Source organism: Manis pentadactyla, chromosome 5, assembly GCF_030020395.1.
Source record: "Manis pentadactyla isolate mManPen7 chromosome 5, mManPen7.hap1, whole genome shotgun sequence".
Classification (NCBI taxonomy): domain Eukaryota; kingdom Metazoa; phylum Chordata; class Mammalia; order Pholidota; family Manidae; genus Manis; species Manis pentadactyla.
In genome coordinates this window covers 144979427-145051515 of record NC_080023.1, presented here as the reverse complement: position 1 = coordinate 145051515, position 72089 = coordinate 144979427, and the positions used below count along the sequence as shown (strand labels likewise).

The following is a 72089-nucleotide window of genomic DNA, read 5'->3' as shown; positions in this document are numbered from 1 at the left end:
GAGCAGGAAAATTAAGCCTATAACATAAACTTAAAAGCCAACTACTGTAGCCTGTACTTTGAACCCAGATACAAAAGCAAACATTCCTTCCTATTACATTTAGATGTATTGATTTAGGAGGTTAACTAATACTTAGCAGGAGGCTAACTGGGGGCTGGAAATGTCAGAGGAAGAAAGCAAGGGGAGCAGAAGAGAAAGTGGCTTTTCTTCTTCTGTTTGCATCTACCCACTTATCTGCAGGCATTGCTCGGTGTTCAGGACCCCACCATGGACATCCTCATTACTGCAGGGACTGCGAAGATGGAGAGCATCTTTCTACAAGGCCAGCCTCTCTTCCCATTTAATTAGAGCAGTTGGACACTGCTGGGGACTAGAGAGAAATCCATTCTAGTCTGCATTGTCCCCTACATATATATATGTAATTTTTTTTAACCTTTTATTGACATATCATCTACATAGGAAGAATTGCACTTACCGTAAATGTACAGTTTGGCATATTTTCACAAACTGAACACACGTCTGTAGCAAGCTTCTGGATTAGGAAGTGAAAGAGCATCCCAGAAGCCCCTTTGAACACCCCTACCCAGTCACTATTTCCCCAAGGATAATCACTATCCTAAATCTTAATACCGTAGATAGTTTAACCTTTTTTTGAAATTTCTATAAATGGGATCATCTAGAATGCATTCTTTCATGTCTGGCTTATTTCACTCAATATTGTGTTTGAGCAATTCATCTCGTTGCGTGTGGTTGTAACTTGTCCATTCTCTTGGCTATTAATACTCCATTGTACACCAAAAATGATATATCCATTTTACCATTGATGGGTATCAGAGTAATTTCCAGTTGGACTATTGTGAACAGTGCTGTTAGGAAAATTCTAGCACATATCTTTTGGTGAACATATGTCTGCATCTTTGGTAGGCTTATTCCTCAGAGAGGAATTGCTGTATTTAGGGTGTGCATGTGACTAGTTTTAGTAGAAACTACCCAATAGTTTTCCAAAGTGGTCATTGCCATAATCAGTTGATATTCCCACTAGCAACATATGAGATTGCTCCATGCTTGTTCCAGATCCTTGTCCATACTTGTTATTACCAGTGTCTATTTTAGTTCTTCTGGAGGGCCTGTAGTTGTATTAACTGTAGTTTTACCGTGCATGTCCCATCTGCATTAATTTTCATTTCTGTGTTTAGTTAATTTCCAGTCACCCCTTGCCCTAACAAGAGCTAACCTGACCATTAAGTCTTCCCTTTACAAAGACTATATTTTCTATGCTGATATCCCCACATCACTTCCTCCACCCACCCGCATGGGCTCTTCCTCTTGTTGAGCTCTTGTTGAACTTAACACATGGCACCCTCCCTTTTATCCTTGATTATCCAATGGGTAGTGTTATGCTGTTTCTCCTGTGTTGTTCTGTCTTGCCCGCTGAAGGCTGAGTCCCTTGAGGACAGAATTCAGCTCAGCAGATGATGTGTACTCAATAAAAGCCCTGGCTGCATTCAGATGGACATGGGCTATGCCCCAATTAGACTAGACTTCATACTTTTCCCATATTCATTATGATGCTCAAGAGCTTTTTCCCAGGTGCCTGATATTCACTAAAATCATTCAAGATTCAAGAAGTTAAATAGAGCAGGAAACTGAGTAATTTGGGAAAAAGAAAGAAAGAAAGAAAAAAAAAGGAGGAAGGGAGATTCTTAGAACTGGATTTGAACCTCATACTTACCAGTTTGGTACTTTATAATCTTAAGAAGTTATTTTATGATTCTAAACCTCAATTTCTACATATTCAGAAAGAGAAGAATAGAGTTGTAGTGGGAATTCAACAAGAAAACATAGCAAAGTACATGGCACATTGTAGGTGCTAAACAAATCTGTTCATTTCTCCATGCCCTTCTTCTCTGAAGAGTTCTCAATTTCTCAGTTTTATAAGAGGATAAACTGAAACATCTTTGTGGACCTTCAGGTTGGTTTGCGACTGGCCAATCCTTTTTTGTCAGCCTCTCTGAAATCAAGTAGTATCCTAAATTAGTTGGTGGCTTTTGAAATAAACTTTATAACATTTTCCAAACAAATAATTTTTTGAAATAAAATTAAGGGGAATGTCTTTTCTCAAGTCTCACTAGGTTTCTTCAACAGCAAACTCTTCTTTGAGGCAAGGCAGGTTAACAACTTTCTATGCAATCTCCATCTTTCTATCTTCTCAGCTCATGATGTCCAGAGGGAGGTACCTTAAGTGCCGACAATGCTGGTGGCATCCATCTCTGCTCTTCAGTGTGTGAATAAGGTTCTGACATCTCTACTTGCAGAAGGGCTTTTAGAAAAGTGAATAGGAAAGAGATTTGTCTTAGGGATTTCTTGCTCTTCCCTGGAGGTTTTCTGTAGTATTTTTCAATGGGCAGGCAAACTCTGGAGTCACATACTGACGTCGCCCCTGAGAATGACTCAGGACTTGGAATGGTGGCCTCTATTTTTCTTCTTCTTGAACATTACTGTGCTGTGCCAGAGTGAGTTCCTGTATCCAAAACCAATTTGGCAGGTCATTCATTTGTTTCCTCTGATAGTGCTACACTGGAGGCAGGGTTACAAAACACATTCCAGCTGGCTGGACTTGTGATATGTGTATCTCAAAAAGGTTCCACAGCCTTCAGTTAGATTTAGTGGTCAAGATTCCAGTAGACTTACCTTTCTCTTTGCTGTTTAATTTCCAGTCAATTTCAAAAGCATATTATAATACAGCTCAATGTATTCTGTAGATTTTTTAATACCACAGATCAAACCATGAAGGAGGAATCTTGGATGTTAATCCTGAAACCAGATTTGTTTATAAAGTGGTTCCTATATAGAAGCTCACTCTTTGCCCCCAGCAGGAGAAGAATGAATGGGAATGTCGGCAGGCGAGATGTAAAATGTACTAGATGACTTTTCCAAGGCTCTATCATTTAATCATGTACCAAGAGAAGGAGGCATTGTTATCTCCATTTTACAGAGATGAGAAAGCAATGGTTCAGAATGGTTTAATACCTTGTTCAAGATCGCATAGCCCTTTGAAGTGTGAATCAGAATCTTGGGTGTAAAGCCTGAACACTTCCTTCTCTCCTCTCCCACTGAGATCCACATAACCTTGGCACACATCTTTCAATATTAGATGTGACCTAAGAGGTCAACTCAGGTCCTGTCAAGTATAAGAATTCCCTTTACAAGGTCCACAACAGCTCATTGGGCTTCTGGTGATCTACAATAATGATTACCTCATCCCCTCACAGGGCAGCTGATGGACATTTTGGATAGCTCTCCTCTTATTTAGACAAAATCCATTTCCTTGAGACTTCCACCCTGTGGTGCACTGAGCAGGTCCACACCTACTCACACCAACTTGAGAGCTGACTGTGCGCATCTGTTCCCCACTCCGCACTTAGTGACCTCAAGTTGAAATCCACTGTGGTGGGTGTGTTTATGCTACAGAAATTGCCAAAAGCTACAAATCAGGGCTTCTCTCCTGACTCCCACACTGAGAGCCTGTTGTTAAACATTTACAAGCACACCACTGCCTCTATCCTTTGTCCTCACCCAGGGGAAGTCCAAATCTTCTTCCTCACTATCCTCTCAGATTTTGGGACAGCTCTTTTAGGCATGCTGTTTTTCTGTGACTGCTTCAGAGAGACCTGAGACTGAGTCTCAGGTTAGTCCTTTAGTTGCTATGGAATCATAAACAAATTATTTAATCTCTCTAAGCTTTAGTTTCCCTATATGCAAAATAGGGGTGATAAAAACAGTATCTTATCTCTGGGGTGACAGTGAGGCTTCAATAAAATAATGTGTAGGAAATAACTGCCTGACCTACAGACAGCTCTCAATTAACTTTATTATCAGAATGATCATTGTTATTGATTATAATGCCACAAACATTTAGAGAGTTACCCAGAGCTTTTGGTAAATGAAATGATACCTGTCAGGGTCCCAGCAGGAGCAGGTAGCCTATTCAGAGGCTCAATAACAGAGAGTTTAATGCTCAGACCATGTGCAGAAGAGTGAAGATAGTTGGACAGTTAGGGGAACTAATAAGGACACTGAGACACCCAGCATCCACTGATAGGGAGGAACGGTTACCACTGATAGGGAGGAATGGTTACCACCTCATGGCTTGAGGCACCAGGGAGGGAGCGCTAATGCCAAGAAGGGTGGCCACACAGGAGCGGTAACACAGGCGTAAGAACATATTTGCTACACTTGCAAACAAGAGGCCCAGTAGGGAAAGGGCAGGGGAATTACTACTATGACTTCTCCAACTCTTTCCTGCCCTCTAACCTCCTGCTAGTACCTTCCAGAAGCAGAAAGCCAGAGGACACAAGGGTTGGGATGATTCCATGCATTAGGTGTCACCTCATGGGACACAGATCAGGCTAGAGCAACGAGAAATATGGATTGGGAATGCGGTAGGGTGGGATGGAGTAGAAGCAACGAGATTAACCAACCTGCACTTGAATTTTCAATCTCATATTCAGTCTGTTGAATCTACCTTTGGCCTCTTTAACCTGTAAAAGATCCAGGCAAAGAAACTGTACAAAAATATAATAAATTTTAAGTGTGAGGGAAAGACCTCAGTATGAGGAAGTATGTTTGATTCTTGGACTTAATTTTGCTTTGAATTTGATATGATGCATTGAAAAAAAAAATTTAGACCTGGGATTAGCAGAAAGCCTATTATCCTGAGATTTTAGTGTCCCAGAACTCCCCCAGGGCAAAAGGTCCCATATCATCTGGCTGATTTACATTATCCCTTCATTGGTCTTATCCAATGCCTGCCTTTAGTTTATTTTCTTTCTCTTTGAAAATGTGTCTCTTGGTAGATGTCATTGCTGTTGTGTATGTGTGTGTGTTTCATATTTTAGGGGGTCTTTAATTGTTCCAGTCTAATAGCATTTCCCTCCTCTTTGAACTGCTTCTATAGTCTGTTTTAAAAAGTCTGCAGGACCTGACATTTATTAAAGTCCTCAGAGTTCCCCAGTACAACGTTTCCATCTGTTTTAAAAAAGAGACATTTTATAGCTTTGAGAGAGCCACTCAAAAAATCTCCTCCACTGAGGCAGTACGTGGCCCCACATGCTGAGTCTTGACCAGTAGGAAAAGCTGCCTTCTCACCTGGGTCTTCCCAGACTCTAAGAGGTCATCAACTCTTTCCTCATCTGACTGTTCATACAGAATTCTGGGGTCATACACACACTTCATTAAGGATAGTATCATTTAGCCTTTAAAAGCTATTTCCAGGAATCATTTCTTAACAAAATGCAGAGGAGGTATGATTCAGATAAACCCTAGTGATCTGAGGGGATAAAGGATTAAGCCTAGTCTTCTCATACATTTTTGATGTCTATATCCACGCAGCTGTCTACAGAGCATGGACCCTTAAGTCCTCGATACTCTCCTAAGTGATCACTTTTGTACCACAGAACGATTGCCATCAAACTCACAGTTATCTGCCCCCTTCTATTGTAAATAAGCCTTGAGTCAGGCCCTCAAACTCAAATGCCTATAGTAGTCATGCAGGTAATATACATGAGTGAAGTAAAACAAGTGTAAGAAAACATTCCATGGCATGCATAGATGTCTACATCTATCTGTGTTTCCTACATAGAATATCTCTACTGATGGAGATACTCATACAGGACATATTTTACTTCTATCTTGTTCTGTATTAAGAAAATCAATATTGTGAGTGTAATAATAAATGGCATTAGAGGCCAAGGAGACAATAGGAAGTAGTGGGGTCTGTGGAAAACTGGGGAACCCATATCCCATCTAGAGGGATATCCCACTGCTTTGGTCCAGCATGCTGATGCTGTGTGGGAATGAAAACCTGTGTAGTCAAATTTTTCTCTTTCAAAAAGCAGGAATTATAGGTTTTTATGGGAAATTTTTCAAAATTTAGATATTGGTAACAAGTTAGGAAAAGATAGAAAGTATTCCATAGGCCAAATCTAATATTTTTTAAGCTAGAAATCACCTACTAGCCACCAGTTAGCAGTTGCTGCACTCACTGAGTCCAAGAATTCAAGGTCACTGGACAATTTTATGTGGAGTAAGGAGAAGGGGGATGGTTGCACCAACTTCTTTCTACAATCGATAAAAGTACAGAAACATTCTAGAAGACACTCAACTGCTATCTGGGGGCAATTCTGGCTCCTGATCACCTTCGTCCTACTCCTTACGGTCATCTCTTCCCTATCACTCCAATGCATAGGCAGTGACTTTCTTCCATGTACACACACATCCATACATGCATATTCAGCATAGTTATCTATGAATGCCCTTCCCTGACATCTGGTCTGTCTTTAGATGACTTAGTTCCCTTCTTGTGCACTTTGCTATTAGAGTATGAAAATATCTCCATGACTATATTGCCATTTCATCAAACTCTAATTTATCCTTGATTCAAAGTCAGCTAGGCACTGCCACAGAAAACCTCTGGTTCATATGATCTGTAATTATTTCCTAAGTGCCTCTTTATTAGCGGTATAAATTGATTGATTTGTAAGCATTTGCCTGGATCTCACAAGACAACATAATGTGTGCTAAACACTGAGCAGAAGGTTAAGATCACATAATTCATTAATCTGTTAAGAAAACCCATCTGAATTATTGTTTAACATTGTGCGGATAAATGCCCCTCAAACAAGGGCTCAGCATAGAGAATGGGTATGCTGGAGGACATCTGTCAGTACATAAAGGCTTTCAGAACAGCCCTGTGGCTCCTTTTCCTAGGAGGGACATTTCACAGCCTTATGGTATGTGAGTACCTTAAGGAGATACAGTAACTCTGAAGTTAGGCCAGGGTCAGAGGAAGAAGAAAACCCCTCCAGAAGCAGCCCTCCCCTGAGCTTAGCTGCCTCTTGCCAGCCCTCTTAAAGCCGGTGAGCCAGTCTGCTGCCTCTGTCCCTCCTCCCTCTACCTCTACACTGTCTGATTGGAGCTGTTATGGTTCTGACATTGGCCTACTTGCTGGACTCACATCCTCTGAATTTCTGAGATGGTCTGTATCCTATTTGCTGCATCTGCTTGCCTCAGGTTCTGCTGTCAGTGTTTCCAACTGAAGTGCATTAACTTTGAACCCTTGACTCCTTTGCTAAGAGGATGTTGTCCTTGACAGCATGGGACCAGTTTCCCACCCCCTCCAAGAACATCTATGTCACGGAAGGATACACAAGTTCCTTCCCCTGACAGTAATCCCTGTTGCCAGACTCCATGCCTTGGAAACCCTGCCTTATTTAAACTTGAGCATGGCCCATCACTTGCACTGAGTTACACTGGCTGCTACTGATGCACAGGGCATACCAGAGTCACAGCATTGGAATTATTATTTTACGTCTTTCCCTCTAGCTTAAAAAAGAGATTTTTAAAAACCTGGTTCCATAATGAACAGAAAGCATGATGTTATTGACCTGAAAATAAAAAGGCAAATGCTTATTAAAGCTTGTTGGTCACTATGTGTTAGAGGACAGGAATTCCTGGTGATGCAATCTGCCTCATCCAAAAACTGAGCACAGAAAACCTTTTCATATGTGCTCAGTCTGCAGCTGCAATAAAGCCTCCATGCAAACATCAGCTCTGACTGCAGATCCTAGCTTCTCTCCTGAGGTTCACATCCCTGGGCATACAGCGACATTTCCTAGTGGAGGCCAGCACCCAAATTCTGTGTCTAGACTCCCAAATTGATACAATAGGAGTAAGTAAAATGGTTTATGGGGAAGGATTTCTACCATGTCTTGGTGGTTATGAAGTCAATAAAAATGTTATTTGAAGAAAAAGATTCAGTGTTAGAGTTTAATTATCTGTTAACTCATGGTGGTGAGAGTTGCTTTTTCTAATAGGTGATGGGTTTATATATCATATGCCATACATGGATTTGACACACTGTACAAGTGATATGACTAAAACAGCAAATGTGTAATGAAGATCCCATAGGAAGGTGAATTAAGGAGAATTTGATTGCATCCGAGTAGCTAGTTTACTCTCTTGAGCAACTCAGCTCTCATGTTCACTAACTGAGCAGCTAGAATCACTCCTATATATCACAAACATTCAGTTAGCTCAGAAGAAATTAAAAATTAGCATGAGTGTCTTCACATCTTTAATATAGATAACCAGTATGCTTACTTACAAAACATTAGGAATAAAAATAACACTACCCCTGGACATTTTAGATGAAAAACAAACAAAAAACTGCTTATGGTTATCTGTGAGGGTCCTCACAGATAAGGAAAACTGGGACCACTCTAGGTATTTCAAACAGAAGGGATTTAATAGAGGGACTTATGACAGAGATGAGGAGGAGGTAAGAAGACCTAGAGGGGATGATAAGGCAATCTGGAGATTCGTATAGCAAGAAGCAGATACCACCCCTAAGCAGAAGGAAATGTAGTTCCCAGAATCAGAATCTGTCTTGGAAAGTGTGACCCTGGTGAGGTGTTCCCATTGAAGGTTGAAATCATAGAGGAGATGATACCATCTGGAGCAGAGAGAATAGGAGAGAAATATTCTGTCTTCTCCCATCTTCCATCCCCAGTCTTCCATCAGAGCCCTCCTTTGGCTGAATCTACCAGGAAGCCAGGGTGAAGAGAGAGAGCCTGGGAAATGTAGTTTCCAGAGCAGAATGTGGGAAATATTGCAGACTGACAAATGTCTAGCACGTTTGGCATCTCTGCAGAAAGGTATATTTGTATATTTGCATTAGCTAATTGACCTATATCTTCAGTAGACTTCGATTAGCAACTTTAAGCTCCCTTTTTCATTTGTTTTCATTTAAAAAATGAATGGAGGAAAACCACAGGTGATCAGGCTGTGATGCATTTGCCAGTAGTCTACCCTGTTAGACAATTTAATCGGTGTCCCTATACAAATACATCTTCATATTTCCTTAAATATTCTTTGCTGTCTCCCCTGCTTCTTTTTTAATTTTAGCTTTGGGATTATCCAGTAAACAGGAATGATGATTTCATTCATTTTTATAAGCTAATCCCTCACAGGGTGAGGTAAGCTGTGAAGTGGGGAGTACATGCTGGTAACTATTTTAGACTTGTAAATTTTATAAGTTCAAATATCTTACTCAGTGGTAGAACCTGAGTAGAGGAATGCCTGGTTCAATGATGTAAACACAGCAAACATCACCCTAGAAAATAGGAAGGAAATACAAGCAAAAGAGTTTTTTAGGAGGATTCTGCTTTTGAAGACACCAGCATTTTCTTTGGTCTCAATTGCTCAAGTTTGTCAGAGCTTTAAACAGCCTTTTCACGTGCTGCCATGAGGATCTGTTCTCTGAAATCCAAAATGCAGAATGATTTACTTTTGATCTGTGCCGACTGCTATCTGCTTCTAAGCCTGTGAGGCACATTTAAAAGGATGAGCATGTTCTATTTAACAAATACTTCCATAATATCTCTTATTTGCCTGCACTATTCCAAGCTATGAAAACACTTGACCATTTAAACAACTGCATGAGGTCCTATTATGACCTAGCGTAATTTCCTCTGTAATCTTTCAGTCAAAATGGTGACAATCCACTCAGATCCTGGAGTGCAGGAAGAATGTCAAAGAATTTGTAGGCATGCTTTGAAGCCATCACAGTGAACAAAATCCCAGCAGCAATAGCCACAATAGGTGGTGTGCACCAGACTACTGTTTCTCTTAATTTTACAAATGAAGAAACTGAGGCATGGGAAGATTAGTAAGTATCTTGAGGTTGTACAGCTAGTGGTTAGTGAGAGCCAAGGATTTGAACCCCAGCAGTTTGATTCTAGAGCCTGTGCTCTTAGCTGGTAGGCTATACCATCCTTTTCAGTATGGCAGCTGCAGGGGAGTCAGAGTTAACTGTTTGGCAAGTCAGGATTCCAAGAGTGAGCTTTTCAGTGAACAAAGTGGAAGCCACCTGACCTTTTATGATTCGGCATCAGAAATCACCTAGCGTAATTTCCTCTGTAATCTCTCAGTCAAAATGGTGACAATCCACTCAGATCCTGGAGTGCAGGAAGAATGTCAAAGAATTTGTAGGCATGCTTTGAAGCCATCACAGTGAACAAAATCCCAGCAGCAATAACCACAATATATGATACCCAGAATGGTGGGTTGGTTTTTATTTGCTGAAATGCCTTATGGTTTCCTCTATTTGGTCCTCATTTATCTATAGCAGGAAATGGAAGGAAATAGAGACTTTCCTTAAAGCAGTTCTCTGTTCCAGTTGGTATTCTTCTAATGCCTCCCTTAGCTCTGACAGCCTTCTAAATGACATTGGACAAGACTTCCACTGACTCGTTTCATTGATGTAGTTGTACCCAAATAGAAAATGTTCTACTGCCAATATTCAAAACACATTGCTAAGCCAATTTTCTTTAAATTCTTCTGAATTTCCTCCCCTGGGAGGATTATACAACTGCCAAGCTTGAATTTTAAACTTTCAGAGACTTTTGAGTAATAATACTCAATTGACAGGGAAAAAAGTATTTCAATAAGGTGAAGTTGGTGTGTGTGTGTATTGTCCTCAGAGAAAAATGTGGGTTTTCTATTCTAACTTAACTGTAAAATGCTGAACCAATTTAGGTAAAATCTTTTGAATACAGGTTCAGTTTATGCAGCCGGTGCCTATCAAAAAGCTAAAAAATATTGGGAAAACCACTCAACTCACCAGAATTCTGTTTTTGATTAAAATCTGAGTTTGTGACCAATGTTGCTTTTTAAAAAACAGCTCTGGTAAATGCCGCAATTAGAGTATTCAATGACAGTTCTTTACGATGTGTCCTGAGGGGACAATTTGATTGGTATACCGAGAAAAATTTCAGAAGAGGAGTATTTCCTTCTGTGCTGTGGTCTAAGACAGGAATTCCACGCGCAGACAGGCAAATATTGGAGTGAACCAGGGCTGGTTCATTTGTCGGGCCTTCATGGCCAAGGTTAATTCTAATTACATGACTGGCTGCCAAATGTGCCCCTTCCTCTCTCACTCAGGCATAAGCAGACAAAAGAGAGCCTGCTGCAACCTAACAGTTCACTGTTGCATTTTCTGTGACAACCTCTAAAGGTGCAGACAAAAATGTTAAAGGAGCTATCGATGAAATTGTGTGTGTTGATTAAGAATGGGCCATATGAAATCATATCCACCCATCTGTTCAGCAAGAACTTGAAAACACCCATTCATCAGGAATATTGTGCCTGGAGTATCTAAATGAACAGATGGAGTTAACAGAGTTGACTTAATTAGGAACTGTCTCAGCCTTTCTAGGACAACCAAATTTCTTTTGGAGTCCACATGTATACAATAAAGAAAGCTTAATGTGACCTGGACTGTGGTTTAGACAGCACAAAGGAAGGGTTCAGACCACCATTTCTGGGATTGGTCAAGATTTGAATCCTGTTTCTAGTACTTGGAGCTGAGTGGCCTTGGTCAAATTACTTTGTCACCCTGTGCTTTATATTTTCCGTCTATAAAACAGGAATAATAAAAGTGTATACTTCATAGTGGTGTTGTGAGGATCACATGAATTAATTTATGCTCTGTTTAGAGGAATAACTGGTACATTGTAAGTGTTCAATAAACATGGCTATCATTTATGCTATTATCTGTTTCTGATATTCTTCCCAACTCAACACATCACAACAGATAAAGTAGATTAAGTCCTAACTTCAACATAATCATCTGGTGGCCTTGAGGAAGTCATTTATTATCAGTGAAAGCCTATGGAGCTGTAAGACTATTCTTGCATGGTGGCACCTGTTTTTTTCCCCTTTTTTGTTGAAATACAGTCAATATACATTACAGTGGTACGGTGGCATCTTCTTTTAAATCAAGCTAGCTAAAACATGTGAGGTAGCACCTGGGAGATAAATAGTTGATATGCATAGTCCAGAGTAAAATGGCAGAGTGAAACATAAAATACTTTCTTTTTTTAAGGAAAGACTAAGAAAAAAAAAAGAGGGAAAGAAAGAAATATATGGCTAGGGATCAAATAAAGGTAGTGGCACACTATTCAAATTGACACCTTTGAAATGTGAAAGAGTAGAAAGAAATTGGAGACTCTGGTGTCCCCCACCTCCCAAATGCAACCCTAACTTCTACTCTACCTCAAACACATGGAAGAAAGATTGTGAGTGGTCACCTATCTCCAATTTGGAGAAATGTGCATTCAGAGGACATGAAAGGAACCCAGGGAAAATGTGAAGAAAATGTCATAAAGAACCTAACAAGTAATCCTAACAAATGAAAGAAAGAAGGGAATTAAAATATATAATACAAAAAAAGTTACCCGAATGAAAATGATTTACAAATTGATTAAATGTGTTATACGGTATGTCTAGGATAAACCAATAATAATGACAAACACAGATACATCCTACTAAAATTTCAACTTCAAGGATCAAGATTATTTTCTTCAGGAATACAGGTAGAAAAATCAAGTTGAGCATAAAGGTAAAACTCAAGCTGGCCTCAGACTTATCTACAGAAATATCTATTGTCAGAAGCAGTGGTGCAGTGCCTTTAAGTTTTTGGGGATGGAGGTGGGATAAAAGAGGGTTGACATAAAAATCCTAAATGAAGCCAAGAGGGCAAACAGATTTAATGCCAACTGAATTATATGCAAAAATTCAAGAACTATAATTTATGGTTAAATTACTTAATATTTGTAAAGCACTTGGTGCCTGGCATATAGAAAGCACTATGTAAATGTTAATTAATTCATCAAATAAATAAGAATAAAACGCATTGAGATTCAAGATGGCAGCATGAGAGGTGAGACAGAGAATTCCTCCAAAAACCACATATAGTGTGAAAATATACTTAATACCACTAGCCCTAAAACAGTAACAGGAAAGAAGGCTGCACCAGACTGCACACAGACCTCATGAACAGAGCAGACCTCACGGAACAGGGTAACGTAGGAAAGCCTTGATCTGGCGGGACCCAAGTCCTTCCCCCACCCCAGCTCACCAGTGGGAGGAAGAGTAACAGAGCAGGGAGTGGGTGGAAGCCTAAGACTGCTGAACACCCAGTCCTGGAGGTCTGCTTTGGAGTACAAACCTGCATTGTGCATGCTCTGGAGGTTGGTGGGATTGGGGAGCTGGGATAGGCAGAGTGCTTGAGAGACTGAGATTCCGGCCATTTGTGGAGGACAGGGATCCACATCTGGCCACTCTGAGACAAAGGAAAGGTGGGAGATCTGACAGGCTTCCTAGCAGCAAGAGAGCTGCTGAAGGGGTGGGGTTTGCCGGGAGCTTGCTGCACGGGAGAAGGGATAGGTGGACAAGGTTGTATGGGTGCACTCTGCCCAGCAGGTTGGAGCATGGCAGCTTACACCTCTGCGGGTAAAGAACTTTGGCATCTGGTTGTGCGACTCCCGCAGCGGCACCCACAACATGTACCGGGAATGCCAGGACCTGACCACCGCAGGCGTTGTCACCCAGTGCTACCGAGACATGGGTGCCCAGCACTGGGCCCATGCCCACTCGATCCAGATCATGAAGGTGGAGGAGATTGCAGCCAGCAAGTGCCGCTGACCAGCGGTCAAGCAGTTCCATGACTCCAAGATCAAGTTCCCACTGCCCCACTGGGTCCTGCATCGCCAGCATAAGCCACGCTTTACCACCAAGAGGCCCAAAACTTTCTTTTAGATGTGGGGCCAAGTGGCCATTCTTCTGTTCAAATCTGGCCCAGTGGCTCTGATACTGGAGACAGGCACTGCAGCCGGGAATCAGGAAACAGCACTTTCCTCCCCTAAGGCATCAGCGCCACTCCCCTATGACCCCCAGCCTCACTCTAGGGGCTGAGCAGCTCCAGAGACTGGAGCTTCTGGGCACTAGAGGGTGCCACATAGAATTATGAAATGTCAAAGGAAACTAGTTCAGACCAAAATCTCGCAAACCCCAGAAAAAGGGTCAAATGAAACTGAGCTCACCAATCTTCCTGAAAGAGAGTTTAAAATAAAAATCATAAACATGCTCATGGAGGTAGAGAAAAATATTCAAGAACTCAGGGACAAATTCAAGATGGAGATTCAATCATTAAAAAATTCCATATCTGAAATGAAACATACAATGGAGGGATTTAAAAGCAGATTAGATGTAGTAGAAGAGATGGTAAATGGAATACAAATTAGAGAAGAGGAATACAAAGAAACTGAGGCACAGAGAGAAAAAGAACTCTAAGAATGAAAGAATATTGAGAAAACTGTGTGACCAATTGAAATGGAACAATATCCACATTATAGAGCTACCAGAAGAAGAAGAGAGAGAAAAGGGGATAGAAAGTGTTCTTGAGGAGGTAATTGTTGAAAACTTCCCAAATCTGGGGAAGGAGATAGTCTCTCAAGCGATGGAGATGCACCGATCTCCCGAAAAGAAGGGACCCAAGGAAGACATCAACACATATATTAATTAAAATGGCAAAGATCAAGGATAAAGACAACTTTTAAAAGCAGCTAGAGAGAGAAAAAAGATCACATACAAAGGAAAACCCATCAGGCTATCATCAGATTTCTCAACAGAAACTTTACAGGCCAGAAAGCAGTTGCATGATATATTTAATGTAATGAAGCAGAAGGGCCTCAAACCAAGAATACTCTACCCAGCAAGGTTATCATTTAATTTTGAAGGAGTGATTAAACAACTTTCAGATAAGCAAAAGCTGAGAAAATTTATCTCCCACAAACCACCTCTACAGTGCATTTTGGAGGGACTGCTATAGATGGGAGTATTCCTAAGGCTAAATAGATATCACCAGGAGAAATAACCCACAGCAAAGTAGAACAATTAATTACTAATCAGATGCAAAATCAAATCAACTACTCCCAAAGTCAATCAAGGGATAGACAAAGAATACAGAATATGATACCTAACATATAAAGACTGAAGGAGGAAAAAAAAGAACCTTTAGGTTGAGTTTGTAATAGCATATGAAGTGAGTTAAATTAGACTGAGAGATAGTAAGGGAATTACCATTGAACCTTTGGTAACCACAAATCTAAATCCTGCAATGGCAATAAGTACATACCTATCGATAATCACCCTAAATGTAAATGGTCTGAATGCACCAATAAAAAGACATAGAGTCACTGAATGGATAAAAAAACAAGACCCATCTATATGCTGCCTACAAGAGACTCACTTCAATCCCAAAGACATACACAGACTGAAAGTAAAGGGATGGAAAAAGATATTTCATGCAACTAATAGGGAGAAAAACGCAGAAGTTGCAGTACTTGTATCAGACAAATTACACTTCATAACAGAGAAAGTAACAAGAGACAAAGAAGGACATTACATAATGATAAAGGGGTCAGTCCAACAAGAGGATGTAACCATTATAAGTATCTATGCAACCAACACAGGATCACCTACATATGTGAAACAAATACTAACAGAATTAAAGGAGGAAATAGAATGCAATGCATTCATTTTAGGAGACTTCAACACACCACTCACTCCAAAGGACAGATCAACCAGACAGAAAATAAGCAAAGAGACAGAGGCACTGAACAAAGTATTAGAACAGATGGACCTAATGGACATCTATAGAACACTTCATCCAAAAGCAACAGGATACACATTCTTCTCAAGTGCACATGGAACATTTTCAAGAATAGATCATATACCACACCACAAAAAGAGCCTCAATAAATTCAAAAAGATTGAAATTGTACCAACAAACTTCTCAGATCACAAAGGTATGAAACTAGAAATAAATTACACAAAGAAAACAAAAAAGGCCACAAACACATGGAGGCTTAAAAACATGCTCTTAAATAATCAGTGGCTCAATGACTAAATAAAAACAGAGATCAAGCAATATATGGAGACAAATGACAACAATAATTCAACACTGCAAAATCTGTGGGATGCAGTGAAGGCTGTGCTAAGAGGGAACTGTACTGCAATACAGGCCTACCTCAGGAAAGAAGAACAATCCCACATGAACAGTCAAAACTCACAATGAAACTAGAAAAAGAAGAACAAATGAGGCCCAAAGTCAGTAGGAGGAGGGAAATAATAAATATTAGAGCAGAAATAAATAAAATTGAGAAGAATAAAGCAATAGAGAGAATCAATGAAAGCAGGAGCTGGTTCTTCAAGAAAATAAACAAAACAGATAACCCCCTAGCCAGACTTACCAAGAGAAAAAGAGAGTATACACACATAACCAGAATCAGAAATGAGAAAGGAAAAATCACTATGGACACCACAGAAATACAAAGAATTAGGAGAGTATACTGTGAAAAATTATATGCTAACAAACTGGATAACCTAGAAGAAATGGACAACTTTCTAGAAAAACACAACCTTCCAAAGCTGACCCAGGAAGAAACAGAAAATCTGAATAGACCAATTACCAGCAATGAAATTGAATTGGTAATCAAAAAACTACCTAAGAACAAAACACTGGGACCAGATGGTTTCACTGCTGAATTTTATCAAACATTTAGTGAAGACCTAATACCCATCCTCCTTAAAGTTTTTCAAAAAGTAGAATAGGAGGGAATACTCCCAAACTCATTCTATGAGGCCAACATCACTCTAATACCAAAACCAGGCAAAGAAACCACAAAAAAAGAAAATTACAGACCAATATCCCTAATGAACATAGATGCAAAACTACTCAACAAAATATCAGCAAACTGAATTCAAAAATACATCAAAAAGATCATCCATCATGATCAAGTAGGATTCATCCCAGGGATGCAAGGATGATACAACATTTGGAAATCCATCATCGTCATCATCCACCACATCAACAAAAAGAAGGACAAAAACCACATTATCATCTCTATAGATGCTGAAAAAGCATTCGACAAAATTCAACATCCATTCATAATAAAAACTCTCAACAAAATAGGTATAGAGGGCAAGTACCTCAACATAATAAAGACTGTATATGACAAACCCACAGCCAACATAATACTTAACAGTGAGAAGCTGAAAGCTTTTCCTTTAAGATAGGGAACAAGACAAGGATGCCCACTCTCCCCACTTTTTTATTCAACATAGTTCTGGATGTCCTATCCATGGCAATCAGACAACAAAGGAAATAAAAGGCATCCAAGATTGGTAAGGAAGAAGTCAAACTGTCCCTGTTTGCAGATGACAGGATATTGTATATAAAAAACCCTAAAGAATCTACTCCAAAACTACTAGATCTAATATCTGAATTCAGCAAAGTTGCGGGATACAAAATTAATACACAGAAATATGTTGCATTCCTATACACTAATGATGAACTAGCAGAAAGAGAAATCAGGAAAACAATTCCATTCACAGTTGCATCAAAAAGAATAAAATACATAGGAATAAACCTAACCAAGAAAATGAAAGACCTATACCCTGAAAACTACAAGACACTCATGAGAGAAATTAAAGAAGATACCAATAAATGGAAACATCCCATGCTCACGGATAGGAAGAATTAATATTGTCAAAATGGCCATCCTGCCTAAAGCAATCTACAGATTCAATGCAATTCCTGTCAAAATACCAACAGCATTCTTCAACGAACTAGAGAAAATAGTTCTAAAATTCATATGGAACCAAAAAAGACCCTGAATAGCCAAAGCAATCCTGAGAAGGAAGAATAAAATGGGGAATTACACTCCCTGACTTCAAGCTCTGCTACAAAGCCACAGTAATCAAGACAATTTGGTATTGGCACAAGAACAGACCCATAGCCCAATGGAACAGACTAGAGAGCCCAGATATAAACCCAAGCATATATGGTCATTAAATATGATATGGGTATACATTGGGAAAATGACAGCTCCTTCAGTGTTGGCAAAATTGGATAGCTACATGGAAGAGAATGAAACTGGATTATTGTCTAACCCCATACAAAAAAAGTAAACTCAAAATGGATCAAAGACCCGAATGTAAGTCATGAAACCATAAAAACTCTTAGAAAAAAACATAGGCAAAAATCTCTTGGACATAAACATGAGCAACTTCTTCATGGACATATCTCCCTGAGCAAGGGAAACAAAAGCAAAAATTAACAAGTGGGACTATATCAAACTAAAAAGCTTCTGTACAGCAAAGGACACTATGAGTAGAACAAAAAGGCATCCGACAGTATGGAAGAATATATTTGTAAATGATCTATCTGATAAGGGGTTAACATCCACATTACATAAAGAGCTCATGTACCTCAACAAAAAGCAAATAATCCAATTAAAAATGGGCACAGGAGCTGAACAAACACTTCTCCAAAGAAGAAATTCAGATGGCCAACAGGCACATGAAAAGATGCACCACATCCCTAGTCATCAGAGAAATGCAAATTAAAACCACAATGAGATATCACCTCACACCAGTTAGAATGGCCATCATTCAAACAACAAACAACAACAAATGTTGGCGAGGATGTGGAGAAAGGGGAACCCTCCTACACTGCTGGTGGGAATGTAAAATAGTTCAACCATTGTGGAAAGCAGTATGGAGGTCCCCCCAAATTAAAAATAGAAATAGCATTTGACCCAGGAATTCCACTTCTAGAAATTTACCATAAGAATGCAGCAGCCCAGTTTGAAAAAGACAGATGCACCCCTATGTTTATCGCAACACTATTTACAATAGGCCAAGAATTGGAAGCAACCTAAGTGTCCATCAGTAGATGAATGGATAAAGAAGATGTGGTACATATACACAATGAAATATTATTCAGCCGTAAGAAGGAAACAAATCCTACCATTGGCAACAACATGGATCGAGCTAGAGGGTATTATGCTCAGTGAAATAAGCCAGGTGAAGAAAGACAAGCATCAGATAATTTCACTCATCTGTGGAGTATAGGAACAAAGCAAAAACTGAAGGAACAAAACAGCAGCAGACTCACAGAACCCAAGAAAGGACTAACAGTTACCAAAGGAAAAGGTATTGGGGGGGATGGGCAGGAAGAGAGGGATAAGGGGTAAAAAGGGGCATTACAATTGGCATGTATAATGTTGGGGGGGGGACACAGGGAAGGCAGTATAGCACAGAGAAGACAAATAGTGATTCTATAGCATCTTACTACACTGATGGACAGTGACTGTAATGGGGTATGTGGCAGGGACTTGATAATAGGGGGAGTCTAATAACCATAATGTTGCTCATGTAATTGTAAATTCATGGTAGCTAAATAAATAAATAAATAAATAAGAATGAAAAAGAATAAAATGCCTCATATGAAACCCATGATATCCTCTTTTTTTTACCCTTGTATGCTTTTTTTTTCATTAAAGTATCACTGAAATACAATCTTATATTGGTTTCAAATGTACAACACAGCAATTCAATAGTTACCCCTACTTTTAAATCCTCACCCCCTCTAGTGTGGTTACAATCTATACACATAGAAATATGTTACAGAATCATAGACTATATTCTCCATGCTGTACTACTCTCCCCATGACCAGCATACTGTGATTAAGAATTATTGTGCCCCTTTATCCCCTCCCCTCCCACCAGCCTGCCCCAAACCCTCCCACTTGGTAACCACTAGTCACTCCTCAGTATCTATGAGTCTGATTCTGTTTTGCTTTGTTTTTATATTCCACAAATAAATGAAGTCATAACCTATAAGCTCTTCTTAATAAAACCTACCTTAGGAGAAGCCTGGATAAGAGCACAGGTGGATGCAATGAACCCATTTACACACAGAACTAAAATTAAATCAGTATGGGAATTGTGATTACAGAAAGTCTATATTCTAATTTTTGAAAATTTAAAAATACTAGTAGAGCAAAAGGAGATACAGGGCAGAGCTGAGAAGATGTGTCAGTGCACTAATTTCCCTGTTTTTATATAGAGAATCAATAGATTATATCTAAAGTTGATGAATCAAGAAATAGAGATTTGTATTATTCATGTGTTTGGATAGTAATATGGCGACCTATATGTGTCAGGCATTGTTCTAAGTGGTGTGGATTTAACTACAGACAAAGGCATATAAGAGTAGTGTTCCTTCATACTTTATATTGTATTAGGACAATACTAGCCCATGCAATTAGATAAAATTTAAAAAAACAGATGGACCTTTCAGTGAAAGAGTCCCAAATATAAATGGGACATGATAAAGATGTCATTTCAAACCAATAATAGTAGATGATAATTCAGTAAATGTGATGGGAAATGAGCAAGCCAAAATAAATTCCAAATGAGCCAAAAATTTAAAGATAATTAATCCATTCAAGTATTATAAGAAAGCCTTGGTGAATTTATTACCTTGGAGTTTGAAAAGTCCTTCTGAAGTAAGACATACAACATAGAATTCACAAAATTAAAGATTAATATATTTAATTATAAAATTAAGCATTTCTATACAGAAAAAATGTATCATAAGCTAATAATCTATCAACAAATGGACAAATATTTTTTGACAAAGAACTAATTTCTTTAATATGTAAAAAACCTATAAAAATTAATAAGAAAATATAGGTGTTATAATACCATTATAATGCTTTTTGTTTTCCTGCTTTTCAAGTCAGTAAGAAAAAGGCAAGCAATCTAGAAAAATGAGTAAGGAATCTGATCAAAAACTGCATCATAATGGCTAGTAAGTATTAGGTAAGATTTTTCAACCTCATTCATAATAAAAAGAAATGCAAATTAAAATGAGGAAACCATTTTTACCTTACCATTTTACCAACATTTAATGACACACAGATATCCAGATATCCCTCATGGCTTTCCTTTTAAGTGGGCTTAGATGATAAATCATAGAGCTCAGTAAAGAGTATGAAGCACAGAGGAAAAGTAAATTAGAATACAATTTGGAAAGTGCTCATTAAAGCAGAATTTCATGGAAGAATTAGTTATTCGTTGTTAAAATTAGTCCACCTCCCTGAAGTTATTCCAAAAAGAGTCTTAGAAAGACAACTGGAGAAGAGCTGTTACTATGCAATTCTGATTAACTGAAACCAAGTTAACAAATGGGGAAGTACCCAGTTTTGATTTTTAATTACTGATGTAGGACATGAAATAAACATCAACTGATCTGAAATTTACTATCTAAAAGGGCTTCATTTGTTATTGCTGTAAATGAAGGAGGACGTGTGAAAATGCAATTCAGATATCTCCCAGAAACTTCATAATGAAAATCACTTAAAATAAATAAATGAGGCAAATTATAGCAAGTGTACTTACACTTCTCAGTGTTAAGTATTTTCATAGCCAAATAGTTCCTGTTCTGTCTGATTCTATGGCACTTTGGGACACGATATTAACTCCTTAGCTAAAGTGAAGCAAACTCAAACTTACTCTAATTCAAATAACAAAAACACTCAAATAACCAGAGATCTGTACTCCTTATATTACTTTTATGACAAATAAATAAGTAAAATTTATCTTTCTTCCTCCCTCCCTCCCTCTCTCTCTTCCTTCCTTCCTATCCTTTGCAACAACCATTCCATAATGTCTCAAATGGTAAGGACAAATATGCTATGATTTATATATTTTTTAGATTAACAGCTGGTCATGCATATACTTGGTTATAAACATGGTCCTGAGGTTTTCATTTTAGTAACCTTACCAAACTTAAAATATCCAAAATAGATTAAATTGTTTCAGTAACATTTTCTTCTAATTATTTATAATGTATAAATTAAGTAAAATGTAAAATTGCATTTTGGTTTCATCTTTGAAATGTTATATATGATAATTTCATTCATCAGGATATTAAAATAACTACCATCCCTAAATCTCCATCTTTTCTGTGTAAGTAATAGTATACTTATCTAATAAGAAGCTAAAATTGTAATTTAATGAATCAATACCAAGTTAGTAAAAATTGATTGTTAGAAAAACAGATCTTTTGTTAAAGTTAATTTTTAAGGCATTTAATGTAATGATAGTTATAATTGTCTTACAACTGTTTTTTTTACTCTGGATAAGACCAGCAAATACTGCCCCATCTGTTAGCTACCTTATATATGCAGTTGGACTTTTATTAATTAATTGCTCAAACACAAAACAGCACCCTAATAATTTAAAATGATTATTTTCCTATTGTAAGCAGACTTAGTTTACTCCTGGATATATATTTAATGGCATGAATGACCTTGGGGGAATAATCTTAAGGACATAATCATTGACCGTCAGGAATTAAAATTTTGAATTCTGAAAGCTGCATGAGTTTTTTCAGGAATGTTCACAATCTCTATATACTTGTAAATTGAGCATGTTCCTCCTTCTGTCTTTTCTGTACTGGTTAATGTCCTTCCAACTCCTTTTTCAATTCCCTGGGCCATTATGTGCCATCAGATCTTACCTTTTCAATTTCTGATTGCATTTCTCCTTCACCACCTGCTTCTGCTGAGTCCAAGGAGTCTCCATCTCTTAAACAGTTACAACAGCCTTTTAATTTGTCCTCCTGCCTCTAACCTGGCACTATTCCAAGCCATGATTATGCTCACATCTACCAAAGAGATTTTTCTCAAAGTAGATCCTATGGAGAAAATTCCAAATTCCTTTGCCCAGCAAAATGCTGGCACCCCTCTCTCCTCTTCTGTTCAGTCACACTAAATTGCCCATCATTTCTTTAATGCATCTTGATGTTTCATGCTTTCCTGCCTTTACCCCTGCTGTTCCTCCTCCCAGAAATTCCATTCCCCCTTGCCTATCTGCCCAACACCTGCTTAGTTTTTGTGGTTCAACTCAAGTTTTAAGTCCTCCCAGGAAACCTTCTTTGACCTCCAAAAGGAGGTGGTACCTCTGTTGGTTCAATTTCTGTACCTTGTATTAAGTTCTATTCGATCAATTGGTGTAAATTCTCTTACTCATCTTTGTAGCCCCAGAAATGTAGCAGTGCAGGGAACGTGCAGTACAGAAACATAGCAGAGAAAAGTAAAAGTCACTGAATGAGTAAATGAACAAAGTGCAGAAAATAACTTTCCAAAGCCAACGATTCTATTCATTCTTGGCAGAGTGTGATTAAAAGGCCCTTCAGATAAGAGCTGTCTTGGGTCAGTGGAATATCCAGTGTTTATTTTGGGTTCTTCCAAAAATTAACTCTAAGGCAAGGGTTGAGTACACCTAATTCACAGGGAGGTGGAGAAAACACAGGGCAGTGGAAAAGTGAAGCAAGGAAGGGAAGGAGCCAAATAAGGCTACATTATCAAGCCAGTTATCACTTTGGGTGACTAGAACTTTGGGAGTCAGTTTAGATCATGCATTATCCCACTCAGAGGTGTGGGAAAGGTGAGGTACTGATATACAACTCCCATTGGTCACACATTGAGGGCTGCTCCTGGAAGGTATTAATTCCCTAGCACATCTGGCCAGCAGCATATATGGACAGAGCAAAATCCCCCAAATGGAAAAAGCCCTAGGTTGGCAATCAGATGTATCATGGAGGGGTCAGGTCTGAGGGGCTGTAGTGGGCATTGACATGTGGGCCATATCTGGTCTTCAGTGCCATTGAGTGGTCATTGTAAATAGGAGGGAATCAAATCTGGTATTTCTAGAAATCTCTCAAGTCACATACACCTTACATTATTTGCTCAACAAGCAAATTACATTAATGAGGGCAGAATGCAAAACTTTCAGTGTCCCTTTAAGAAAATTTTTGAAATATGCCCAGGGGGAGAATATTCATTAAGAATCACTGGTCATTGTGATTGTCTTGGATTGCTGCTGTTCAGTCAGAGTGCTTTTATCATAATTCTAAAGCCACTGCCCTCAAACCCTTTTCACCTTTGCAAAATTCTCTTACTAAGTTAACAGGTGACCAAGGTGAAAATAATTTTCAGCCAGTCCCATCAGGGACCCTGTGAGCATGACTGAGAGTTTCGAGGTAACTATGCCCAGCTTACTGAGCTTTGTGTAGTCCCACAAATTATGAAAAAAAAAAAAGGTGCAGAAACATGCAAATAAACTTTTAAGTTCATGAAGAGTCCCTGGGTATTAATTAAAACATAAAAGTACACTATTCTCCTGGGAGACTCCTTCTTGTCAAAAGTAAATGACCGCACAGAAATTCTCTGACAAAGCCAATGTGCAAACCCTTTGTTGCTTTTGTTAAAGGTCTCCAGATAAACTTCAGCTATTTTATGAACTGTGGAGATACTTTTCCAATACTGATAATTCCTTCTCTTTACGTTCTTTCCCTCATTTACTCAACATCCCACTTCACTGACACTTCCATTCCATGTGGGCTCCTTGCCACTTCATTCTTCTCTGCCTGTGATGTAGAAGCACCTCCAAGGAGCTCTTGCTACCTCTTAGGGTCTGTCCATTGTCCTCCAGTCCTTACCAGCAGTGAAGACTGTGGACCTGCCTTCTGAAATCTCCCATCTTACAAATTCTAAGACAAATCACCATTGTCTGTTTATGGCTTCTCCAGAACTTTCTCCACAGCAAGTTCTATGCTTGCCTTGGCAATCTTTTCTTCCTCAAGTGGTTAAGCCTTAGCTCAGAAATCTATACCCCATGCCCCTAATCTTTTACCTGAACCCCAGGCCCATGTCTAATTCCCTGCTCTACACTTCCAGGATGATGTTTAATCAGGGCCTCACAGGTATTTTCAAAAAAGAACCACCCCTGCATCTCCCATCTGGCTTCTGTTCACACTCCTCACTGTTAACAGCACCACTAGTTTATTGTCACCCAAGTTCCAAAACCTATAGGTATTGTTGATTTTTCCCCTCCCCATAGCTCTGCTACCCACCTCCATGCTATACCTGCAAATCTGATCTCCTTTGTAATTTTCACATTGACTTCTTTTTCAGGTGGACTTTAAAAGTCCCCTTTCACCACTTGTGTTTAAAATTATAAAAGCTTCTATCTGTTCCCTTTCCCTCCAGTCTCTCTCGACTCCCTCTTCCCCACCACTACACTCTAACATGCATCTCCACCATCTCCTAACTTGTATATCCAACCATGTAATTCATCTGGTAAAATTATTTCACAGTGATCCACTTATGTAGGATAGAGTCCAGATACCTTACACCAGCAGCCAAGAGTCTTCAGGTCCTGGAGTCTGCTTACCCTTCAAAATTTACTATGGTGGACATTCTCTCTATGCACCCTAGATCTGCTCTTTAACTTGCTCTGTGCCTGAGAGGTTGTTCTCAGTGGGTTGCTTAGACTAAGATTCCTAGCCTCTGCATAATCTGCTCCCTTTCAGTATGATCTGGATCTTTGAATATGAGGATATTACCGATATTACTTCCCGTATTAGGTTATACTTTATGGCAACAGGTGATGAGATTTTGCCATTATAATTGAAGGCCCTAATCAGTTGAATTTGAGTTAATCAAAAGAGAGATTATCCTTGGTGAGCCTAATATAACCAGACGAGTCTTTTAGAAGAAGGTCTACTAATCAGAAAGATGTTCCAGAGTTTCTGAAAAAAGGATCATGAGTGAGTTCTACAGCAGTATGGAAATGAATTCTGCCAACAACCCCATAAGAAGAAGAGTACCCCAAGCCTTAAATGAGGCTGCTGCCCTGGCCAACACCATAACTGCAGCCTCGTGAGATCCTGAGTAGGGAAACATAGCTAAGCTATCCCAGGATTCCTGGCCTACAGAAACTGTGAGATAAGAAAGGGGCATCAAGCCACTAAGTTTGTATAATTTGTTACACAGCAATAGATAACTAATACTCTTGTCCTTCCGGTCAAATTAGGCCAACAGGAGATACCAACAGATGTTCAGAGAGTAGGAGAAAAGATACATTGAGATATTTATTTGCCCAGACAGCACCTTCCCAGCTAATCCTTTATCAGAAGCCCCCCTGCTTCTGCCATTGGCTCTCCCCTGCAGCTGCAGCTCCCTCAGGCCTCTATATGACAGTTCTCCTTGTGCCCATAGGGGTTGCCAAGCCTCCTGATTTGGCTTCCTAATGCAGTGTTGAAGTACTTCACTATCCTTTGTCATTTCCCCTCAACTCTGCCCACACTGTGAACAACATCCTTTTGTTAAACTTTGTTAAGGAATGTGCCACCACTTTCCTGCTGGAACCCTGCCTGAAGAATATCCTTACCTCTAGTGCTGCCTTCTCCCTACCCAAACCTCCAGATCAGAACTGCCCCCAATGCTCCTTAAAACACCATCCTACAGTTCCCCATCCAATGCTTTGGCTTTGAGTTGCTCCTGCTATCTGGAATCAAGAGACCATTAGCACCGTAGTGGGAGAGAACACCCCAAAGAAACAAAGACATGAGTCCTAGGATAGACTACTGACTGCAAGTTACTACTGTGTGACCTTGGGAAACAGCTTACCCTCTCTAAACCCAGTCTCTTCATCTATAAAATGGGGGTAATAACAACACCCATTGAGCAAGGCTCTTGTGAAGATTAAGTGAAGTAACAAGCAGAAAGCAGCTGGTATGCGAAACTCAGTAATTAATACTGTTGGTGGAAATGTACTTCTGCTGATGCTGATGTTCAAAAGGAAACCAACTGATCCAGCAGAAATTCTATTTGCTCTGAACATTGCCTTCAAATGCCATCCCTTCTGTGAATTTAGTGAGTCCACATTTCAGTAGAGATTTTTTTTCTCCATTAAACCTGCAGCACTTGCTTTTCACTTCTTTTACTTGTTTTTCACTTATTTATAAATATATTTGTTTACCAGTTTAGCACTTGTTTTTCACTTATTTAAAAATATGTTATATTTATTTACCTGCAAACATATCATGTCTTCACTGAATTCTAAATGCACTATGCGCAGAGATTATATATCTTTGTATTTCCTGGGACCTAAGTGATAATGCCATGGGCCTAATAGCTGCTCAATAAATACTTGGAGACTGGATATGTAAAGAGGAATACTATCATTTTCTCTTCACAATCCAGTTAACACAAAGTCAAAATATTTTAACATCATTGACAAATATATTGATATATGGTAATGAAATAATATTTAATGGGTATCTAAAGCAACCTATCAGAAGACCATAATTATTTTTCAGATGCATGTGTTCATTTAATATTCATTTTTTAGTTCTACCAAATGCAAAAGAAAATAACAAAAAAAGTGTTTACTTTTGCAAGTAAACACTCCACCCCACCCATCTTTTCTACCATATCTAATAGGACATCAAATAGGTAGAAGTTTGATTGACTGGTTGCTGCTCGTTTGTCGAGGCTCCTGGTTCCTTTGAAAGAACCTCCTCTAGTTTTGTTTTGTTATTTTCTTTTGCATTTGGTAGAACTCAAAAATGAATATTAAATGAACACATGCATCTGAAAAATAATTATGACCTTACAAATGACCTTAATTTGCCTGTGTACAGTAATTCAAATTTTGCAAGTTTTTCTTGTCTTGACACATATCTTTTCATTTGTTTTTCACAATAGCTTTTGTGAGAAAATCAGCTACTAATCTTTGCATATTATTCATAAGGGAGCTGAGACTATGAGAATTTGTAATTGTCTTAGATCAACCCAAGTGGTTAACTTCTGACTAAGTACCTATTTGTTGGCAATATTATAAAGGCTGTTAGAATTTTAAAAAGTGGAAAGAAATGCAAAGTGCTATCTCTCAAAATCAGGCCGTAATGTTTCAGGCAGAAAGTTGAAAAATACAAAGATACATACAGTAAGAAGCAGTCAGGATGTTTGCACAGCATTTTTAAATTCTCCATGTCCATACATGTTATGCATTTGACTTTCATCATGCTGTCTGAGGCAGCAGAACATTTGTTTACCCTGATCAACAGATGAGGCCAAGAGATGACCATTTTAGATTCAGCCATCCATAGCCAAACCAGAATTAGAATCTAAGTCACCCAACTGTGGTTTGGGCTATGATCAACACGTTTATAGACTGCCTACTGTGTGCATCCTAAAATACAATCTAGTCAATTCACAAAATTCTTTCTCCCTTAATTTTTAAGATGTAAGTCAATATTTTCCCGAAAGCAATAACCCTGAGTTGGCCTACTAGGCCTAGTTTTGCAAGTAAACACTCCACCCCACCCATCCTTTCTACCATAGCTAATAGGACATCAAATAGGTAAAAGTTTGATTGACTGGTTGCTGCTCCTTTGTCGAGGCTCCGGGTTCCTTTGAAAGAACCTCCTCTAGTTGAAGTAGATGGAATTGGTGTTGGGTGTCACACTGGTAACAAAGTGATCTTTATGCTAAAAAGCCAAGAGGTTTCTCAGGGGAGTTGCCACAGGCTTCAGTGGAATGACAATTACAAGGTAGATGGATCATTTAATGCCTGCTGTGACCTTTACAATAGTGAGGATCATTATTTTAATGTTAATTTGCATAATGATTGGCCTAGCAAGAACAATGGTGAAGGCTAATAGCTGCAGGATGCAATAAAATTAAACATTCTCTGGGCTGAACTGCTAAAGGAAAAGTTGCCAAAGTATGACTCTTTAAGCACTTAATTTCATCCCAAGTTGTGTCCACACGTAACCAGATGCGGATTTCCGGTATCTCTTGAAAAACTGGCAAGAAATGACTGGAAGGGAAGAGTAGCAGCCTTCCTTATATAGAAGCCTTACCTAGTAGGCTTTGTTTTTTTTACATAACTTGCCCGTCTCCTCTGAGGTAGTTGAATCTGCAACTACCATCACCCCTACCCCAAACAACTCCCCACCACCACTCTCGGCCATTTCTCACATCTGGCAGATACCTCACATTAGATACCACAGAAAGAATGAACCTCACGTTACGGGCTGAAACACTTTAAACGAAACCTTTGAAAAAGGTGGAACAGACCATGGCTAGCAGTGAGGAAAAGAGATACTGTCCCCACCTCTAAGTAATAACCTTGCATTTTGAGTTGCAGGTGAAAGGTGGCAAAGAGAATAAAAAGAGGTCATCTCCATTTAGATTTGTTGTTTTTAGCCATTTCTATTGCCTGGAAATGGGTTAGTATGGTCATCCTGTACTTTGTACCCCAAGTCAGTCTTGGGAGATTATTTATTTACTCCTTATTTACTTATTGACTTCTTTCTCCCAAGCGTTTGAACTCATTTCCACCACAAGAGGGCAGCCATCTCTAAAAAACAACCAGAGCTCCTGGACCTTATGAGAGAAATAGGGACATGTAGGAAGTTGTGCTGGGGAAAGGCATTCAGCAGCCGCTCAGAAATCACGTATCACACAAAAAAGAGATCCTTTGAGGGGCAGCACTGAAATGGAATAACGTATCCAGACGAGCCAGTTTTCCTCCAGATTCTTGACTAAGGAAGATTATTTCATCAACTGACAAGGTTCCTATTTCACAAGTTACGAAGGCCTAAAGCTGCAAGACATTCTTGATGTCATCACCAGATATTTGTTTTCTGAGGAGCATCCAGCGGCTATCAACTTTCTCCTCCTCTTTAAAAGCTGTGTACTGATATAGCGTTCATAGAAGTTTTGTTTTTTTAAATCTCACTGATGACAGAAACATTTGTTAAACTTGATAGGGAAGGAAATCCTTTCAGAAGCACAATAAACACTTTTTGACTTCACTGTCTTATGAGTAGAATGTATTCTATTGTCAACTTGTTTTGTGTCCAGTGATTCAGAGTGACCGTCAACTAACACACTGTTTTATTTTCAGGGAGAAAAAAAATAGCATGTTCCTGAATATTCCCTGTTCCCCCATTTATTTTCCTACTAGGTAGTCTTCCTCTGAAATACCTTATTTGACCTTTATGCTTTCAGAAACAGCAAGCGCCTAATTCCCCTCTGTGGGTTGCTAATCCGATTTATGTGAGCAGAACTTAGAATTATTTTAGCTCCCAACTGATAAAATAATACACATGGACAATAGATTGTTATGGGCTCCCATTTCAAGACTTTTGTCCAGGTGAACCTGATCTTGCCAAATATCGTTTCCAGAAGCTTTCTGCCCTTAGCTTCTGGGATCATTTGGGCAATCCCTCATACTATGCAGCGAGGATCCCGGAATCCTGGGAGGGACAGAAAGCCTTGGCCTCAAAACACCGTAGTGCAGCAGATTTGGGGAGTATTTCAGCGGAGGAAGATAAGTGACTGGACCATATGTCATCGACCTGCTGCTGAGGCCTGGTTGGAAGGGGGTGGTGCAGAAGGTTCTGAGGTCTCAAACCAGAATTGTCTTCATGGTTGGCTCACACTGTGCATTACTTTAGCTTCCTCTGAGCTGCTAATCGCCTGCCCCTGAGCTGGGCAAGTTAAATATCAAAAGGCATGTAGTGATTGCTACCTTAAAAAGAAATCAAATCCCTCTCATTTTCTCTTCATGCACGCACACACACACACACACACAAACACACACACACAGAGTCCACATTGCTCATGTCATGTACAGCAGGATGACATCCATTTCACATACATATTTACAGAAGTATGTGCTTTTGTTAGCATATATTTACATATATGGATCTATTTATAAAGACATACATGCATATATTTGTGTATTACATATATTTATCTGAATAAAGCACGTGCACGCTTATATAGATGTAAGTTCGTACATATGCATTCACAAATGTAAATATATATGTTTGCATTCGAGCTTAAATGACAAGCAGTTGCCAATCTTTCTGTTAATTGTCCCATCCCGGGAAACACAGATGTGTCTAATCAAAGCCTATGCCAAGATGCCTTATAATTTGATTGAGGTTTGTTGGTTTTTTTCTCTCTTTTTAATCGTCTATTGCTGAAAAACTTCAAACTGAAAGTTAAATAACGGGTCGGGTGGGGAAATGAAGGCCCGACCGCGTACTTGCCCCGAATTACGTCTCGGAGTCCCGGCGCGGGGCCTCCGCTCCAGCTGATCTCGCTCTGAGGCGGGAGCTGGAGGCGCGAGCGCCCCCCGCGGCGGCCACGCGTCCCCGCCCTCGGCCCCACCCCGCCGCGGCTGCCCCGGCGCGCCGTCCACACCCCTGCGCGCCTCTCCCGCCCGCTCGGGGATCCCCGGCGAGCCGCGCCACCGAGGGGGAGGTGTTCGGCCTGGGCCGGGAGGGAGACGGCAGGCAGCGTCCCCTTTAAAAGCCGCGAGCGCCGCGCCACGGCGCCGCTGCCGCCGTCGCCGCCGCCGCCGCCGGAGTCCTCGCCCCGCCGCGCTGCGCCCGCCGCTCCGCTTCCCACACCCCGCCGGGGACTGGCAGCTGCCGCCGGACAGCCGCCGCCACAGGCTCAGCCGCCGACCCGAACGACCTCGGGGCGAGCGCCTAGCGGATTACTGGGGGCTCCTAAGCACCCGCGCGCCGCAGACCCCGTGCGGGCTGGAGCGCCCGGCTGCCCGGGCCGCGCCACAGCCGAGGACCCGCGCGCAGAGCGCCGGAGAGCCTGGAGCCGAGCCTGAGCGCCGCGATGCAGATCACCCCCCGCCGGAGCTCGGGGGCCGGGGACGAGCCGGCCGAGGTGTGATCCGACACCAGGCTGGCCACAGAGGGCACAGCGGCTTGGCCCGGGGGCTAGGAGCGCGAGGGGAGTGCGCGGCCACCCGTCTCGGCGGCCCGGGACTCAGCTCGACTCTCCGGAGAATGCGCCCGACAGCGCCGGAGCGCCGGAGCCGAGGTGGTATCAGCGGGCGAGCGCCGATGGGGGTGCGCTGGAGTCAGGCAGAGTGATGCGGGGGGGCACCTCGCCCGGCACCGAGCTCGCCGCTGCGCCCTTCCCCGGACCCGGAGTCTCCCAGGATGGCCGTCCCGAGCCATGGGCCGCGGCGGAGCTAGCGGGGAGCGCCCGACCCTCGTCCCCCGAGCCCCGGAGCCCGCCCCGCGCGGGGCCACGCGTCCCGCCGCCGCTGGTTCCTAAGGACGACAGCACCAGCGTTTCCTCTCTCCCTTCCCTTCCCTGCCCCGCACTCCTCCCCCTGCTCGCTGTTGTTGTGTGTCAGCACTTGGCTGGAGACTTCTTGAACTTGCAGGGAGAGTAACTTGCGCTCCCCACTTCGCGCCGGTGCTTCAGCCCCTGCGGACCCAGCCTCGCCGCCACCTCTCCGCTGCTCCGCTGGGCCCGACCGGAGACGCCGTACCCTGCGTGAGGAGAGGCACTGCCCGGCCGGCACCCGAGAGGAGGAGGAGAAGGCAAAGGGAGGGAACCCGGTCCTTGCGCCAGGGCCTTCGGCCAGAGCTTTTTCCATGTGGAGGTTCTTTCAATGGACGTGTCCCCGCGTGCTTCTTAGACGGTCTGCGGTCTCCTAAAGGTAGAGGACGTGGGCCGGGGGCTGGCACTGGAGGGCTGGGCGCGGGGCCCGGGCCGCCGCTTCGAAGGAGCCCCTCCCGGGGCCGGGCTGGGCAGGACGTAAACAGACCCCCCTCCAGGTCCACGTGCTGCCGAGCCCTGCGGGAATGCCCCCGTCCCACCGCCCCGGGCGACCGTCAGCCTCGCCTTCCTGGCCTGCACTACTCCTCCCCTCCTCCTTCCCCTCTACGGTGTTTTATTAGGGCTGTTAACACTTAGATGACTTAAAAAAAAAAAAACAGTCAAATCCCTTGGAGAGGGTGGCCCCTGGATTTCACCCGTTAGCTGCCAACCTGTACGCCCTGCCAGGGCGATCCCTTCTCGCTTCTTCGGGTTTCTCCGGAAGACCTGCTCTTTCTACGTCCCCTTTGGGAAAATACTAGAAGTTGGGGTTCTCCCTGTTTGTTTCCAGGAATGCTTAGGGGGGCAGTACTTTAGTGTCATCTTACACTAACAAGTGTGAATTAATAGATATTAACCATTTACGTAATCCCAGGAAGATTCCTGTGCACCTTGACTGCACTGGGTGGGGGCGGGGGGTTCGGGGACGGAGTGGCCTGTCCTGACACCTTTGAAGTCAAAGGGGTGGGTCACCGTTACAAGTGGCTTCGGAAGTTGTGGCCTTGAGTTTACTGGGTCTGGAAGTTATAGGCTGTGCGTGTGCGTGTGTGTGTGTGTGTGTGTGTATCAGGAAGTTCTATACAGTGCCTCTAAGGAAGTCACATGCACTATTCGTGCGTGTTTCTTTGCAAGCGAGCGCCGGGCAGTGTGTGTTTGGGTTTGTTTAGGGAAAGGAGAGGTGTCAGACCAAGAGTGGTTTCCCCAGGTTCCCTGCACTGCCTGTCAGCGCTAGTGTCACAGAAAAAAGGTGACAGTCATTGACGCCCTGGAGGGGGGTGGCAGAGGGAGTGTGTATAAATGTCCGACAGACTGAGAGTGGGATGGGAGGGAAAAAGCCTTTTGGCTCAGGAACTAGGGGCCCTCAGTTCTCCCAAACGTTCGAACTTCAGCCTTTTTGAAGTATCCCCGCGACTGTTGCAAGCCAGGTGGGCACCCTGGAGGAGGAGGCAAACAGACCCAGAAGCCGCGGGGGCGGATGTGGGGAGGAGGGCTGGGCGGGGAACTCGGTGACTCACGTCGGCCCTGTCCGCAGGTCGACCATGGTGGCCGGGACCCGCTGTCTTCTAGCGTTGCTGCTTCCCCAGGTCCTCCTGGGCGGCGCGGCCGGCCTCATTCCCGAACTGGGCCGGAGGAAGTTCGCCGCATCTCCTGGCAGCTCCTCCTCCCAACCCTCGGACGACGTCCTGAGTGAGTTCGAATTGCGGTTGCTCAGCATGTTCGGCCTGAAGCGGAGACCCACCCCCAGCAGGGACGCCGTGGTGCCCCCCTACATGCTGGACCTGTACCGCCGGCACTCGGGTCAGCCGGGAGCACCAGTCCCCGACTGCCGGCTGGAGAGGGCAGCCAGCCTCGCCAACACGGTGCGCAGCTTCCACCACGAAGGTGAGGCGTGGAGCAGCGAGTGGGGGCGGAGACGCGGGGCGGGCAGTCATCTCGCAAAGCGCCTCACCGTGGGCAGACTGCAGGAATCCCTGGAAGGGCGGCTGGGCCAGGGCGCCCCAGACGCCTGTCTCCGTTCTTGCCACCATAAGAATCTTTCCCGAACCTGGCTTTAACTCACTGGCTATGTGGCGGGGCAGCCAGGGATTCCCCTCTGGTAAATCCGCACCCTTTTCCTGGCTGGCAGCCAGAAGAGCGGCGACTCCTCCAGGAACTGGAGAGGAATCAAGTGATGGGGAAGATGAGGGCAAAAGGCATGCTCCTAGTCAGCTAAACGTGCAAGAATTCCATAGGGGAAGAATGAGAAGGAGGGGGGCAGAGTGGGATCTAAGTCTGTCTGGAAGCCCTTGCTCTATAAATCTGTTTCTCCTGCTTCAGCCCTGGGTTTCAGGCTAGACCTAGCCAAGGGCAGAATTCTCAGAGATAGTACTGAAAAATCAAAGCCAAGGGCCCCAAAGTCTTTCTAATTTACAGTTGATCTGGGCCTGGTTTGGAAGATTTCAAATCCCTATCTAATCCCCGTGGGAGATCAATTCCACAATCAATCTTATTGTTTCCACAATGACTTTCTTGTGCTTAAATCTGAGATGAACTCCCTTCAGATAAAAGCTTTTACAGCAGCTGCCTGTTCTCCTTCGTGTGCATTGAATGTGGGGTTTTCTTTCTTTTATGATACTGAATGTGGTTTTCCTAAGGTAGGATATTTCTGCTTGTTTCATCAGAAAGGCATTTGGTGGATTTGAAATGTCTTAGAACAGCTATTGAGATCTGTTGTACCCAAGTTCTTAGAGCAATTAGTCAAAAATACGTTCCACTTCAATTCTTTTTCTACACCTTTCTACATGCTTAATGCCTTTTAAATAGAGCATGGTTCCTTCAAAGTTCTAGAGAAGGAAGGGTCCAAGGTGTATATCACAGACCAATGGTTTGTAAGATATTGGAGAATTGGAAATAAAGTTCCCTTTTTCTTGCCTTAGCCTGCTGAGGTGGTAAATTTCAAGTGGAAAACTACTCTCAGATATAAACAAATAAGAAATGTCAAGCCAGGCATTTTCTTCAACATGAAGGATGACCTATGGCTTGTGAGAATAGTGCTTGATACTGGAAAGAAATCCCAAAGGCAGGCCACGTAACAAAAAATATTTCTTCACCAAGGCAGCCATATCTTGTAAAGGGGACACTGAATTGATATTTGGTTCATTTTCCAGCACATTTCTGAGTGAGGTGTTCTCTGCTAGTAGAAATCAGATTTGAAATAAATCTCATTCTACTCATTAAGAACTCATCCAATGAAAGCAGAAGTTGTCTGTTGTTCATAGGTAGAAATGTTTTCATTTGTGTATATTCTGTCATCATAACCTTGAAGTGATTATAGATCCAATTCATTCCCAGCTGATGCTGATTAGAATTGTTTTTCAAGATTAAAAAAGTAATAAGAATAGCTATTTCAGCCACCTCTTCTGGAAGTTTAGCATGGTTAACCGTTCTTTATTTTTAAGGCCAGGAAGGCATTGGGTGTCTCTTAGAACTTTAAAAGGACGATCATTTAAGTCAGTTGATACCTAAAACATTCATTTGCATGAGGATTGTGTCAGTGATGTCTACATATTTCTCATTCTTCCTTTAGAAATAGCATGATCAAAACTATACAGGCTACAAATTTCTTAGGTGTGTTATTTTAACTTAACTAACATGCTTGAGTTCACAAGTCAGAATTTACATCTTTAAAAGTGTAAATGTTTTGTGCAAAGTAATACAGAAGTTACAAACTTGTTTAAAATCAACTTGCAATACATTCCAATCTTGGTGTAATTAGATGATAGAGAAAAGCTATGTAATTTTAGCCCCAGATTTCAACAAATCCATTTTTTTCCTTGTTATTACTAGTATATCATTTTTAGTCTGCATACTAAACTTTTTAAAGACCATTTCATTTTTGTATAACTCAGGCTTTGTTTTTTTATAAATATCCTTGAGCCATGCAGAGCACTAAAATTTGGCTTTTAAGAAACCTTGCAATTAAAGCTGCTGGTTTAAGAGCAGAATTTGGTTCATACTGCATTAATGGGCATTTATTTGATAAGGGAACAAAGGATCTGATTCTAATTACCTATTGATTTTATTTGTGAATGAGATCTGAATGATTTGGTGAATTACAAGAGAAGAGATACCATAGTGGAGTTCTTTTAACCACTGTGTGAAGATAATGGGACCACATAGTAGGGAATTGGAGGCGAAATTATCAGTTGTTGCTTCTGATATGAAATTTTGTCTAGTCCTATGTATAGTGGCTGATATTTGGGAGAGCCCAAGCGCTGCAAAAAAATTTCTCAGTTGTTCAAAAGTACTTTGGGCCCTAGTCCTTTCAGAACTGACCCTGAGGATAGGAAAAAAAAAAATCACTTTTCCACCTGGAAAGAGTGTTTTGTGCTTGACTGTAGATAAAAACATACTGAAATTGCTAGACTTCATTGGCTTTTCAAAAACTCTTAATGCTTTCCTGTCCAATTGGAATATAGAAGAACCTTGTGCTTGCTCTCCAGACTTTTTTGCATGAAATTACTGAATTATTTACCTCTATGATGAGAGCCTTCAAATAGAGATTCATCTTGTTCCCATAAATACAATTATCGTGAAAACACTCTATAATAGGAGAATTCAAGAAACAACCATAGATAGCCCTGTATGGAATGTGTATCAGAAATGCCCAATGTTAACCAAAAGATTTGGATGCATATACCCCTGAAACCAGTCCTTACCTTATGTGCTTCCCTAGCCGTCCCCAGTATTTCTGTGTGATTAAGAAGTCCTCAATAAATAGAAAGTGCTTCCTTTCTATTTGGAAGTGCTAAAAGAGACTGAGGGTTTGGGGCCCAGTGAGAGTTCTCGCACTAATGTTTTCTGTTCCACCTGTTCTTAGTGGCTCCTGTATATTCTCTCTTGGTCCCTTCTCTTTGAGCTATTTTTATCTTTTTGTAGACTTGCCCTTTGTGTATTTCACTTAGTCCTCAGAGGACAATAAGAGGGTACTGGATTATGCTAAAGGTGTTAGAGCTAAGAGTGGGCAGAGGCCAGTCAGGGTCAGTGATGACAACCATGCTTTTTCTTTAGGTGCCCTTCTGTTGTCTTTTTTTTTTTAAGTTGGCTGTTTTTAACCTTTGTATTTTATGACTTTCTGTCCTTGACACATCAATTCTCTAGCCATATTTTTATATCCTAGAAAATATTGTTTATTATTCTCAGCTCCTTTCATTTCCTTTTCAGGGCAGTGATTTCCAACCTTACTGATTTGCTAGAATATTCCCAGGTTTTTGTTGTCATTGTTTTTGTCATAATGGGATGATATGTGTCCATAGATTGTTGTAGAATTCTCAAAACATAATGATAAGACACTTTTTTGCTGAAAGTTGCCATTTCTTAAGACAAAAAGGCAGCCACAAAATATCAGTGGCTCCAAACAAGGCCTATATATCCCCATGGGCGCAGCCACTTACTCTCCTGTTCATTTAGTTCTGTCTGGTCTCTCTCTTTAGTTGGGAAAGAACTCACCGTATGGTTTTCACTGTGTCAAATATAAACATGCCCTTAATGGTTCTGGCTTTTGTTAGAGCTTTTGACTCCTTCCCTGTGTTAGATAATGTCATCTAATGGCCAGAAGCGTGGGAACTTCAGTACACTCATGTTAATAGCTTTGCTCCTCATTTACTAGTTCTGTGACCTTAGGAAAGTCACATAACCTCTCTGAGCTCCAACTTCATTTACAGAATGAAGTAATAATGGCTCCCATCTAATTGATTCATTGTGAGGTAATTTATATAAAGCTCTGAGTGCCACACATGGCACAAAGCAGCATTCAGCATGCTAGCTATCATTATTCTGATGGCTTCTTTTAATATTCTCTCCTGGTCTAGGGAAAAGTAGACCAGAGTGGACCTAGGCCAGCTCAAGGAACTCAGCCTCATGTTTTGGATTATTTTGATGTTGATGAATAATTGACAGAGTGTACATGATTAAATTAGAACTTCCGTTTTGGAGGAGAGGTCAAATGTTACTGTTGCCTTATTTTTCTTTACTTCCCCACATGTTTGCAGCCATAGTTCCATCTATTTGGATAAGAATTTAGAGATTCAGGGTAGACTGGAATCCTCAAATCCTTTGGCAAGTTCAGCTTACTCAACAAGGGTTGTTTACAGAGAATTAATAACTGTAAAACCTCTCAGAAAGCATACATCACCTATTTAGAGTATGAAAATACTATGTATTTCAGAATCCCCAAGCTAGATGTGATAATTTGCAGCTTTTTTACTTTATTTCAAAAAAGGTTTTATTTTTCTACTCTGAAGAAAAATAAATAAGGCTCCTTTCTTACAGATTAAAGGGAAAGGGTGGTAAGTACCCTAATCTTGGGCAGTTTTTTCCTGGTTAGGGGGTTTTCTGAGCACTTCCAGCTTAACCTTGATGACCTGAATCTACAGTCAGAAGTATTGTCCTGGAGGCCTTCATGTTAAGGAGGGTTAGGAGTCCTTCATGGAGCAGGTTGACTGAATTGAAGCTGAAAAGTTGGAGAAAGGTCTTCAGTATTGTTATGATTTAATAGTGCAGTTTCTTTCTTTTGCTAAGTGGTTATCCTTTTTGCCACTTCCAATGAGATTTTGAAGTGCATGAAATTGCTGTTTATATAGGTCAAATCTGGTCAAATGGTGGCAATTTTATATGATTCCATCTTATCAAAAGGTTTATCTTTTCGAGGGTTCTGCCCTTCTTCTTTACTTAATTTTCCTGTTCCTTAGGCCTACCTTGGTGATTGTCCCTTCACTGTTATCTTGTGGCCATGTGTGTGTCTGTCACTGTATCTGCATGTTTATAACTTCTTTCTTGTTCGTTTATGGGTTTAGGTTCAGAATTTTTGTTGGAACTGTGACTTGTCTGGGTACCTTTATTAATATGCTGTTCAGCAAATGCCCTGGATGATTTTTCCTCTCCTTCCCCCTCTTTAAAAGAAGAGAGAGTGTTCTTAGGTGTGCTGGTATCAGAGAAGTCAGGAGCTCAGGCCGAGCTCTAGCTCTGTGTCACTGCATTTGGGGGCCATGACTGATTTTTTTCACTGCGCCTTTTTGCACTGGTAGCTGTTGGCTTCCCTGCTGAAAGAATTCCTGTAGTGGAAACATCAGAGAGCCCCTGAATTCCAGGGAGGAGAGGAAAGGAGAAGCTAAATACAATCCTTGCTACAATCAGACCCACTGAAGAGAGCCCTGGTTGGATTGGTGGGAGAGTTGTTTTTAAAATAGTGCCTGGTCTAAAGTACCCTAGCTTCCAGTGTGGTTTAGAATGTGGATGGCTCCTGAAAGGTATCCCTGACAGGTGTGGATTAGTAGGCCTGGGGGGCCACGGAGGGCTCACTTCTTGGCCTGGTAGTCTCCATGTTAAAGTAGATGAGTTTTAGGAGATCTTTCTGTTCTGAGGCCCTGTCTTAATCCTTGACTAACACTTATGTTTCTTCTACCTGTTTTTATTACAAAAAGACACTTTAAAATACGCTCCTGCCAATTTACACTTGAATGTGAAAAGCATCCTTTAAAACCTTGATGCTCTAAGAGCAGTCTAGGAGCGCGCAGCCTCTCCTTACCTGGGAGCTTGCTAGAAATCCTGAATCTCAGGTGTCACTCCAGACCCACTGAATCAGAATCCTTCTGAATATTTAAGGTGTCTTGTGTGAAGGTTAAGGTTTGAAAAGCATCCCACCAAAGCATTACTCCATAATTTGGTGAACTTGCTGCTTCCACTTAGCTTTTTGTGGTGACCCTTGCTTTGATGGTGAAGGTGTACAAAGGTTGAAGCTTTGAGTGAGTGGTCTGAAGTGATTCCCCTCAGCTAAAGTGTCTAGATCCTGTGACCGACTTACAGCTCTTTGATTTAGGGGAAATAAACCATAAACCTAATGAAAATATGGTGATTTTGTTAGCACTTAGTTGGATCCTGAATGAAGCAGGTACCTTTTTTTTCTGACAATGAAATGACAAGATGTGGTAAAGAGAAAAGAAATAAACCCAAATATCTCAGATTTTAGTGCTGTTTACTATCGATTTAATGGTAATGTATACCTTTGATGATTTGCAGACAGAAGCATTCAAGGTTTTTGCATAGAACACAGTACACATTAAAATTTAAATTTGAGAATCTTAAATCAGAAAGAGCTTTTATATGTATAGCCCAGTTAAATGGCTATTTTGAAATAATAATAATACAGACTGATTATTCTGTAATAGATGATATTATTCCTCACATCATGAATAACATTACGGTATTCTTATAGATTTTTATACATTTTTTTGGTTTTGTGTCTATCCTGCAGCCTATTATTTGGTAGGTGTATTTTTTAATGTCTTATTTTTTTTTAAAGATAAAGGAATTAAAAACAGAAGAGAGTCATTTTTTTTTTCCTTTCAAAAGCACGTAAAATGAGAATTTTATTTCTGAGGTCATAAGGAGGTGAGAGAACAGTCAGCAGTTGGGAAGTTATTTCTCTTGAAATTGTCTGGTCTTAATTACTACAGTGTCCCAGCCTTAACGTTTAGTGTACCCTTAACATTTCCAAAAGAAGTAGATCCTATAAATGCCTTTGTCTCTGGACTTTGAGTCAAATAGTAGGGTGTGCTTTGCAAGATGTCATCATTGATGTTGAGTTCCAGAGTCTTTAATTAGGAAGTTGAAATCTGTATATCGAGATTTGTAAATCATCTAAATTGCAGAGTAACATTTTAGAATATCGCTTAAGGGATTGACATTAAAGCCTTTTTCTTTTTAAGAAATGCAATAATTTCCTCAAATCCTCACTCATTAGACCTCTACTAACTATAGTGCTGAATTTTTTTTTTTTGCCCTACAGTCTGAGTTCCAAAGAAGTACTTCACCATTTCCTCCATTATTATAGCCACCTGGAAACAGTATTTGTGTATTGGATAAAAATCATAACAATGAATTGTGAAGTTTTGTTTCATGGTATGCATGTTGACATAAATTATAGAAAAGGGAAACTCCTTTCTTTGCTTAAGGGGCAGAATTTTATTTTCTAGTTGCAAACTTTTACATGGGTCAAATCAAACCCTGATATAAGGTTTATAAATTCTCGTATATAATGAGTTTGTCATTATTTATCTTACTGAATGATTTTTCTTCTTCTTTTCCACTTTTTTATATCAAATTAGAATCTTTGGAAGAACTGCCAGAAACAAGTGGAAAAACAACCCGGCGATTCTTCTTTAACTTAACTTCTATCCCCACTGAAGAGTTTATCACCTCAGCAGAGCTTCAGGTTTTTCGGGAACGGATGCAGGGAACTTTTGAAAACAATAGCAGTTTCCATCACCGAATTAATATTTATGAGATTATAAAACCTGCCACAGCCACCTCGAAGTTCCCTGTGACCAGACTTCTGGACACCAGGTTGGTGAATCAGAATGCAAGCACGTGGGAGAGTTTTGATGTCACCCCTGCGGTGGCGAGGTGGACTGCCCAGGGTCTCGCCAACCATGGATTCGTGGTGGAAGTGGCCCACTTAGCAGAGAACCAAGGTGTCTCCAAGAGGCATGTTAGGATTAGCAGGTCTTTGCACCAAGGTGAGCACAGCTGGTCACAGATAAGGCCACTGCTAGTAACTTTTGGCCACGATGGAAAAGGACATCCTCTCCACAAAAGAGAAAAGCGTCAAGCAAAACATAAACAGCGCAAACGCCTGAAGTCCAGCTGTAAGAGACACCCTTTGTACGTGGACTTCAGTGACGTAGGGTGGAATGACTGGATTGTAGCCCCGCCGGGGTATCATGCCTTTTACTGCCACGGGGAATGCCCTTTTCCCCTGGCCGATCACCTGAACTCCACTAATCATGCCATTGTGCAGACGTTGGTCAACTCAGTAAACTCTAAGATTCCTAAGGCATGCTGTGTACCAACAGAACTCAGTGCTATCTCCATGCTGTACCTTGATGAAAATGAAAAGGTTGTATTAAAGAACTATCAGGACATGGTTGTGGAGGGTTGTGGGTGTCGTTAGCACAGCAAAATGAAATAAATAAATAAAAAATATATATATATATATTTTAGAAAAAGCAAAAAAAAAAAAAAAACACCAAGTTGACACTTTAATATTTCCCAATGAAGACTTTATTTATGGAATGGAATGGAGAAAAAAAAACAGCTATTTTGAAAATATATTTATATCTACAAAAGGAAGTTGGGAAAACAAATATTTTAATCAGAGAATTATTCCTTAAAGATTTTAAAATGTATTTAGTTGTACATTTTATATGGGTTCAACCCCCGCACATGAAGTATAATGGTCAGATTTATTTTGTATTTATTTACTATTATAACCACTTTTTAGGAAAAGAAATAGCTAATTTGTATTTATATGTAATCAAAAGAAGTATTGGGTTTGTACATACTTTTCCAAAAATGGTAGTTGTGTTTAGTTGTGTGTATTTAAGATGAAAAGTCTACATGGAAGGTTACTCTGGCAAAGTGCTTAGCACATTTGCTTATTTGCAGTGCTACTGTTAAGGTCACAAGTTCAAGTCCAGAAAAAAAAAGTGGATAATCCACTCTGCTGACTTTCAAGATTATTATATTATTCAATTCTCAGGAATGTTGCAGAGTGGTTATCCAATCCATGAGAACTTACGTCTTTATTAGGTGGAATATTTGGATAAGAACCAGACATTGCTGATCTAATATAGAAACCCTTCTCCCACCCCTTAATCTGTAGAAAGAACAAAGCAGGACCAATAGAAATAACTGGGAAAATTATGAACCTGCAGGAAAGTGAATGATGATTTGTTCTTCTTTCCTAACCTAGTGATCCCTTCAGAGGGGCTGGTCTGGCCAAAGTACTAAATAAAACATAAGATTTCTTCATTATTGATATTGTGGTATATTTAAAATTGACATCTAGTGGCCCTCATGGTTGGAAATTGATTTGTGTTTCAATTAACTTTTATCTCATCCGGGAGAGCTTTGTGCTCAGAAGGACCTAATTTTCTAACTTTGTTCAATACACAGAAGAATCGTGCCCATCATGTTTTCTTCCCATCCCTATTCTCTGTGTGATCAGCTTATGTTTCTTTCCTAGGCTATGGTTTCAAACACATTTCTCCAAATGTTAAACCTATTTCAGATAATAAATATCAAGGCTCTGGCATTACATTTTATAAAGCTGACCAGTAAGAGAAAATTTTACAGCATTCACAGTGATTACCTTTTGTTTTCATTTTTGCTTCTTAAGTTACTCATTGTGGAGGGAGGTGGGGGGGAAAAGCAAGCGATGTTTGGTAACTTGCAAGCAAGTCATTTGATAATTCATATTTGCACCAAAGGAATTACCAGTGATTTAGTGTTTTATATGAACCTCTTTGGAGCAGAAAGATTTAAGAGAAAACTAGAGCTACAAAACAAGCAAAATGTGGGGAGCCTGAGATGAAGTTTCAGAGATGATATACCATGCAGCAGAGACAATGATGCCAAGAAAGTTAGAAAGGGAAAGTGTCTGAGATCAGCTTTCTACAAGGACATCTGCCAATTGGACTGAAGCCCAAGCAGAATGAAGTCAAATTAGGCCACTCAGAATGAACACTTACCAGTGGCAGGACTTCTGTGCTCTGGGTTGAAATCAGACCCAAAGAAGGTGGGTGTTTGCACAGCCCAGTGACCCCCAAAGCCCCACTATTTTACTGGAAGTGTTAAAGGTCAGTTTCTAGAATTTTGTGTGATCTCTGATCCTGATATGATTGGTGAGACCAAGTTTTAGTCTTTCCTGGCCCCTCCCTGTAATTGCCTGGAAAAATAGTGTGTTAGTAAAAGAACAGACTGTTATACTCAGGTTCTTCTCAGGAATTAGCTTACAGTAAACAGGAACAGTTACATTTTGGGTGTTATAGGTTTAATCCTTGCTTTGAGGTTATATAGGTGGCATTTTAAAATTAACACTAGTTATTTTTTGCTCCTTCCACTTTTAAAATCTTTGTTTCTTTTTATCCTGATCGCTCTGGCTCTTGCACAAGTGAGAATCATTAGTGTTGGACCCAACTTTGGAGGACAGGATCATCTCTGTCCTCAAGCCATTCATCACCCTCTCTTGCCATGGATATACGGCACAGATGGCACAGTCTTGACATCTTAAAAAAATAATAACCCATGTCTTCTCATCACATACTCTAGGTGAGAGTGTAAGAGTATATATGTAGCACAAGAAATTCCATCCACTTGGCAGTCCCACCCATTCTTTTGATTTCTTTGTGTCATTGGTTCTGATTTTTCTTGGTTAAAATGGTTTTCAATGGTATCAACTCAAACATGTTCTCTTGCATATTTTATATATAGTATCTATAGATAAATACATGTGTAAATACATGTGTATAAGTACAAATATGAAAATGTATGTGATATATACAATGTATAGATGATGGCATTTTCAGGCCCAGTTTAGTTTCAGAGATTTCATGGTAGTTGAGGACTCTGACCCTGTTGGCAGCTCATTTGAGGAACAATATTCTTTCATACATTTTCATTCTTACAGACATTTTGGCTCACATTCTTCATTCTGAGGAAGTGTCATAACTATCTCCAGGATACTGAATCTCTTGAATCTTCAGTTACTATTCTGTAGAATTCTTTGACTCCATTTAGAGTTGGCCTTAAAAATAAATAGTGTCTGAATTTGAGGGGATCCCCTTTCAAAACTGATTAGATTGTGCCTCTGTTTTTGCACCTGTCAGGTCTGTGTGTGCATTATTTTAGCCTCTAACAGAAGGTCCAGATTGTTCATTTTTTTGGCTTCAAAACTAGGAGAGAGTCCGGTTTACAAATTTATCTGTGCTTGCATTTCTTCATAATTTCTACTCCAGTTGCTACTTTAAATTCTACCTAAGAGGCCAAGAGTGGAGAGATGATCTTTAAGTCTGATGTAACCTATATAATCACTAGATAATCTAAGAGTTCCATATTTCCCACTCGGTTTTTTTATTGGAAGTGGAAAAATCATTTGTGCAATTCAAAGCTCTTTTACAAATAGCCTATTTTAATTCTACAATCATGTTAAGGTTAAGATATTGATTCACTGACTGAGAGGCCACAAATCTGTTCTAAGGCAAAAGGAACATAGCTGTGCAATGAAAAATAATTTAAATGTAGCTAAAGTGTGACATGGATGGGCAGTCACGAAGACATAAGAATGCTTGGCACTGTTCCTTTTCTGTTTATTCTTTGCAGGGAATGGGTAGGGTGAGGTGAGGGATAAAAGTCGTCTTCATTCAGGTAAATTCCTTTTCCTCTTTCCTCCACCCTGCTGACATAAATTACAGCCTTACAGCATTCTCCAGGGCAAGGTTTTCTGATCATCTGCCTGCAAGTTTCAAAGTGAACTGCTATCTAACTTGGGGGAACCAATGCTTTAGATAAAATATATTAGATCTTAATGTGCATACTATCAACAGTATTGCCTCAAGGGGAATGCAATGTTAATGTGTGTACAGACCCTTTGGGATCATGTTAAAATACAAGTTTTGTTTCAATGAGTCTGGGGTGGGGCCTGAGAGTCTGCATTTCTAAAACACTCTCAGATGAAGTCTTTACTGTTCGTTCATCCAAGGACTATGCTTTGAGTAGCAAGGTTCAAATAATTATCTTCTGGATCACTATAGCAGAAATTGGGACATTCTCTAAGAAGTACTGCTTAAAGGGAAAAAAAATCCAAACAGCAAAACCTGCATACAGGGTGGTATTTGAATACACTTCTCCATATCTGTAATGATGCCTTACATGTTTTTTTCAAAGGCATTCTTTTCCCCCACAAGATGACTGGCAATTTTGTGTTCTAGCCACCCTCAGACATGAAAACACTTGGTTGCTTATCTTGTAAAATCTGCTCTGCTTGCTTGCTTGGGCATGTATGTAGTCAGTTTAGTCAAATACGTGTCAGTACATCTATGTGGATGGGGGAGCAGGTGCAGGCCCTTAACGTACTTTAAAAAAGTTTAACACTTAAGTCAGTCCACTGAGTTGATCCCGTGTGATCTTAGTGCCAAGTGTCTGAGTTAAAAGGTTTCCCTTTGAAGGCAGCAAATAGATGTCATACATTTAAAGCATTTGTTTATACTAAAATGATGCTTGATTTTTCTTTTTTAAGTCCTAAGATATTTCACTGTACAACACCATGGAGCCTAGAGGGTGATAAAAAGCTTCCCAAGCAGGTATTTGAGGTTCAGTTTGATGGATATTGGAATTTATGATGCCATGGTTGGCTTCAAATAAGGTGCTGAAGTGAATGGGCTCTGGCTAGGAAAAGCAAAAGAAATTGATTTCTCTGCAATGGGGGTCAGTGAAGTAATAACGTTGGCACCTCCTTTTTAGCAAAATGTCCTACAAGGATCATCTGTTTAGCAGCCTCATTTACAAGGATCAGTGTTTAGGGGAACACTTTGAAGATTTCTTACAAGCAACACAGGTTTGAAATTTTGCTGAAGAAATGCTAGAATGAATGAATTCCTAATCTCAAATTGACCCTTTACATATATAACATGTAATATGCTATATATCTGCACATATGTATAATACACACATAGATACATCACATACATATGTACATACACACACATGTATACATTATATATATAGTACTACACACACACACACACACACAGTATACCCAAGGGAAAATTTTTTATTTGTTTCTGTCTGGAGTATAGATGCTGAGCATAGGGCACCTAATTTTTTTATTCGTTGGGCTTATTTCATTTAGAATCTCTACATTTTGAATTGAGTCCCTCTAAGGTGCTTAAGCAGCATGCCAGACACTGACTTGAGCACCACTTCAAGCCCGCTTTTGCCTGGCGCCCTGGGCCCCACTCCAAGGCAGTGCCAGGAGCACATTATTGTTGCAGTCCATTCTGACGCGGAGATCTCTCTGCAAACCACCAATTTGCTTGAAGCTTCCCTCATAAGGAGCAGGATCTCATCTGGACTGCATTTACACTGGAACCACTTGGCCACAACACTATGAGAGAATAATTATTGAACTATTTTACTGTACAACTATTTCCAAATTGTTGATTTTTTATTGATTTCAGGAGGCAAGCTAATTGCCCCATGGCAACTTGATGTGAACATTTAATGAAGATCAGGAAACAGAGTTTATGAAAAGCTTTTGTATAGTAACTGCAAAGTTTCAAGAACTGTTTTATACTTCCTGACAGTGCTGGGCCTAACTTAATGGTTTGTTTTTATTACTTAAGTGTGTAAACCTTGCTTTAGCCCGTGTGTGGAAACTATACCCTCATCCTGCATTACGCATTTTCAAAGTTGCTTTTTACTCACTCCCGACTTCCTTTCCTTCCATCCACAATCAGGACGTTTTCTGTTTTGTCTGAAAGCAAGTTTCATCTTTGCATGCTGAGAATCTTAACACACACGCGCACACACACACACTTATGAAGTTAAGTGTCTATTGTTTCACTTTGGTTTGGGTGGAGTTTCTTTTCGGCACTTGGTTGCTAGACGACCAAGCAGACAAAAGTTAAGATTGAAAAGACATTTTTAAAGATGTCGAACTGTTTTATCTTTGTCTTTATATAGAAGACTTAGTTTGTCTTACTAGATTACCCTTGCCTATTGTTTGGTAGATGGCTGGTAGGAGATGTTTGGAAGTTGAGCTCTTAAGGCATGATCTGTTTGAGAACTATGTGTTGTTCTTGTTTGCTGGAACATGCTTCCCACCTGGATGGATAAAAAAAAAGCCAGCTTAGTTTCCAGGAGTGTGTTTTAAATCACTAATAAAGTTGAGCTCCAGCTTCCAGCTGCTTCAACTGTTGCAAGGCAAAGAAGTAGAGGAAAGACTTCTTTTCAAGGTAACATTCAGAAACACAGGACTTCATTTGGGGGAGAACACTCTCCAGAAAGCTGCGTTTGGTGTTTAGTACATAGTATGGGAAATGTTTTTAAAACTTCTTAAAAGCCTCATTTTAAATCAAAGTTGTTTAAATTGCTCATTTCAAGTAAGATGTTTCAGGAGCATATTATAAATACAGGATCTTTATACATCTGCCAAGTTGGACATGTGTTCACAAGTTCGCCTTGCATGTGTACACAATTGGTAGCTGACCTGCTTTCCTCACTCGAGGTCTGCCCTTTTCCCTTGTTCATCCTCAGAGATGCTGCCTCTCTGTCTCTTCTCTTCGCAGGGTTCCCTCTGCTGGAATTCAGTCAGATCTATGGAAAACTTTACCAACTTTACTGATTCATTTACAGGCAGGATTTCCTGGCATTCAGATCAAACTGGGAGCCCTGAAGTTTGTTCGCTGTAGACTGACTCGGAAATGAGCATATTCTGAAGCCTGTCTGGCCTGTACATATAAATTTGACCAAATGTTCTCCTATAAAGAAACCTTACCACTGACTTAAAAATTGCTCAGTCACTTGGTTTAATTAACCAGTAAACCTATAGTCCTCATAAGCACACTGGTATTGCCAATATTATAAGGCATGACAATAATGTTGCTTAAACACCAGGGCCCTAAGGTGAATCAGACAGCAAACCTCATGACAATCAATAGGTGGGCTCCACAGATGTAAGAAAATAGGCTCAGGAGAAAACTCCAGTATTGTCCACTCCTAGAGGATTCAGTGTATGTTTGCTGCCTGAAGACAGCTTGTCTGAATAAAGGAAAGTGGAGAGAACTGGAGAAATTAGGGGTTCTTTGTGATGGAAAAAAAATATATATATATACATATATATATGTGTGTGTATATATATAATTAATGCAGCTTTCAAGAGCAGAGGGTGGTTTTTAAATATGATCATAGCACGATGAACTCCTTTGGTGATGGTGAGGAACATTTTACCTATGTAAAAAGGGCTCTGAAGTTACTTTTGATGGCTCCCTTTTTAGTGAATTGAGAAAGAATGGTTTGCTGTGGAGAAAGAACTGAAGGCTAAGAATTCTAAAATCCTTTTACCAATAATGGCTTCACTAAGGAACGTATATCTCTGACTTGCTGGGGTAATGCATCTCTGGAAGGTAGTCATATCAGATAATACAGTGGGCTCCAGATCCTGTCTCTCTTTTGTGAACATCTTTTGTGCTTGAATATTACTTTCAGCGATGAAACCGGGTTGAGGTCGGGATGTCAGAAGGATACTCCCTGTGTGCCTTTGTTTAACCTCACCTCTACATGTACTCATGAGTTAGCTAAGATACTTTTAAGGATGTGGCTTAAAGGAGCAGGATGAATATTGCTAGACATTCCTGCAGTACAATCAGGTGCCATCTCACAGGATGGCAGGCAGTGTCTCAGCGAGTTCCCATTCCCAGAACCATTAGAGATAAGACATTGAACTATAAGACCACCGTTAATCTTTAGGAGAGTAATTAAGGAACTTTAATGGATGGAGGATAAGTCTGTGTATCATGTACCATTTTGAGGAAGTCCAGAGCTATGGCAGTGGTTCAGTCCCAGTGGTATAAAAATAAGAACCTCTCTTTATGGCAGCTGGTGCCAAAACACAACCCTCTAGTAGGCTCTCACCTAGTAGATCTGTGGGGTTCTGACCTCTACGTCCCAAAGGAGTCAGAACCCACAAGGGTGTCCAGTGATGACGTAAGTTAAATGGTGGTCCTTCTTAGGCAGCAGGAGAGATTGGTACCTTTAATCTTGTCCCCATCACTCACCAATCCTTTAAAAAAAATTAGAATTTTCCTTTCCTTCTATTTTACATTCAGCTTTCTTTCTTTCTCTCTTTCTCCCTTCCTCTGGCTCTCAGGACCTCCCATGAACATAAGAAAATGTGTTAGGGAAAGGAGCTGCTAAAGACAAACCGATTTGATACAAAGGGAGAGGGATTTGGTCCTACATCATCACAAACCTGAGAGTTTGTTGAACCCAAGTGAAACTGGGCCGAAATTCTTTTCTGAGATGACAGCTTGGAAAAGGAACAAGATCTTATTGTGATTTCCTTTTCCATGGTGATGGGACTGGGTTTGGGGAGAGAAGTAACAGCACAGACTTGCCTCGTGGAAAATGCTCCTGGTGGGTGAGAAAGTGCTGCCTTCCTATCCAAAATCCAGTCTCTGTGACATTGGGGAGAAGGGCTGCCCCAGTGGGCAGGGGGTGTGGTGGGGTGGGAGGAAGCTGCCAGCCAATGGGCCTTCAGCAGAGTGGTGAGCATAGAGCAAAGTGCTTCTGCTTTGCAGCCAGAAACAGTGATTCATTTGATTTTAATTTTGATGTTAGCATTTTTCTCATGACTCATCGATAATTTTGTAAGGAATTTAAAAGGCTGAAACAGTTACTTACTTTTTAGGAACTTAAAACATTCACCTGGTGAAATACCCTTTTTGCCACTGAAACAGAAGTTGCATTAATGTTTCATTAAAGGAACAAAAGAAGAGGGCATTTCTCCAACTCCTCCCTCCACCTGTACCCCCACACCAGCTGACCTTCTCACTAATGGTGACCCACTGTCAAACAGCCTGCTTCATATTACTGTTTCTCTTCTCTTAAATTCCTTTCACTACTATATGGGATGTGTAGCTGCAGGTATTTTATAAAAAGATGTTTCTTTACAGGTTGAAGAAATCCCCCTCTCTTCCTGTGTTTTGAGAGTTTTTAACAAGCATGAAAAACGAATTTTATGCTTCAATTGCTGTGGTCATGATTTTTCTCCTTTAGTCTGTTAATGTAATAAATTACATTGATTGATCTTCAATATTCAAACAGCCTTGCATCATTAGAATAATCCCCAGTTGGTTGGTCATGGCATAATATTTTTTGTCCATTACTGAACTCTATCTGCTAATATATTATTAAGGATTTGTTCATGAGGAATATTGGTTGCAGTTTTATTTGCTATTATTTTTGTCTGGTTTTATTTTAAGGGTAATACTGGCTTCACAGAATGAATTAGGAAGTGTTTCCTCTTCTTAAATTTTCTGGAAGAATTGTAGAAAATTTCATGAGAGGCATTAATTCCTCTGAGTATTTGGTAGAACTCTTCAGTGAAGAATTCTAGGTTAAAATTTCTTCTTTGGAGAGGTTTTACATTATGAATTCAGTTTCAATCTATAAAATAGTTATAGGGCTATTCAAATTACCTATTACATATTGAGTGATTTATGATTGTATTTCTCAGGGAACTGGTCAATTTAAGGTTTCCAATTTATGTGTAGAGTCATTTGTAATATTTCCTTATTATCCTTTTGCTGTCTGCAGAGTCTATAGTGATATCTTCTGTTTCATTTCAGATATTATTAATTCTATGTTCTCTCTTTTTCTTTGTCATTCTTGCTAGAGATTTGTAGGTTTTATTGATTGTTCCAAAGAATCAAACCTTTTGTTCATCAGTTTCTCTGTTTCTTTTCCTGTTTTCAGTTTCATGATTTCTACTCTTTGTTATTTCCCTCCTGCTTAATTGGGTTTATCATTGCTCTTCATTTTCTATGCTCTTGAGCTGAGAGCTTAGCTTATGGATTCAAGACTTTTCCTCTTCATGTAAGCATCTAGTGCTGCAAATTTCCCTCTCAACACTGCTTTATTTGTGTCCCACAAATTCCGATGACATATTTTCGTTTTCATTCTATTTTTTCCAGTATGACTTCCTCTTTGACCCATGGATTTTTTAGAAGTATGTTGTTTAGTTTCCAAACATATATTTTCTTTTTGCGCTTCTGCTGTTGGTTTCTAGTTTGATTGCACTGTGATCAGAGAACATACTGTGTATGATTTCAGATATTTTAAATTTGTTGGCATCTGCTCTTTGGTCAGGTTTGGTCTATCTTGGAATATGTTATGTACATGAAGAGAATGTGAATTCTGCTACTGTTTTATGGAGTGTTCTGTGGTCTTTAGGGCCTGCTGATTGATGGTGTTGTTGAATTCTTTGATATTCTTGCTGATCTTCTACCTAGCTCTTCTATCAGAGTTAAGAAAGGGATGTTGAAGTATTCACCTGTAATTATGGGTTTGCCAGTTTTTCCTCTTAGTTATATCATTTCTTGCTTTACATATATATCAAATGCATAAAACACACTGAAACATATATCTTTTCCCATACTTTTATTTTCAACCTACCTACGTCATTATATTTGAGGGTAATGTTTTTGTAGGCAGCACATAGGGTAATGTTTCTTAAGTCGCTCAGTCCAAACTTTCTCTTTGTAATTGCTGCAATGTCTTTTAAATGATATGTAATACATTATTAATAATTGCTTAAGTATGCCTTTTTAAAGTTATTTCTATTTGTTTTTACTGCCTTTTCTTTTTCCTGCTTGCCTCACATGAACATTTTCTTAGAATTCTATATGTATAGTTTTTTTAGTGTATCTCTTCATAAAGCACATATATACATTAGTATACTTTATATACTATATTAGTATATATGCATGCATGTATATATAGTATATGTAGTATATATACATGTGTCCTGAAGTGGAGAAACTAAAGTGAAGAAATTTTACCTCTATGTGCCTTTACCGCCCTCCCCTTTGTAATACAGATGTCTTAAAATTTGTTGACAACCACATTAGATAATGTCACACTTTTTACTTCAATCATCAAACCCAATTTAGAAACAGCAGGAGGACGAGGAAAGCCTATTGTGGTTAACCCGTACATTCGATCTTCCTGCTGACTTTCTTCCCTGCTGACTTTCCTAGAGTCAGTCCTTCTGTCACTCACTGCCTGTCTGCTGACGGCTCAGGCTGGGGAGACGGGGGATGCGTGCGCACCCGGGGGCGGGGCTGCGTTCTGGCGGGAGCTGCGCAGACGCGCTGCGTCTCCGGAGGCGTGTCGTCGCGTAGCACAGGTCGCGGAGTGCAGCAGGTGCCCGGGCCTGAGCGTCCGCGCTGGGGTGCGCTGTTCTTTAGCCGCCTTCCCAGGTAGGTCGGCCGGCAACAAATTCTCCTCGGTTTTCTTCACCTCACAATGCTTCGGTTTCCCCTTCGGCCTTGAGGGATATTTTCAGTGGGTATGGGAATCTGGGTTGATAGTTCTTTTCTTCCAGCACTGAAGAAATATTGTGCCACTTCTTTCAGGCTGCTTTCATTTCTGGTGGGAAATGCACTGTCGTTTGAATTGTTTTTTTCCCCCTTATAAGCAACGTGTCATTTCTTTCTGGCTTCTTTCAAGATTCTTTAGTTTTCTGAAGTTTGACTATGATGTGTCTTGAAATGGATTTCCTTGGCTGTTTTTTTCTGTTCCAGGGTTGCCCAGCTTCTTGAATCTGTAGGACCTTGTTTTGTGTGTGCCAAATTTAGGACATTTTTTTTCTTTTATTTCTTTAGATACCTTTCCAGCCTCATCTTCCTTCTCCTTTCCCTCTTGGACATTGACGACAAGTTCTTTTGTTATCCATCCATTTGTCCCTGGGACTGTTCATTCCTGTCAGTCTGTCTTCTCTCTGTTCTGTTCAGGTTCACTGATTATTTTCTCTGCCTTGTTCATTTGACTGTTGAGACCATCCATTGAGTTTTCTGGTTTTCAATCCTGAAATTTCCATTTTGTTTTTTCCTTACATCTTCTGTTTCTTTGCTGAGACTTTCTATTTGTTCATTCATTTCAAGTATGTTTATAATTGTTCATCTGAGCAGTTTTGTGATGGCTGATTTAAAATCCTTGTCAGGTACTTCTGACATGTGTATCACCTCCATACAGCATCTGATGATTGTCTTTTCTCATTTAGTGTTAAGTTCTTCCTGGTTCTTGATGTAACAAGTGATTTTTTAATTGGAATCTGGACAATTAGAATATTATAAGATTCTAGATTTTATTTAAATCTTGTGTTTTAGCAGGCCTCTCTGACAGTGCTCTGGTGGGTGAGGTGGGGCTGCCACCTCCCTACTGCTAGGTGGGGCTGACAGTCCAGGTTCTCCACTCTGCCTGCACTAAAACCCTGAGAGTAAGGCTTCTTACTGCTGGATGGGGTGGAATTTCAGGGTCCTTATGTGGTTTCCAGTGGCACTGGGTTGTGGTGTTTTTGTTACCACTGAACACTGGTGAAAATTACGACTTTTCAGTAGGCTTCCTCTGACACACTGCTGGGGGGGAGGGTGTTGGAGCACCTTGTTCTGCTCTGCCAAGAGTGGATATCTAGACCTTCCATTTGGCTTTTGCTGGCAGAAGTGGGAGTTTGGGCTACAGTTTTCTTCTATGCTGTTTGGCAGAATAGACTTGTTATTATCTGAAAGTTTTTGTATTTCTAGACTGTCACTTTCCTGGTCCTTTGGTGAGAGAGAGCAAGCTTTCCTTTGAGCTACTGCTTCTTGTTTTTTGTTTTTTTTTTGTCTATGACTGTTGATGTTTGTGGGGGTTCCATTTCTCCAGTATCCAGTCTGGAATATATGAAGCAAAAAGAAACCCCAGGGAACTCACCACTTATGTTCTTCAGATCCAGAGGTCCCTAGTCAGCCTGCTTTCTTCTTATCAACTTTAAGATCTTGTGTTTGTTTTATATATAATTTCCAAGGTTTTTAGTGGAGCTCAGCAGGAGGAATAGGGATAAGTATGTCTACTCCATCTTCCTGGAAACAGAAATTCCAGCAGGTAGGTTTCAATCTCTTAAAGCCTTTACAAATTTTCAGATCAAAGGTGATTGATAAATTATTTCAGTTTTCTGGAGGGAAAAATTGAGACACTTAGAGGTAATTTACCTGATCAAAGTTGCTGAGAAATGTGGCCTTGGCTTGAAGTAAAACCTTGGAATTTTAAACAGTTATTATTTTGCTTTTCCTTTTTCTTTCTATGTTTGTTAGAAAGAAAAAAGGGAATAGGGGGGTTAGGGGAGGAAGGTATAGTTACCAAAGAGAAGACTGAAGTTTACTTTTTAGCTTGGAAGAGCAACTGTTTGGAATTACAAAAGTTGGACTTTTAAAGGTGCTTTTATAGAACTTTGAAATGTTAATTTTCACTGATTGTATGACCTTCACAGTTACTTGCTTATGTCTCATCTTGTGAGTGAATGACTTTAATTATTTATATGATGTCCTGAAACTTAAGTGGCAGGGTGCACATTTAATAATCACTGCTACTTCCTTGGTTAAAAATTTGCATAGAAATGGGAAGGATGGGGAAAATGTTCATCTCTTTGCAGTGGTGAAAGTTTGTAAAACTTTGAACAGTTTTGGTCCTATAACTTCTCTGGATTGCTTAGCATTTAAAAAAATATTTTAGACTGCTCTCTTAAAACCCATTATCTAAAGAGTTCTTGAAAGGTTTCCAATATTACAAAGGCTATGATGAGCTCAGAGAATTTACTTTCCTAAGCACATTTTTGTAATTCTATTTCCTAGTAAATAGAGCATTCACAGGTTCTCTTTCCCTATTTTAATTTTGATCACTAATACCACCCTTCAAAACTTTCTAAAATCAAGAGGGAATGAGAGATAGGAAAGACCTTTTGGGAATAAGTGAACTGACCTGTCTGTTTGATACTTTTGTGGCCATTGAGTTCTTAAGGGTTTTTACTTGGCATACACTGCAGGAACAGAGGGTGGGCAAAACTGTCAAAGTTATTAAAAAGAATAGGGGGGCACAGCAGAGGGCAAGTAGCAGGGTGGAATGAGATAAGGATATAGTCATTTCTATGGAAAATTCTTTTTGCTTTCAGGAGAAGTCAAGAGTTAGGACAGTTCTTGTTTTACCCAGTTATTTGAGATTCTACCTCAGCTCCCTCTTGTTCAGGAATCTCCTAGAGTGCCACTGTCTTCAATCCTGTCCTCTGGTCTTTCACTGAACTTGATGGTCTCTTTGAAGGCAGCAACCTCTGGGCTTTTGCAAGCACTCTTCAACTGCTAGAGATTTTTTTTTCTCTAAGTTGCTCATCGTGTGTTCCAGCTCCTCAGTTGTTGAACTTTCTCTGTTGATGCTTTCCAAGTTGTCTCAGGTGGTTAAAGAAGGTCTTTTGTTGCTTTCATTGTCAGGGAAAGCAGTGAACCTTGTTCTCTACCTTCCTTTGTTGGAGGCATAGGCCATTTTCTGCTAGGGGAAGGGAATAATGGATGATGTTATCTGCCTCCTGCTTTCTTGTTCCTTTTTCCTGGTGATCCTCTCATGGAAAAAAGACAGTCACACATAAACAACCTGGCCAGAGAGAATCTTCTGCCTATGAGTTTGGCAGAAGGCAGGCTTGGAGTTCAAGGGCAACTGGAAAATCTCAGTTAATAAGTTTGCAGTAATTTCCATAAGATAAATTGTCACTTCCAGAAATCAAAGCAGAAGGAGTAAGTGCATTTCCTTGTGATAAGAGAAGGGGCATGAGGAAATGGGGCCGCGGAGTTAGCCCTTTCACAGGAACCTGACTGGGCCTCTGAGAGTCACCTGAGATTTGCTACCTAGCAGATAAATGAGGCAGGGGTCCACAAAGAGTTTACACTGGCATCAACTACTGTGAGGGTGGCTGTTCTCCCTAACCCCAGAAAAGTTGCTTCATTATGGTATCAGAGTTGCAAGTGCTAGGGGTCACAAGTCTGAGTGGGCTGTTTTATATTTTACAGTCTTCTCTTTGAAATTTTTTGTTTGGAGATAACGTTTTTTTTCCCGAGCTATCATTCTGGGTGAATGGAATTCAGGAAGGCTTCCATCCAACTGTCTTTGCCCTTGCTCCAGAACACAGAGCTACTGCTGACTGCTGCAAAGAATAAGAATCACTTAGAAAGATGTAAAACATTTCAGAAAAACTACTTAGAGGTCCTTTCAAATCTAAATCACAGGTTCTTTCATTTTGTAATGAGTTAGAAAATACTGTGCCAACAGAGTATCTTATTTCAACATTCATTTCTTTATCTTAGTTTGAATTTGTATAATTTGTGTCATTTAAATGTTTGTCACATGCCACTTATGCTTGTTTGATAGGAGAAACCACTCTACAAATTTTGCAGAGAATAATACCATTTACTTCTAGACTCAAACATTCAGCAATCTTTGTATATAATACTTCTAATTGTAAAATTTTGTGCATCTGGAAAGGAGATCCCTGTGTCTCAATATTGATGTCTCAGTGGGATTAGTGAGTTTGTCTCTTACCAGTGTTCTCAAGGAAAGGAAACTTATGTAACCTTTCAGTTTCAAAGTGTAAGTGTTGCATCATATTCATTTGGGTGTTTCAGATAATATTGAAAGGCTCAAAAGTTGACATTTGAGCCTGCAGAGGGATAATGGATTAGAAAGATCTTTAGCTGACTGTGCATCAGTTCCCCAATTTTTGAATATTCTTCAAAATTCAACAAATACTCATGGGCTATCTTTTATGTACCGAGTGGTAGTATAGGCTCTGGGAATTCAATGGTGGATAAAAACTTACAAACCTTTCCATATACCCACCATGCCTTTGTAAAACTGCAGACCATATATGTTACCTGGAATGGTAGAAATGCAGATTCTCAGACTCCACTTCAAATCTCCTGAATCAGAATCTGCATTTGACTAAGATTCCCAGAGTATTCATGTGGACATGAAGTCCTGAGAAGTTTGCCAATGGTCATTCTAAGAACTCAGGCTATATAACTAACCAGGATATGGCACTCTTTAGACCACAGGAATTGGCTCAGAAATGGGTGTTTTCAAGGAGATGCTCATAAAGAAAGTTGTTTTCTCTATAGAAAGAGCCAGAGGAAGGAATAATCTCTTTCTTCCTCTCTGCTATGTTGTCTGGGCATGATTCCCAAAATTGCTGTTGCCTGACAATAAGGTGAGGATAGGTAGAGTCAAGAACGTCACAAGAACATGGAGTGGAAGCTTGATTGATTGAACCATATCTAATCCCTACCCTAGACGTGTACCTTGACAATTACAGGAGTCAGTATCTCCCCAAACATTCTAAGTGATTGACTTGGAGAGGCTGTTTCCTAGAGCCTTAGTGGAAAGGCCCATATGGCAAAAAACAATGCACCCAGAATAGGTAAACTTGGCCAGCAACATGTCAGCTGGGGGAGCACCCTTAGTGCTGCCTGCCAAGGGGGATAAATGAGACACAGTTTTGGGAAACCTCTGGGCTTGGGACCAATTTGAGAGACGAGGTGGAGGAGTGAAACTCATGTTTTGCTGATAGAGAAGAGAGAGTGGTGAGTCATAGATATCCAATGCTAGATGGTGTTGTGAAAGAGAGAAGGGAGAAGCCTTCGGAATCCTAAAATGGTATCTGTGGGGTGACCTCAGGCAGAATCAGTCTTCTCTGCTCTCTGCCTGCTTCTTGCTGCCCTTACATGTTCTCATCCAGTTTTTTCTATCACTTAAGGCAAATCAATGACCCTCTGTGCCTTCTGTTCAGTACTCTCTCCTTTCTCATCTTTCTTACTTCCTCTCCTACCTCATCCTGTTGCACCTTCCTAATTCCACATAATAAGGTTGTGAGGCTGTAATGGGTCCTGATGATTGTTTTAAGGAGGGCTTTCTTAGCACATCTTGTTCTAGCATTAGCCTCCAAGAAGAGAGAGACTGGGTATGGATTCCAACCTTCATGCACAGACACCTCCAATGACAACACACAGGACCATCCCTGGAGATAGGAAATAATTGAAACAACTACAATTTATGGAGCATTTATATGCTAGGCTCTGTGCTATAAACTTGAAATGCCATATCTGTTTTAATTCTCTTAGGTGTCAAAGTAATAAATGATTTTATGCTCATTTTTCAGATGAGGAATTTGAGGCCTAGAACAGTAACCACAGTTACTAGGTAGGGAGCAGAGATTTGAAACCTTGTCTTTAGATGAACAAGCACCATGTTATACTACTCATTTGTGGTACTTGGGTCTTGGTTATCTAGTTATTTATATTCTCAATCAAGCCTCTATTTGTACACTTGATTATATGACCATGTATTGGTCTAGTTACATATGCACATTTTCTGAATGTGTGCTGAGCCAAATCCATGCTCACCAGAGGATTTTTACTAAGAACATGACTCTAAGTGTTTTAGTACAGTGGACAGCTTTATTACTGTCACTTACCACTATTACTGTGGTTATTTAAACATCACTCAGCCATGGTTTGCTGTTTTCATCTGAAGTACAGGTATTAGACCAAGAAAGATCCTTGTACGAAATTGACTCCAACTTCTATTTTTGACAGCTGAGGCAATTGAGTCTCAGCTAGATAAGACAATGCATTAGGATTTGCAGCAGTGTCAGAACCAGAAGCCAGTTTTCTTAATTCTCAAATGAAAACATGGTTTTTGTGACTATTCCTCACTGAAGCCATTCAATCATATTTTCCTAAGTTGAAGTTAGCTATTGATTTTTATTTTATTTTGTAATAAAGTGATATTTTCTAGATTTCATCCTCCCAATAATCTCTTTGCTGGGGTTCTAAAGACACACAATTTCACTCTAGAAAACAAAGCTTTCAGACAGGGGAAATGAGAAGCATGGCAGATCCTCTCCATAAAAAGCAATGACCAAACCAAAGCTGTGAAAAACAACCATTTCAGAACTCTTGAAATAAATCCACCAAATACATGAAAACAAATTTAGAAGAATTCTTTAAAAAAAAATCTATCAAACTTTGGATTAGAACTGTGAAAATCTATGGCATTTTAGCCTAGGGATGCTTCCATTCACCCCGTCCACAAGAACCCATTTTGGTCAGTGCAGTTCTGTTACATCATGGCAAGTTGAGAAAACCAGCAGTTTCACTCCTGGAGGGGATGACTTGATTTGGAACAGAGCGAAAAAAAAATCATGTCCCTAAATGTTATTGAAAATAGAATACGATATTGGTTGCAAACATACAAGGAAGGCTAACATTGCAACTAACCTGAAGCTGTCATCTTGGTTAAGGATAAAAATTAAATAGGAAGAACCAGAGAATGAGACAGCGATGGTTGGTGTTAAACTGCAAGTTACCTCTGGTTTTCTGGGAGGCTGAATGCATGGTGCTGCTCTCTGTATGCTCAGGAGAGACTGCACAAGTCCCTAACTGTGTACTCAGCCTGGATGATTGGGATGATTGTAAGGCTTTGGACACACAGAAAGTTAAAGTTAGAGCAGTCTTGTAAACCACCTGAAATTTAAATGTGTTTCCCAGCCTACAAATATCCTTGCTAATGTCAAATGGTAGACTGGCTCAGGGTGTTTGAGTACAACCTCTGACTAATCATTCATTGGCTGACCACTAAGCTATGCTAATACAAGGGCAACCTCCAGGAAGCCTGGCCCTACAAATAAAAGCAAGAATACAGAAAAATCTGAAGAAAGACATAGGTGGTCACGCACCATTGGGGAGGTTTAGTTTGTAAAATTAGTTCAGGGAAATGACTAAACAAAGGAACAAACAGAAAACAGCAGTAATAACTACCAGGAAAAAAAAATCAAATCTTGAGTTGCTATAGTATCTAAAATGTCCAGTTTTCAACAACAAAAATATTGCAAGACATACAAAGAAATAATAAAGTATGAATCATGCTCAGGAAAAAAAAAAGTCAATAGCTGTTATTTCTTAGGAGTCCAGCTGTTGGAATCAGCAGATAAAGACTTCAAAGCAGCTGTTGTAAATATGTTGAAATAACTAAAGGTAACTTCCAAGGAATTAAAGAACAATATGATAACAGGAGAAATTCTATAGATGAAAAGTAAAATAACTGATGTGAACAATCATTATAGGGGCTCTACAGCATATTTGAGATCACAGAAGAATCAACAGATCTGAAGGTAGATCAATAGAAATTATTCAAGCAGGACAGAAATTAAAAAATAGAAATGAAGAGAGCCTCAGAGACCTCTGGAATACTATCAGTCATACCAACATTTGCATATTGGGAGTTTCAGGAGAGGAAAGAGAAAAGGTCAGAAAAAAGTATTTAAAGAATAATGGCCAAATGCTTTCCAAATTTGAAAACTAACCTACAGATCCAACAAACTCAGTGATTTCCAAGAAGGCCACACCTGGACACCTCATAGTCAAATTGTTGAAAACCAAAGACAAAGGAGATCTTGAAAAGAATAAGAGAAAAATGACTTATCACATACAGGGGAACATCAAAATGATTAGCAGCTATCCTCTCATTCAAAGCAAAGGGAACTAGAATGCAGTAGGATGTCACATTCAAAGTGCTGAGAGAATATGACTGACAACCAAGATATCTAAATCCATTAAAATCATCCTTCAAAACTGACAGTCCAAGAATTCTAAATCCATTAAATTTATCCTTCAAAATTTACATATCAAAAATAAAGACATTCTCAGATAAAGAATGAATAAATTTGTTGCTAGCAGACCTCTTTTACAACAAATACTAAAGGAATTCCTTCAGGCTGAAAGGAAATTGTACTCTATGGTAACTGGAATCCATATGAAGAAATAAAGAACATTGTAAAAGGTAAATATATAGGTAAGTATATAAGACTATATAAATATATATTTTTCTCTTTTCTCAACTGGTTGAAAATGCATACAATTGCATAAAAAATATAAAACTAACATATAAAGATATAATGTATATGGAAATAATAGCAAAAAGGAGAAAAATGGAGTGATATTGGAATAACTTCCTATATTTTATAAGAATTAAGTTAGTATTAATCTGAGATAGGTTGTGATATGCTAAGAACTTGCAGTGCAAGTTCTAAACCAACCACTAAATAACCCCCTCAAAATATTTTTAAGAAAACTAACAGAGGAATTTAAATAGTACACTAGAAAATATGTGTTTACCATGAAAGAATGTAATAATCAAGGAACAAAAGAGACATGAAACAGAAAACAAAAGACAAAATGGTAGATATAAACTGTATCAATAATGACATTAAATGTGAATAAAAAACTAATCAAAGACAGAGATTGTCACAATGTATATAACTTGTGTTATCTATAAGAGACACACTTTTAATTTTAAGTAGGTTAAAATTAAAAGCATGACAATGATATGTCATGCAAACAGTAGCCTTAAGAGAGTTGGAATGGTTCTACTAATATCAGAAAAAAATAGACTTTAAGATAACATATGTTACTAGAGATGAAGAGGGGCATTTTATAAAGTAAATGGACCAATTAATCAGGAAAATAATACTTACCAATGTATAAATGCTTAATAACAGATCCCCAAAATACATGAAGCAAAAATGGAAATAATTGAAAAGAGAAATGGACTACTCAACAGTAATAATTGGAAACTTCAATACTTTACTCTTAGTAATTTACAAAATGATATTCTATATGACACAAAATCAACGAACATAAAAGATTTAAGTAACACTATCAACCAATCTGAACTAACAATCTGTAGAATACCCCACTCCACAACAAAACACATGGAACATTTCCAAGGTAGACCATATGTTAGGCCATAAACAAGACTCACTAAATTTAAAAGGCTTGAAATTATGCAAATTATATTCTCTGACCACCATAGTAGATTTAAATTAGCAATCAATAACAGAAACACACTTAGGAAGCCTCCAATTTGGAAATTAACACAGTTTCAAATAATCCATGGGTCAAAATAGAAATCACATGGAATTTAGAAAATACTTTAAACTGAATGAAAACTGTAATATAGTATATCAGAATTTGTGGAAAGCAGCCAAAGCAGTGATTAAAGGGAAACTTAGAGCCTTAAACCCCTAAGAAGTGAAGAAAGATCTCCAATCAATAACCTAGCCCTCTACCTTAAGATACTAGGAAAAGAAGAATAAGCTAAATGTAAAGTGAACAGAATAATGAAAACAATGAAGACTGAGGAAGATATCAGTGAAATAGAAAGCAGGAAAATGATAGAGAATATTAATGAAGACAAAAATTGAAAAATCAACAAAATAGACAATTATTTAGTGTGATCAATAAAAAAGAGAGGCAGTATAAAAATCAGAAATGAAAGAGAGGATATTAGTTATTAGCCCTGAAGAAATTAAAGGGCTTATAAGGGAATATTATGAAAAATTTGAAGTTGACAGATAATTTAGGGGAAATAATCCTAGAAAGACAGAAATAACCAAAACTGACTCAAGAATCAACAGAAAACTGTACTAGAACTCTAATAAGTAGAGAAATTGAATTTGTGATTAAAACTCTTCCTACATGGAAAATTCCAGATCCAGATGCCTTCACTGGTGAATGCTATAAAATATTTAAAGAACATATAACTACCAATCCTTCACAAACTCTTCCAGAAAATAGAGGGAGCACTTTTGAACTCATTCTGAGGTCAGTATTACCATGATACTAGAGTCAGACAAAGGCATTCTGATAAAAGAAATCTATAGACAACATTCCTTGAGAATAAAGATGAAAGTTCCAAAATATGAGCAAACAAGGCTAATTTTGTTGATTAAAAATTAAAACAACTGTCTTGCCCTTTAAAAATGTTAGGTGCATCATATACAGTGTTTTCCTAGATAGCTGAAGCTTCTCTAGGTACCCGTTTCTTCTATTTATTTGCTATTATCTTCCTGTGGCTCCCCAATAATCCACAGTCAGAGCTCAGTGTTGACTGATGTCCTTTAAAGAGCCTGTTGTGCCCTCCTAGTTGGGAACTTTCTGAACCTAAATTCTTGTGCGAGGAGTAGGAGGGCACAAAGCCATGTAGCTGATCAGGACTGAGCTTCATATAAGGGCTAGCAGAGATGATTCTAGTCTGTCACTACAGTTGTCACACATTCTGATTCCAAAATGGGCTTTCAGAGATCACCTAGCTAAGCTCACGACTTTCCAACCGGTGACCACCTGTCTTAATGACTCTAACACTCTGGGTTCAAAACAGTTAAAATACATGCTCTTACTGCTCTGGATAAGGCAAATTTTAAAGATTTAAAGGGCCCTGGGTTCTCTGGGTAAGGATTTCTCACTGTGAATATAAAGGATTCTTATCATTACTGAACATTCTTAAAGCAATGCTGTTCCTGGCATTTGACCCAATTTCATATCTGTACACAAAACAAGTATGCACTGAAGCCTTACTATCTTATGTTTTCAAGGTTGCAGAAAGCAAGAAAGTGGTAAATAAAGGGGATATTATAAATGGAATTTCTCCGCAGCCTCACAGCTAGGCTTCAGAGAACACCATAAGAAAAAACACTAACTTGGAGAAATCTATAAAACCTGCACTGTCCCACTTTTCTCCTCCCTGTTTCCTCAAAGTCCGTGGGCATAGAGACCCCAGAGAATTGGCAGGTGCAAATATCCATGGAAACCAACCCTAAAATAATGAAAACTCAGAGAATTATGTGAAGGACCCTCGCTCCTGTGTAATTTCCTTGCCAAGTTTTCGAGGTCAGCCTGGCTTATTTCATGAAATTAGAGGCCCTGCTGTCAGGATTTCTCCAGGCAAGGAGAGTTGCTCAGCTCCATTGAAAGTCCACAGGTTAGGACTGTTCTCTGCTTCTAGAAGAACAACCTTCATTACTTGGCCTGACTTTAAAATTCCATTTCTTCTGACCTCATTGTGGTTAACCAGTCATGCTTTTTTCACACTTAGCTTGTGTTTATTTACTTTAAAATAGTCATTAAAAAATAAAGAGGTCTATTTTAAAGAACCATATGACAAAAGTTTTATATATATATATATATATGTACATATGCATGTGTATATATATATATATACAAGTATATAGATGTATGGTCAAAAAATTCTAACAGTACAAGAAATTGAAAAAGAGAAAGGAAAATCTCTGTGAGTCTGTCTTGCCAATGGGTTTCAGACCCCGGCAAGTTCACTATGGATTCAATGTGACCAAAGAAAATGACAGTAAAACATTCTTGGGGTGAATGGATTATACCCAACTTTATTCCCATGGTGGCAGGTCAGTCACTAAAATCCCTTTCACTCAGAGCGAGTCTGCAGGCAGCAAACCAGTCTCTGCCTCTGGGCCCCTCTGCCCACACAGCCATCTTCTGGACCTCTGTCCTTGGCACTGCCACCACTCCAACCTCTGCTCTGCTCTCCTGCAGACTTGCAGCTGTGCCACCATGTCGCCCAGAGCACTGGGTGGAGCTCCTTATATAGAGTCAGTAGCCATGTATTGCCCACACATTTGCAGTGAGCTAGTCAGCCAAGGCCAGGTGAGAATCCTGGCTACAGAAACTCTCATTTTATCCACACTCCATCCCTCCAGGATTCTCTCCCCTCAATCTATGTGCCCTTAGTCCTCTGCAATGGTCCCTGTGCTTGGAAGCTGGAACATTGTTCTCCAGCCTCTCCAGCAAAAAGTCTTGCAGACACACAGGCCGATCTTGTTGCTCTGTCTCTGACCTCTGCCTCTTTGGTCTTAATGGCTTGAACTGCTGCTCTGGTTTCAGTTGTTGCCATAACTCCAGTAAGATCCTATTTGGCTTCCCGTCTAATTTCCTTCCATCTGCTCCTGCCTTCTTCAGGGAATCCACAGCAGTTTGCAGCTCACATTCTTGTGCCACCATTTTTTGGGTCTTTTTCAGGAGCATGTCCTTCTCCTCTGTAGACTTCTTTAATACTGTGAGAAGCAACCAACCTACAGTTCCAGCTGCCTCTTGGGCACTCTGCTTCTCAAAAGTCCTGCTTACTATACCAAGGGCTATCCTTACTGCCTCAGGTGTCACCTCCACTTGCCTCTAGTCCTGGGGTGGGGCCCAGCCCTCTAGGAGGCAAGCCACCTCAGACCACATACCCATTGGAGGATAATCCACTGTCTCCCCATTCACAGGGGCAGCCCGCTGAAGCACCCCTCCCATAAGGGTAGCCTGTCTTTTTCTTTAGTCAACAATGAACCCTGCTGACTTTACCAATTGTGTTGCCAATGCATTTCAGCCCCCGGCAAATTCACTATGCATTCAATGTGACCAAGGAAAATGACAGTAAAATGTTCTTGGGGTGAAAGGGTTATACCCAATTTTATTCCCATGGTGGCAGCTCCATCACCAAAATCCTGTTCACTCAGAGCAAGTCTGCATGCAGCAAGCCGGTCTCTGCCTCTGGGTGCCTCTACCCACACAGCTGTCCTCTGGGCCTCTCTGCCTGCACAGCCATCCCACACAGCCATTCTCTGGGCCTCTGTCCTTGGCGCTGCTGCCACTCCAGCCTCTGCTCTGCTCTCCTGCAGCCTTGCAGCCGTGCCACCGTGTTGCCCAGAGCACTGGGTGGAGCTCCTTATATAGAGTCAATACCAATGTATTGCCCACACGTGTGCAGTGAGCTAGTCACCCAGGGCCAGATGAGAATCCTGGCCACAGGAACTCTCATTTTATCCACAAGTCCCTCTCCCCAAAAGCAAAATGGGTACAAGCCTTAAGAGTGAGCATGACTCCTCCAGCACTGGCCAGAGGAACACCCTTAGTAATGCCTGTCAGGGTGGGGAAATGGGCCTCATTTTCAGAAAATCTCTGGGTTTGAAATTAATTTGAGAACTCTTTTGCACCTTTCTTTGTAATTTAATAAAGATACAGCTTAGAAGACTTTCTTCATCAGTTTATAGACACAACTTGTATAGATCACTGATTCTTGAACTTGAGAGTGTATCAGAATCACCTGGAGGGCTATCCCAGATGACTGGGTGCCACCCTCAGAGTTCCTAATTTAGTAGGTTTGGGCTGGGGTCTGAGGGTTTGCATTGTGAACCAGAATTTGCTTTTCTGCCATTTACACTGCCAATTGATGCCCCATCCTGTAGGCAATGCTGTGAACAAGTGCTCTGGGCAAAAGTAGAGAGCCGTGTCAGCCACAAAATATGCTATTGTATGAATTTATCATACTATTTTTAATCAACCCCATATCATTAGGCATTGTGAAGTTCTTCTGTTATCTCGTAATCCTCACAACAACCTTATGATGCAGTAATACAAGTAGCCACCATTTTTAAGTATTCACTGTGGGACCAACACTGTGAATTATATTATTCTCACCGCAACTCTGTCCTGATGGTCTTAACCATTATCCCCATTTTACAGATAAGAAAACTAGGTCTTAGAAATTAAATAATGTGATTAGGTTCACTCAATTAATAAATGGTGAGGGCTGGAAATTAAAGGCAGATTTGGCTAATTCCAGAGCCCATTCCTTTTCAGAGTCCTTGCCTATAAGGAATTTATAGGCTATTGGGGGAATTAAGGATGAGAATAATAGAAATAATAGATATTCTATAAATATATGCCTTTCACCACCTTGAAATTCTTAAATGATTTTTTAACAAGGGCTCTGTATTTTCATTTGGCACTGGGCCCCACAACTATATAATCCTTCCTGGAAGGGTTAATTTATTCTTCAAAAGCTTCAGCAATGCCTTAGTAACCACTAAACTGATAAGTCTATAAACTTCACCCTTTGCTGTTCATTCAGTTTACTGTACCTTCCTTGTGGGGGGTATTTTCAAATGTTTTGTGAAAAATTTTAATCTCCAAGGGGACACACTCCTGGAATATTTTTTCAACTTTGAATACATTCAAAAGGCATTCAATTGTTAAGAATAAACAGCATTAGGAAGATACATCTGAAGGAAGATGATGCCATACACACCTTTTCAAAATCAGTAAGAAATGATTTTTTTCTGAGGGGGAGGACATAATCTTTTGCTATTACCTGTCTCCTGCCCCTTATCTTAACTATGGTTTGCAGCCTCTGAAATTTATTATTCTTATTCTAGCAGAGATTCTGAAATTTTGCCATACTAGCTAATATCTCATATATTGAGGGAGAAAGCACTGTTTCCACTTTTATACACTGAAGGTGGGAAAATTCCATTTGAACACAGTACATATCAACTATGCCCCAGGGGAATGCTGCCTTGTGTATTTCATATTTCACGCCATAACAATGTTATCCGATTTTATAATTAACATTAAACTTTTATAGGAGAAAGTACCTTGTTACACTAGTTGTTAACCTTTCGATGTATTTAAAGCTCATTTCATAAGGAGCCATATGCTTCTTCATCACCATCCTAAGTGGGCTCTGTTGCTAAGTGTTATGGGATCTGGTAATGAAAGATACATACACAGTGCATTTACCCTACACCAGGGGCAAAATTAAGGGAGCAGTGGGAGTCATAACTCTTGAATTTCCTGACTCTGTGGATTTCATTTACAATTTCAACATTCCAGTGATACTCATTTCTCATACTCAATTCAGTTTTTTTCTGTCTTTCTTCCTCAACATTCCTACCTTATCTCCAACCTGGATAATAGCTCTTTAAACATTTATACTCACTTTCCTACCACATCTGAGTTGTATGATTAGTTTATAATGCATTAGTGGGCCATCTCTTGTGGGGTTTAATTATTGCTTGAATATTTCCAAACTATTGCTCAGTGACACAAATCCATCTAGGACAAACTTGTACTAAGAAAGCACTGGTGAACCTAAGTATTCATATAATTTTCCAAAAATGTAAGTGGGTAACAGTTTATGTGGGAATAGGTTCTCAAGTTTGTATTTAAAATAAAAAATGAAGAATGGTAAAAATGGGCACTGCAAATCTCTTACTCCTCAAGAATATGTGTGCATGTGTATTTAATATAACTTTTACTAAAGCTAAAATTAAAGGAAAACTGATTCAGACCAAAAGAAGAAATTAAAGAAGAATCTTGATGCAGACAGCTGGGCAGAAAGTCCATCTGTGTTCTAACATATCCCCAGTGGTCAAAGTGGAATTGATGGAGAAAGCAAATGTGTTGTTCTTGTCTGCTGGTTTCCTTTTTCTGTTTTAATATTAAGCATCACCAATATTAAATTATGTTAATTGTTGCTCACTCATGAGGATCAAGAGAAATGGTGGAGTCTGATTGTCTTGCCAATGGGTTTCAGCACGGGCAAGTTCGCTATGGATTCCATGTGACCAAAGAAATTGACAGCAGAACGCTCTTTGGGATGAAAGGGTTTATTACCCAGCTTGTTCTCCCAGTGGTAGGTCGAGCACTAGTGTCTCTGCCTCTGCCCAGAGCACTGGGCCGAGCTCTCTATATAGCGCAATAATAGCTTATTACCTAAAGGTGTGGAAATGGTAGCCTAGCAACAGGCCAGTTACATCATCAGGTGGTTTAAGTTCAGTGAGGATCCTGGCCATAGGAACCCCAACTTCCCACACTGCCCCTCTCCAGGATTCTTATCTTACAATCTGCATGCTTTCAATCTTCTGCAATGGTCCCTGTGTGAGAAAGTTGGAGCACTGTAACCAGATTCCACAACAGTAACAAAGGATAAAAACTTAGAGATAATAAAAATTCAGATACAATAAGATTTTGAACAGGTAACAAAATTATAATAATCCTCAAGCCAGAGAAAGTTCCCAGTCCACAGGGGCGATAAGACACATGTTTTAATGACAGCAACATAGGCAAATCTTGTCCATCAGGTAGGATGCATGCAAGAGAGTGGTCCCATAAGAAGACTGTAGCAGGAAGGGGGTCCCTTCCAGGTCTAGTATAACCATACTTTTACTTCTTTCCCCATGGGGGTTTACTGAATGGTCTATATATAGTGCTATTGGAGGTGCATACACTGGCCATAATGATAAAACAAAACTTCCCAGTAAGATGCTTCTACCTTCTGGCCATTCAGAATATACTACTCTGACCTTAGGGGGCCACTCTGCTGTTATTCCAGGAATACACAGGAGGCCAGCTTCCAGGCCTTGTCCCCAAGGTGTCAGGAGAGCCAGCCATCATTTGTCTGTGTGTCAAAAGGTCCAAGGCCAAGTCCACTCAATGGAGTCTCCGGGGTTCAGTGCAGTCGGTGCTGGCAGCAAGATACTATTTTGGTGGCCGAACCTTGGCTTCAGTGATTCTTCCTTGGTTTGTACTTGCAGTTGTATAGGGGAGGCAGCAATATGTGTTAACATGTCTGCGGGGCTCAGGCTCCCTTTCAGGGTCTCTCGTTCAAATGCTGTAGCACAGTCCATAAGTGGACTGACTATCCCCGCAGACTATTGTTATCTGACTTTAGTTCGGATTTTAACAAGCCATTGTACCTCTTTATCATGCCTGCTGTGGTAGGATTGTATGGCACATGAAACTTCCATTTGATTTCCAGCTGTCACACCCATTCTTGCAGTGTATGTCCAGTAAAATGGGTGCTCTGATCACTCTCAATTACCTGTGGTTGGCCATAGGCAGCAAAGAGATGCTCCAGGCCTCTTTTGGTCATCTGCTGGCCTGCACAATGGGTAGAAAAAGCAACCAGAAGTCCAGTAGCTGTGTCCACACAAGTCATAACAACCCAATATCCTTCTGACACAGGTAGAGGCCCAATATAGTCTATCTGCCAGCTGACAAGGGGTATAGGCCCCTTAGCTATTGTCCCATGTTGCTGTGGAACTTGGTGTAAGTCCCTTTTGGAGCACACGACACATTCCTGCCAGGCTCTACTAACTTCTTCAAAAGGTCAAAGGCAAGCCCCACCAGTGGGCTACAGCCCACATTGTCTTTTGCCCCACATGCAACAAATGCTGATGTAACCATTGAGCTAAATCAGAGGTAGGCTTTCTTTCTAACCAATGTATCTGGGTCAATTTATCTGCTTCATCATTTCCTGGGGATGCCAGTGACAAATGACCTGTCACGTGGTATACTGTAATTATTTTAGTCAGACCACAGGACCATAAGTCTTGCCACAATTTTTGCTCCCAAAGGGGTTGGTGACCAACCAGCTGGTTGGCATGGTACCAGGTTGGTAGCCACAGGGTAGACAGACAAGCCCCAATAGACAGCCCAGCCATCTGTTCAGACAACTATAAGGGAGGGCTCCTGGCTGATCACAAGCCACATAGCCCGCAACTCTGCCCATTGGCTACTCTTCCCCTCACCATCTTCCATCCATAATGTTTCAGTCTTAGGATGGAAAGCTACAGCCCTCCAATTTGGGGCTGCCCATGGCTGGAGTCATCTGCGTACCATGCATCTTTGGGTATAGGGACTCTTCCCTCCCAATAGGGACTCTCTGCTACTAATGGTTCAAAAGCAAGTTCTTCCTGCTTTTCACTAGTACATGTCACTGGCCCCAATAAGCATTGGAGTTCTTCACTCAAGGGGCTACTAGAGAGGGCACTGTGCTGCTGTAGGTAAGCACCCCACTTGGCCAGTGTGGGTGTTTGTGCCACACCGCTCCTTGGCTTTTGGGTCCAGTCTTGTACCCACCCCAAGATGGGATAGGTGGTTATTACCTTTATCAGCGCCATTCCAGTGATGGGTTCTGTAGCCAGCAAGGCATGATACATGGCAGGTAGTTGTTTTTCTATCAAAGTGTATCATACCTCTGCCCCTTTCCAGAGTTGTGACCAGAATCCAATAGTTTGGTGAGTTAGTTCAAGCCACTGCCAGAGACCCCAGCCATAACCATCGTCAGTCACATGAACATCCATCTCACAGGGCCTTGATGGGTCTGCATGGCATTGACTGCCCATTTTGCTGTAGTAAAGGCAGATGCATGTGTCTCATCCCAGTCCCACCTGGTGCCTTTTCTTACCAACTGGTATAAGGGCTTCAGAATTTGTTCCAAGTGCAGGATAAACATTTTCCAGTAGCCTAGAAAGACCCCAAAACTCCTGTAGCAGTGCTATAGTTGTAGGGGTAGGAAAGGCCTGGACTTTATCGATAACTGCTTCTGGTATAACTTTGGTCTTACCCGACCAGATGACCCTCAAGAATTTGACAGATAAAACAGGGCCCTGACCCTTGGTATTTTTCACAGCCCACCCTTTCTCCTATAGATGTTGCAGCAATTTAGGTGCTGCACCTTCTAGATCTGAGAGAGAACTGTATGTGAGCATGACATCATCAATATAATGGTAGTGCTGTACTGTTGTTGGTTTCTCCCATGTAGCCAAGTCCTGGGCTACAAGTCCATGACAGATGGTGGGGCTGTGGAGGTATCCCTGTGGGAGGACAGTGAAAGTCCATTGCTGTCCTTCCCATGTGAAGGCAAACTGTTCCTGACTTTCCTGCTCCATGTCAATGGAAAGGAAGGCATTAGCAAGATCTACCACATAATGGTATGTTCCTAGTTCATGGCTGAGGGTATCCATCAGGCCTGCAATAGAGGGGACAGCAGCATGCATAGGGGGTATGACTTTATTCAATTCTCTGTAATCCACAGTCATATGCCAGGAGCCATCTGGCTTTTTTACTGGCTACACTTGGGAATTGAAAGGACTGTGAGTGGGCTTTATAATGCTCACCTTTTCCAGCTCCCAGAGAGTTTATCCAATCTCTTTATGCCCTCCAAGCAGTTTGTATTGTTTGGTGTCAGTCACCCACTGAGGCACAGGCAAAGCTATGTGCGGGTGCTTGGCATGTCCTCTCAGAAGTGCCTTCACCACACATACTGTCAGCCTGAACTCACCTGCAGTAGTCTGCAACCATGGACCCTGCAGGATATCAATCCCCCAAATATACTCAGGGATAGGAGATATATATACAGTATACTCTTTTGGGGGTAGATGCCCTATTCCCAAAGGGATTTGGGCTT

At 40.4% G+C, this 72089-nt stretch overlaps 1 protein-coding gene and 1 pseudogene across 1 annotated transcript; both read left to right on the top strand.

Annotated features, from left to right (window-relative positions):
- The first annotated feature begins 12543 nt into the window (after positions 1 to 12543).
- Positions 12544 to 13689, top strand: LOC130683985 (60S ribosomal protein L18a-like; annotated as a pseudogene).
- A 17924-nt stretch (positions 13690 to 31613) lies between these two features.
- BMP2 (bone morphogenetic protein 2) lies at positions 31614 to 42902 on the top strand. Its single transcript, XM_036886982.2, has 3 exons — positions 31614 to 32097; positions 33289 to 33638; positions 40901 to 42902. Exons 2-3 carry the CDS (start codon positions 33296 to 33298, stop codon positions 41743 to 41745), a joined length of 1188 nt encoding a protein of 395 aa, XP_036742877.2. The 5' UTR covers positions 31614 to 32097; positions 33289 to 33295; the 3' UTR covers positions 41746 to 42902.
- The last annotated feature ends 29187 nt before the right edge of the window (positions 42903 to 72089 follow it).

Coding starts and splice junctions, on each gene's coding strand:
- BMP2 (XM_036886982.2), top strand. CDS start 33,296: ATGGTGGCCGGGACCCGCTGTCTTCTAGCGTTGCTGCTTCCCCAGGTC. Junction 33,639..40,900: donor GCGCAGCTTCCACCACGAAG/GTGAGGCGTGGA, acceptor ATATCAAATTAG/AATCTTTGGAAGAACTGCCA.